We start from the raw sequence: 72,089 nt of genomic DNA, 5'->3' as shown, positions 1-72,089 counted from the left end.
TCAGACTATTTTCTTGCTGTAAACTTGTAAACCAAAACAGCAGTGTCATGAACTATCAGGCTCATCAAAACAAGATGCTATTTCTGAAGCTCAATAACAATTTGCATGTCAACACTTAATTATTTGATTACTGATCATTATCATAAACATTATCAGCTGCTGGGTTTAACCAATGCAGTTGGGAGGACAGACTACACAAATGAAAGAATACACTTCCAAAATTTAAAAGAGAAATCTCAATCAATGAATTCAGCGACACGCTGGTTCTTCAAAAGAAGTGCAAGTTCAATATTTCATAACAAAAAGCTCCTCAAGGTGAGTTAGTTGAACATCTGATCTTTGCAGAAACAGAGCTGCTGAAGTACAATTATGACTCAAAACTTCTCAGATTATCAGAAGCAAAGACCTACGCAGCTTCCAAAATGTCTTTCCGAAAGTAAAAGGCAGGAGCTTCTAGGACTGCAAACACCAAATAACTGACTTTACTATGTTAGCCAGCTGTGAAAAGTCCATACACATCTCTTTCTGCCTTTGCAAGCAAGACAGTCAAAACACATTGACATAAAGCCTTGCTGTTTTCCCCCAGTTCTGTTCACAGAATCATAGAATATCCTGAGTTGGAAGGGACCCACAAGGATCATCAAAGTCGAAGTCCTGGCCATGCACAGAACAACGCCAAGAATCACACCATGTGCCTGAAAGCGTTGTCCAAACACTTCTTGAACTCTGTCAGGCTTGGAGCCATGACCACTTCCCTGGGGAGCCTGTTACAGCGCCCAACCACTCTCCGAGTGAAAAACCTTTACTTAATATCCAGCCTCTCCTGACACAGTTTCAGGCCATTCCCTCAGGTCCTGTCACTGGTCACGAGACTGATGAGTTCCTGCCCCTCCTCTTCCTCTCAAGAGGAAGCTGTAACTGCAATGAGGTCTCCTCTCAGTCTCCTCCAAGTTGAACAGACCAAGTGACCTCAGCCGCTCCTCATACAGCTTCACCATCATTGTTGCCCTCCTTTGGACACTCTCTAAGAGATTAATATCTTTCTTATATTGTTCACCCAAAACTGCATACAGCAGAGTACTGACATGGCAACTATGACATCCTCATGTTTTCATGTTATAAAATGATAAATTGACTTTTCACAGAAATAACAGAGTAGCTACAGGAGAAGTCTTACAATGTTGTCCTTTTACATAGCTTAATATTAGGTTATTGGGTCCATAAATGGGAAGAGGAAACATGCAATAAGTTAAAAAAAAAAGGTTCATGCCTAAATTTCTCTGACAGTCAAATTAGTGATAAAGCAACCTCTACAGCCTCCTTTGTTCCACAAGGACTTGTATAGGACTTTTGCTAACACATTCTAAAACTCTGGTGCAGAAAAGGGGGTGGGGGGAAACTCCCAACCTTCAACATGTCCTCTCCTTACTACAAGTTTTAGTTCTTATTGCAAGGAAAAGAAACAGTTCAAGGGCATACATAAGATGATGAACACAGCAATTCCACAAGCAGCAGCAAAGAAAACCATTTGATCATTAATTTATGTTTCAGTGCTACCCAATGCACCCAGGAGAATCCCTGAAAATCAGAGAATCCGAATTAGCTTTAGGTTGCTTGGAAGTGAAAAGATAACACCATGGAAAAATAACACAGACTCCATAATGTACACTTCCAGTAGGAAGCTGAAAAGTCACATCACAGAAGTTTCTCAGTGGTCATAGAGGGACCAAGCATCTCTAATGGTTATATCCTGTAGAAAACAATGTCATTGTCTCTAGATCCCTTCCTACACTCCACAAAAAATGGACTTGAAGAACTATAGTGCCTAGTATTTCACAAATCATACTCCCTTCTGTTTCCCTGTATTAGACTTCTGAGAGCTCTGACATTCTCAGAACTGAGAATCTAAGCTAGTATCCCAACTTAAAAATGTCCAGCAATGCACACGGACACTGACAAGAGTGTAAAACAGGGTTAAGTCCAAGTGAGCCACCTCCAGAACATTCCTGTATCCTCCAGGAATTTGAGGCTCAGCAACTTTTCAATCAATAACTTTCAACATATAGTTTTGCTTTTAGGCTATTATCATCTGGATGGAAGTGGAGTGTCAGTATTTACAACATGCTATACAAGAGATCCTACAATTTCTCTGTGCATCATCTGAAAGTTCACTTTTGTCTGCTCTAAGACAACTACATGCAAATCCCTTAATACAACCCAGTTCTTGAGTCGAAAGAAACAGCAGATAGCAATTCTCCATTTCCTTCTCCATATCACCTAATGATTTTACTGAACTCTCTCAAATTAATTTTATTTTCAGCCTATTTTTCCTCATCTCAAAACCTTTAGTGTCCTTGAACAGCCTGTACCATGACCATCTCTGAATATTTCCTTCCCACCTTCTCCAAGGCTGTTCAGTTCTTCTTGAGATGCCACGCTCAAGATACCATGCTTTCTAGGAACAATTCAAAGTCTGCCAAAACCAACCTGTCCCCTTTTCCCCATACATCCTCAGCATGAAGAAGTGCTCTCACCCTCAGCATCAACCCTTCCTCTGTGAGAGCAATTTTGGCTCACTGCTGTAGTTTCTCTAGTAACCAAACCTCCCTCTTCAGCCTTCCTGCCTCCATGAATTGAGACTTACCTAAATATGACGAGAGGTTAAACACAAATTTATTGCCTTTTCCACAGCAGGTGGAATCCCTGTTGAGGAACGGATTCAGTGCAGGTAGCTCGGTGTAGCTGCAATGGAGGCCCCAGGTTGTGCCCTAGGTAGTGGGAAATGGTGAGAGCCCCAGGCAAGAGGCCATGAACTGGTGCCAACCCTTTGCACAGCAAAGGGCATGGGGCCCTTTGGGACCAGCCAGGAGAATAGACACTGAAAGACACAGCAGGAGCCCAGGACTCAGCAGGAATACCCCAGACTATAAGACTGCATAGACTTTAAGGGTATAAAAGCCCAGGAACTGTGTTGTTTGAAGCACCAGCTCAAGCTGGTTTTGTGTTTTGCACCATCATTAAATTGTCTTAAGGATCTAGACACCTGAGACTCTACTGTGGGAAACCTGGGGTTGAACTGGGAAGGAAACCAGGTCTGACTATGTGAGTGGGGTGTGTAGCGAGTCAAGTGGGGCACCCATCAGCTCACAAGAGCCAACCACTATGAAGGGGCTCCAGTTCCAGCAGGAAAAGTCTCAGGTGGTGGGAGTGTGGCTGCCAGAGTGGCTCCTGGGTGGTCAGAGAGGAAAGTTCCCTTAACCCTAGCACTGGAGTTTTTCAAGACATGACTCAACAGAGCACTAGATAATCTCATCTAGACTCCCTAATCCACAAGGGTTGGACCAAATGATCTTTCAAGATCTTTTCAGCCAATGCTGTTCTAGGATTCTAAGCAAATACAAGTGGCACCAATGGAGAAGAAAATGTAAAGGTAAAGCAGGATAACGGTGTCCTACATAAGTTTTGCTTCTTGTTAAGTGTATTTTCTGAACATCCAAGAGGTTGAACTGAGCAAAGGAGCATTCTTAAGCATATCATACAGCAGTTCAAATACAGCAAAAGACAACAATAACAAACTTTTGCAGGGGAGTATGGTTCACTGTTACTAAGTTAAAGGAATTTCCCTTCAACTGTTTGTCAAAAAGGGGGAAATCACTGAAGAGAACTTCTAGAAACAAGAAACAGTTCCACAACTGTACAAGGGAGACGCCTTTATGATGTATTACGTGAAGTCCTCTCTCTGCTTTGCCTTGAGAAAAGACATCACTGACATGTAAGCTTCAAGCTATTCAGGCCGTTTTCCCACTACTTTTTTTTGGTGAAAATATCTTTGCCCAGTAAGATTTGGTTGCTGCTTACTCTGGCCTTCCGTCAAAAGCCCATCCTCACAACCTCATACTTTTTCCATATCCTGTCTTCCTCATACTCTTTTCTTTCTATGTAGTTATCTACCCCTACTCCTCAAACTTCAAAATGAATCATGTCATCCAACTGATGTGCCGTTTACGACATCAACACTCATTCTGCCTACAAGTTAAAACAAGAATCAGCACAAGTGCCTAACATGGCCTATAAGCAGGTTTTGAACAGAATGGATCAGGATCAGCACAGGTCTCCAAGTCACAGCAACTATATCAAAGCACCTGTGAGTGGGAGCTTCCTAATTCTTGGCTCTCACTACAGCAACACAGAACCAAGCAAGTAACATCATGACTCCACAAAAATACTTCTTAGCGCACACACACATCACTTCACTTCAGTGACCAGAATGTTGTAATGGAGGGATACGGACTCTTTTGGAAATATAGGCCAGGAAGACAAGGAGGAGTTGCCTCTTATGTCTCATTTAAGGAAGGTCTGAGACCTGGGGCTGTTTAGTCTAGAGAAGAGAAGGCTGGGGAGCGGGGGTGGCGTCATCAATGTATACAAAAATCTGAAGAGAGGCTGTAAAGACGACCGGCCCTGGCTCTTTTCAAAGGTGTAAGCCCAGAAACACGTAGAAAGTGAAACACCACTCGGATCAATATCACAAGGGACAAAAAGCACGAACTCAGTTCCTGGCTGCGTCCTGCCGCTCCCAGTGCCGCATCCCGGCTCCCCTCGGCGCACAAGGGGCTCTCCCAGGGCGTTCCCCCCCAGGGCGGCCCGCGGGAGCGCACTGACCCCGCGCAGCACCCAGGGCCCAGCCTGGGGGACGGAAAGGACTGAGCAGCACCGGGGCAAGGCCGGGCCGGGCCGGGCCCCCCACCTGGGCCAGCAGCGCCTCCCGCTGTTCCTGCTCCCGCTGCTCCCGGCTCCGCTCCCTCTCCAGCTCGGACGCCATCGGCACGGCGCGCCGGAAACCGTGCGGCAGCCGTACGGCAGCACCGCCGCGACGCTGTCGTGAACGGCGTCTCGGGCAACGGCGGGCGGGGATAACGGGGACAGCGCCCGCCCTGGCCCGCCGGGGCCTGCCCGGGCCTGAGCTCTGGTGCCGCCGGGTCTCAGTCCCGCCGCGCTCGGCAGCCTCTGCCGTCAGGCGCTCACCTCATGACAGGGTTGGAAGGGACCCACAAGGATCATCAAGTCCAACTCCTAGCCCTCCACAGGACCATCCCCAGGAGTCACACCATGTGCCTGAGAGCACTGTCCAAACAGTTCTTGAACTCTGTCAGGCTTGGTGCTGTGACCACTTCCCTGGGGAGCCTGTTCCAGTGCCCAACCACCCTCTGGGTGAAGAACCTTTTTCTAATATCCAACCTATACCTCCCCTGACACAGCTTCAGGCCATTCCCTCGGGTCCTGTCACTGGTCACCACAGAGAAGAGATCAGTGCCTGCCCCCCCTCTTCCCCTCCTATGGAAGTTGTAGACTGCAATGAGGTCTCCTCTCGGTCTCCTCCAGGCTGAACAGACCAAGTGACCTCAGCTGCTCCTCATACGGCTTCCCCTCAAGGCCCTTCACCATCTTTGTTGCCCTCCTTTGGACATTCTCCACTAGCTTAATATCTTTCGTATATTGTGGTGCCCAAAAGTGCACACAATATCCAAAGTGAGGCTGCCCCAGCGCAGACCAGAGCGGGACAATCCCCTCCCTCGACCAGCTGGCAATGCTTTGCTTGATGCCCCCCAGGACATGGTTGGCCCTCCTGGCTGCCAGGGCACTGCTGACTCATATTCAACCTGCTGTCAACCAGGACCCCCAGGTCCCTTTTCACAGTATTGCTTTCCAGCATCTCACTCCCCAATCTGTGCGGACATCCAGGGTCACTCTGCCCCAAGTGCCCAGCTGGATTCCCCCCACTTCACTCTGAGCTCACCGAAGGCTTCCCACAGCCTCTCAGGCAAAGGTCTCAGAAAGCATTGTGTTGTGGCACAGCACCTTAGCAGAACCCTGTGCTGCTTGACCAACAGGACCACTCAGTCCTGGGATGGGTGTTAAGGAAACTTCCCTGCCTGGCCATTCAGGAGCCACTCCAGCAGGTTTCCCATAGCAGAACCGCAGACATCTCAATCCTTATAATAATTTAATCATGGTACAACAACAAAATAACAGCTCGAGCTGGTGCATGCAAGGAGGGACCCCAAAGAAAGGAGCTCCTGGGCTTTTACACCCTCACAGTCCAAGTGCAGTAAAGTCTGGAGTCCTTGGTTCCTGCCGTGTCCCTGAGTGTCCGGTCACATGGCCACTGCCACAGGTCCCAGTACCCTTTGACAGTCCACAGCATCTTGCTTTGGGCTCAGGCTCGTGCCCCCCCACGAGCTCAACCTGCAGCTCACACTGCAGCTGAATGCAAAAACCATCTGCACTGAATGTATTCCTCCACAATGGGGATACTGACCTCCAGGTTTATCCTTCCCACTGGGCCTAAATTGCCTTGTGCAGACCCCAGCCTGCTCACCTGGACCAGCATTAATGAGAGTGAACAAGGGAAACGTGGCCCAAGCGACGCTCAGCGCTCCAGCGCCACGCAGCACCCAGTGCTCCCCGTTGCCATGACCCACCTCCAGACCCACCTCCAGGTGACCTCTCAGCCCCTTTCTGCGCTGTTTGCTGCCAGTTCGGTGCATCCGTGCTGGGGTGTGGCCTCTGTAACGCCAGGGTGCTACTGCTTGGGATGTACCTGCGTGAGCGTAGGGAAATTTAAAAATAGACATGTTCAAGCGCTTACAAGTTGCATTTCATCAACAGTGTTCTACAGGGCTGCTATACCTCTGGTGAAGCAAATGTTTAACTGAGACATAATTTCTTTGGGATGAGATCAGAGCATTATTAATGTGTCTGACACTAAATGTGTTCACAGTTGCCAAGTAATAACATTATTTAGGCAAAGGTCTGAGCAAAGTGCTTGGGTAATTTGTTAGCTATTTGCATGGGACAGTATGTTTTCAAAGTGATAACGGTAATTTAATCATCATCTCCACAATGGTATTAAATGTGTAAATTGCATTTGCATATTTGTTCAATTTATGCTGACAGTTAACGACATCTCAAGAAAAACCTGTTGTAGATCACCACTAGGTATAGAATAATAACTGATAGAGTTTCATAGGCACCATTTGGAAAAACAGCATGTGAACCCCTTTGGGGAGCCATTTACAAAGCAAACAGATGGATACAGAACACGTTCCAGCGAGATTGACTGATGCTGCTCTCATTCTTCAGCTAGATGCAGCAAAGTACACTAGTTGAGAGAGGAGAAGCAAGAAAAGCACATGTTCAGCCCAGTAAGGAAAGCCTCTTCTTTGAGTGTGATGTGCTCTTCTCACCAACGAACTGATTTCTTTCCATTACCACTTGTTCCAGGCAGCCAGCAGAGTATCTCAAGTGGGTGCTCCCTAATTCACTCAGCACACAGCAGGCATATGGGCTTAATAGATTTATATTCCATCTAAACAGCAAATTGATAGTCCATGAGCTGAACTGACTACTTGTGACTAAATCAGTTTAGGAAGTATTTGGAAATAAGAACAGAAAGCCTGGAAACTGTGGCAAGACATGGGTGGTGACAGCTGTGGACAATTTTTTTCCTCCAATATGGGAGTGAGACAAGGGAATGTGTTTTCAACAGCAGAAAGTTACAGGCAAAGAAGAGAACACAAAGCATGGGGCGGGGTGAGCTCTTGCAGTATTTGGTGTTATTCTTTATGTCCATAACCTCACACATCATTAATAAGGTGGTACTGTAAATTTTAATTTAGAAACACTTTTCTAATATTCCTGTTTTTAGGAAAGAAACTATGATGCAAGTACACTCTAGAATCTCAAAAACTGAAGAACAATAAAACCTAGAAAGCTATTTTTGAGAGCTGCCTTTAATTTTGAAGTCAGGAGTTAGGGAAAGGATAGTATAATTTAATCTCATTTCCTCTCCTCATCCAAGAAAAGCATTATCTCAGAGGAAGCAGATAAAATGAAAATTTAGTCTTATTTCTTTAAAGATATTAGTATGTCTGAGACCTCCTTACATGCTTGGAAATCTCCAATGAGCCTAGGGAAGAAGTCCTTGGTATACCACTTTTAATGGTCATCTGGGCACCTCTGTTCAGTCTTCTCATTTTCAGGGCCAAAATTAAACACGCTAATAAAGTAATAATGCCTTGGAGATACTGATCTTTGCTGAACTCCTACAGGGAGGCACTGACCTTGCCAAGTGAATTATTATTTTCCATTTCATGGTACATTTTACACTTTCTCTGAAAGAAGTTGGTGACTCTCCAACTGACCTGTGTTGTAAACCTCCACGCTGCTAACCTTCACTGCTTGCCTTCAGCTCTCAGCTTAATGTTTTATTTTTATATGAAAAAGGTTAGGAAAAAATCTCTCTACTCAGTGTGATCCTGCACAGTTTTCTTTAAGCAAGACGCAATGTTTCACCAAGAAAAAGGGATTCTTTTACTTTGAGAATATGAAATGTTTTTCCACAGTGCTACTGGAGAGAGCTTCTTACCTCAGTTATAACAACACATTCTGAAATCTTCACACTAAGGAGAACACTATCCAGTAGGATGCTGGTAAGAGGATACCCCAGTCAAAATGTACTTAGTTTCAGTTTATCCTCATTCTGTCCATTTTTAAAACCACTTGGTTTTCAGTTGCCATTGGTACTGCTGAGCAGTCATTTACATTCAATTCCGAGGGATTACATAGACTGTGATGGGAATTTTCATTGTCTTGTCTAAGAAGTAAAATGTCAGTACTTGAAGAAATTGCAGGGGGAAAAAGAACAACAGAGAATGACGCAATTATGGGGAAAAGTGTATTTCTTTCATAGAAATTTCATTATATTTCCTTGGGAGAAAATTAAAGCAACTTTGTCTAAATTCAGTGCCATAAAATGATAGAACACCTTGCCCAAAAATCAATGCAGCAGCAGTGCCTGGGTTATTAGTTGCTCTTGCCTGAATTGTGCAGTGAGCACCTGAATTGAAAAACCAGACAATTTTCTACTGTCCATCAAAAGAAGTGCTCCTGGCAGAAACAAAAGAGCCCCGGTGACGTTGAGAATCCTGACAGCCTGCCTTGGAAAGAAGAGCTCAGCTTGCAATGAAAACAAATGAGGAGGCTGTGGTGGATCAAAGAATGATTCACCCATTGTTCCATATTCAATAGCAAATTGCATATTGTCTGCCCCTGAGCAATAGTTATTTTGCTAATTTCTTTGAAAACAGACGATAACTTCAGCTGTAGTTCAGCAGACCAGGAGAATGGGGTTTAGAAACATCCACTTACCCTCTCCCCACCCCAGTTTCATGACTGTAACAAAGTGAATCCTTCATCTGAGAAATTCTCTAGTGACAACTTGGCAGTTCTGGGTTAGTGGTCGGACTTGATGATTTTAGAGGTCTTTTCAAACCTAAATGTTTCCATTATTCTACTAACAAATGTTTTGTGAGGAAGCTATTGTACATGTGAAATGATAACTCGTTCAGTTAATTTCTTGTGGGGCTTTTATGTGTTCGGGGTTGGGGTTTTTTTCCTTCAAGAAATTGAAAATATTTTTCTCAGACAGGAAGCTCAAAGCAGAGATTTGCTGACTCTGGTAACACACCTTTAGAGAAAAATGGCTAAGTCTTTTTCCGGTGCCTGCTCATCTTGGAGATGTCCAGAGCTGCACATGTTAGGGAGTTTCAGATAGCTGCTTTGAAAAAGAGACATAAATACTGACTCAGATCACCCAGTTGGGGCAGGAATTAAAACCCTGGGGCTTTAGTTGATCAGTCTCTGTGCATCAGACCAGTGCAACAGTAACTAAAATATTCTTAGACAGAGTTTCAATGCAGTGCAAAGACATTGGGTTTGGGTTTAAGTGAGATTAAAGCATAATTTTGCCTTGGGGCTGTCTTTGCCCTTTTTCCCTGCAGTGCCATAGCTCAGTCCAATGCACACTCACAGGAGCAGCACCCAGCTAATTAAAGGGAGCTGCAGTAACACTCCCAGCTGGACACTACATGTCTCCACATGTATTGTAGGAGAGTCTCCTCCTTTCACTGCAATAGAGAATCAAACAAACAAACAAACAAAACAAACAAAAAACCACAACTGAGTGGGGCAATATGTCTTTCTCTGATGAAATGGTGAACACTCACAGAAAAAAATTGTTGAGACCAATGAGGTCTTGCTCTATGGCAAGGGCTCCAAGGCACAACAGTACTGTAACGATAACTGTACTGAGAATTTGACTGCCGTTGAGAGTGTCCATAATTGTCTCTTTTGGCAGCAACTTGAACAATTTACTCCTCTCCAGTTTTCACCCCACAATTCCTGAAATTGCTTTTAATTTTTCTTTATATTATACTGCTGTGTTAAGAGGGAAGGATAATTTCATATCCAATTCTTGTCTCAGCCCTTGACCCAGAAATAGCTGTAAATACTGAGTAATATGCCTGACATCCCAAGTCACCATCTTTGTCACTGTTCTTGACAGCAAACTCAGGAGTGTGGCACTACCAGCTTGTCTTGCTGCTCACCTCATTTTGAAGCATAAATGACCCTCCAAGCCCTTGTTGTTGCTAACACACAGGCAACACCAAGCAAGCTTATCTTCAAGCTTATGTCACCATGATAGATACCACCAAGTCAGAAAACAGACTATACAGTGGGAGGGCGTTGGATTTCTTTTAGTGTGTTCTTTGGGATCTTCTGTCTGAGTCATTTCAGAATGGGAGAGATCAAGCATAGTATATTTCTTAGTCAAGATCCACTTAGTATATGTGGTTTCGAGCCCTCACCTCGCCTGTCAGAAGCATCTTAGGGAGTTGCTGGCACAAGCAAGATATGCACACATCCTGCAGGGTGTCCTGCAAAGATGGTGGATTCAGAAAGCAATTGGTCACACAGGAATAATGTCTTATTATAAGGTCTTTACGCCTTATAAAGCCTAACACTTTTTAGATAGGGTAGATGTGTGACAAGTGATTTGTGACCGACCCTATATTTCCTCCTGTCTGTTCTCCCAGGAGATTACTTGGCATGTCAGCCTGAACAAGTGGATTGACTCAACTGAAAGGATTATTTGGGAAGAGCAAAGGTGAGGCAAGAGCTCTGGCCATCCTAACAAATCTCCTACTAGGGATCTTGGAGAGATAAATCTAACTGTGGCCTGCAAGCTGGCTCCATGTCTTTCAGGTTTTGTAACAGAAATTAGAAAGAACAGGAACACGGCCAAAGATTGCAGAATTATGTTTATTTAATCTGCACGATATCAACAAAAAGAGTCAGATCAATGTCAGTAATTCCTCTAACTCAAACCATACAGATAAGCTATTTCTGTAAGTAGCATTGCTTCATTAAAAGGAATTGATGCAAATGTTTTTGACTGCAGAATACCTTTTAATTTACATCCTTGCCACATACAGCCAGAGACCCAAGAAAAGTGCATGATAAATAAATGGGGGGGGGTGTAGTGTATTCTTAGTACCAATACCTTACAATGAGGGGTTAGAGGTAATTTGTGATAAAAAAACAATTTAAAAAACTCGAGCCCATGTTCAAAAATGTGCTTCTGATACACTGACCTAGAAACCATTCAGGTAAGGAAAGGTTCAGCTTTAACGAATGGCATGGTAAATCACTGCTTTCACTGAATATGTTGCAATATTGAATAAGGTGATCTCTTAGTAGGCATTTCAGTTTCTTTTCTTTTAAGGGAATACAGATAATGGGATACACTGAAACTGTTTCTTTGTCTGAGACTTAAGTTAATCTTGATAAGGAGACTATGTTACTTTGTGAGGAAGCAGGGGGGAAAGTACTGTACAGTGTACCTCTGGTTTGCACAACTGTGAAACCAAGCCAAGTCCAAAGGCAGTACTCCTGCATCCCTCCGTCATCTTAGGTACCATCGGAAGTGCTTGTTTAGACAGACAGAAACTTCGTAGGGTGACCAGCCTTCCTTTAGCCTCCACCATGGAGGCTTGCAATAGACACTTGTCTTTAGGGCCACACACAGTGTTACCAGCCACAAGTGATAGGCCTCTCTTGCTAGTGTCACAGAAGGGCTTAAACCAAACTACCTCCCAGAAACAGATGCCTCTATTAAAAGTTCTGTCTGAGGCCCCCTCTGCAAATCCCAGTTCACGAAGGCCAGAGTTGAGAGTGCTGATACTGGAAGAGAGCCCAATTTATTTCTCATTGATTAAAAAAGATACTGAACTATCTGGAGGACTTGAAATTATTTCTTATGCTCTAAATGTGGATGCTAGTTTCCAGTGTCTTTGCAGTAATTTAACTGCAAGACAGTTTGAGAGGAAGCAATCTGAAGGAAGATGGGGAACTCAACTGTTGGGCCAGATGAAATATATCCTCTCATTCTGGTAGCCTGGTGAGAGGCAATGATGAATTCTAAATAAAACATACTCTGAACCTTCCTCAGAATATGGGATGAAAAGCAAGGAAAGTGAGATGTGAAGTGAGAAATCAGATGCAGCAGAAATCATTACAGTGGCAATAAAAAAAAATAAAAAAAATAAGATAGGAAGCATTCCTCAAAGAAACTGTTCTGTCTTGAAGGGCATAACCCCTCAATAAAAGGGTCCTGCCAGAAACTACTAGAAACTGGTTCTTATGATAAATTAAAACCAGCATCAGTCTAGTTACCAGAAGGGCTGTTTATTAAAGAGCTTTATGTCAAAATTTCCCAGCTTGAGATGCCTCTAGAGGTCCAGAGGCAAATAATCTGAGGAAATTATTTGAATGGGAAGTATAAGGTGTTAGGATTTTCAAGGGACTCAAGCATGGACTTACTTGTGAGTCAAGGGATTCTTTCTGTATTGGTATATTAGGAAATCTGATATATTAGGTGAGAATTTAGAAGTCATGAGACCAGAGAGAGGGAGTATATATATAAATAAAGGTGAAAGGCTGGATGGTGCACAAAAACAAGTCCTCAGAAAGGGATGTTGTGCACAGAACATTGATTTGGTAAGGAAGAAGAAGGGCAAAAAACCAGCAGATTTGTGTTGCTAGATTTAAAGAACAGAAGAACGTATCAAGATTATACTGTGCAAATCACTTTTGGAAACTAAGCAAGAGGCAAGTGGAAAAAAAGAATGAAGAACTTCTCTGTTTCTTATCCTTGCCATCTTTAACTAGAAGAATAAGGCAGTGTGAAAGGCTAGGGAGCTTTGAAATTGGAACTGAAGGTGAGATTTGCTTTCCAATAGGAGTGCAGGATTCTCTGTCATCGTTCTAACAGAGCTTTAGATATTGCCAGATTGTAACTCAAATGATTGCCAAAGAGAGCTGCAGCATATTGTAAAGGACTCTGTCGAGGACCAAGAATCAGAATGGGAATGATTTCAGAAGTGGAAAAATATGTACAGTGATTGAAAGGACTTTATGATACAGACTTTACAGTTACTATGTATATACACGTTGTATGTTTCCCCAGAATTTGTATCTCCTGGGCATGTCCAGGCTTGTCCACTTCCGTGCTTCCCTGCTGATTGGCTGGAGAAGCTGCAGAGAGGAGACAGCCTCCATTCGCCCTTTCCTTCCCTGGTTCCTCCTACGCTCCTCCCCCTTCCCACGCGACGGTGGGGGGGAAGGGCGCTCGCGTGCGCACGGGGCCAAGGCACGCGGGGGACGAACGTGGGAGCGGATGCCGCATGGCAGAATGGTGTGCACACTTTTTGCGCGCGCTCCATCGGTCCCACCCCCTAGCCCACCCACACAGACTCCGTCGGCACCACCCCCCAGCCTGACTCCACGTCCACCCCCATATGCCCCCGGCATGCCCACGGACCCTCCCACCAGAACGCCCTCTCCCTCCAGCGCTGCCTCTGCCCCCACATCATCGCCCTCCTGGGGTAGACGGAAACTAAGGGGCAGGGCCAGGGCCTCTTCTGACAATAACATCTGGAAAGATGGTCACGCCCATGAAGCCTTTGTTACCGAGGCTCCCAACAGTTGCTGGACAGCAAATACCTCTCTTCCATGTAATAATATTTGGAAGGCTTTTCGGACAGAAGCCGCGCAGGCTAAGGACACCAAGTTTTTAAAAGCCTTTCCAATCTATCTAGAGGAGGGCCACGCTCCAGAATGGCGTGCGGTGTCATACCCTATGTTGAAAGACATCAAAAAAGCAATTGTGAAGTACAGTTTGGGTTCACCTTATACCGTTGGACTTTTTGAATCATTTTTCCTTGCCTGTCGTTTAATACTGTATGATATCAAAGCGGTAATTAATGGACTGTTATCGACTGTGCAAGTGTCCATTTTTGAAGTGGAATGGAAACAGCTTATAGTTAAATATGTTAATGAAAAGATGGAAAGGCGTGGTATTCCAATAAGCAATGCCATTGACATGTTGTAAGGAGAAGGCAACTATGCCAGCCGACAAGACCAGTCTCTTGTGGATTTAAAATATCTGGACATTACAAAAGAACTGGAAATGGAAGCCTTTAAAAAGGTTGCTGATGCATATGTCCAAACACCCCTCTTTAGTCAACCTGGTGTCCTGCAGCTCCCCGCGGGTCATCATATTGATGGCGGCCTTAGCTTGGACGCCCGCTTGGCACAGCGCCCTGCAGCCCGGAACTCCTGGGCTCAAGCGATCCGTTGGGCTCATGCTCCACCCCATGTTCTGGCCCTTTCCCCTTCTGAACTGATAAAAAATCCCGTGCACGCTTCAATAAAGCATTCCATCTGCACCTTTCCTGGTCTCCGAGCCCATCCGTGCTGTGTCACGGCCCCATCCCCCCCTCGGACTGTGGCAGGACTCAGCCTCCCTGAGACGGATGCTTTAGCAGTTCCTTGGTCACAAATTTATACTTTGAACTCATCCAAGTGTACGAGAAGCCTAACATTAGGGACTGATGAGTGTTTTAGCAGTCAAATATGATGAGAAATGTGTTGCTTCATCTTCTACTCTGCACAAAGCATCAAAGATGAACTATCTGAGGAGACAGGATGGCTCAGCAACAGACTATGAACTATTTTCATTGTAATAATTTCTAAATTCTCTCTAGGCCTTGGAATCACAGTTTCAGTTTTGCTCTAAAGTCTGAATAAGACATCACATGAAGAAGCACAAAATCATTTACAAAAATACATATTTCACATTAATTTATTCTACTTTGGTTCTATAATTTTCCTTTTAATTTAAATTTCAGTAGGAATATAAGACAAAGACATAGCTAAGAATAAGTACATCTATATAGTTGATTATTGTGATAGAAGATTGATTTTCTTTTTTAGATAAAGGGCATTAGTTTTGTAACAACAGTAAGTTTGTCATTGTGTTGAAGTGATAATACAGAGCATTTTTGAATTGAAAGGAGAAAATCAATTACTGATACTGCGATGACACATCTCTCCACCTTATTCGCTTGTGAATTGGATATTTCCTGCCTTTGCTTTCATAAAATCAAAGGAAAAAGTACTGCTCTCATTGGGGTTGCTGTTTTGTAATGGTAAAGCACAGGCAGAGCCTGCTTAAGGGGAGAAACAATTTTCACATCAGAGCATTTGCTCTGTGTCCCTGATCCAGTCAGTACCCAGATGTACCTCCATAAAGCTGCCTATATGGAGGGGCTGCCTATGGGGAGGTCCTCATGCTCGCAGACCTACAAGCACCTCCACTCCTCTCTCATGCTACATCAGGCCTGGTGTATCCAGCCTGCTGGCTAAGCCACCTACCTCAGAGCCTGATCCAGAGCTCACAGAAGGCAGAGGGGCTACTGTCCATCAGTTCCCAGGAGGCTTTAAGTAAAGTCCTAAAATAAAATGCTTAGATCACCTTATTTACCAGAAACGAAGGGAAAAAGAAACAGACAGGACAAGGAATCACACTCGATTGTCTCTGGCAATCCTCTTGTGTTATCCTTCAAATCCACAATATCATATATTTGATATTATGGCAAAGTCACAGGTCAGACTAATTTAAACAAGGCCACCTTTAAAATAGCTTAAAATCATTGCAAAGTTTCTAAGAATATTACAGTATTTGCATACCAGTGGTGGCTTGCTGCAAATGCAGAAGGGATACTATGCAAAATGAAGTCAGCTGGATAAAAACTATCTAGAGTTTTGCTGTTGACCTGAGATATAGGCATCAACATAGATATTTTTACAGTTAGGTGAGGTGGCTCAGCCTAGAAATTTGTATCTAGCTTGTGAACAAGAGCACCATCAACATTCTGCATTCAAAGCTGTCTGCATTCAAAAAGCATCTCTGTAGCAAATATCTGGTGAGGAGGCAGGCAAGAGAAGGAAAATTATTCATTTGTGGCCATTTGAGATGTCAAGTATGGCCTTTCAGAGAATTTGGACAAAGCAGTGCAATTCTGATTCTGCCTCAAGAGGACACATATTAGTTAAGGCAGAGCAAGTTATTTGCATAAGAAATAAGGGTCCAAATGCTGATGTTGGCAGTGTAATCACTTCATATAAAGTACATTAACACACATAAAAGAGATTTGCAATGATGAATGAAATGTCTTTACCTTTTTTCTTCCCAATAAATTATAGAAAACCATAGTGACACACAGAAAGTGATAATGACAAGAAATCCGTAATTGTAGCAGCGAGAAGAATACACAAAACCAAGCAAACTGGAGACAGTAGCTATTAATCTTCTTTAGTATTCCTAAACAAATCTTTATCATTTTCATTTTGCAAACAGAAACTGTTTCTGTCATATTTACAGGCATAACAGAACTGGAGTTCTGAAACTAAAATTTTTTATATTCTGGTAAACCTGAAGATTTTGTAATGTATGGAAAATGTTATCACTCTAAATCTCTCATAATCTAAGTGTTTGGGATGGCTCTCCATCCACCCAGTACTGTCAGGGGAATAGTTTGTAAAATTCAGAACATTTGCTGTATGCAATGACAGCTGTGTGACATTTATTCCTGGCACATGGTTCCCCAAACATGCTCATTGCCATTCGCTTTATATGGAGAATGTCTCAGCTCTGCTCAGGAGAGACTTACCTACACATGACTTGCCATGTAATTTTCAGAAGTTCTCTTTATCCTGTATGCACACCAGCAGCTCATTATCACTCACACTGATTGCTGTTTTTCTAGCCTGTATTTAATATCTGATAGTCATTTAATTATTCCAATAGGATCATAGCATTTAACTGATCACTATTAGTCTCCACTCTCTGCTGTCATGCTCTATTGATATTAAGCTGTAGTTTCTATTCACCATGTTCTTCCCTATAACCTCTTTTATAATCTCCCTGCTTTTCCATCTCTTAGTAAGTTAAAGCAACTTCCTGACTTCCTACACTGCCTTATAACTCTTAAGAGACTGAAATATGATTTAGTTACCTTATATCCAGTATCACCATGAGTGTGATGGAAATCAAATCTCTCAATCAAAAGCCAGTAGTATCAAGATGCACACTTTAATCTTACTAGTGCATATGAAGCACATCTGTATTTGTATTTATATGGACTAGAAGTTACAGCACATTGTTCTAAGTCTTCATCCTGCTTCAACATTTCCTACCATGCAATAGCTTTTCCAGAAGAAAGAAACTGGAATGCTGTTTGCTAGCACAGCAATGTGTGAATTCCTTGTCTTGATGGTTTATAATTCAGCTGTCGCTTCTTAAAAAAGATTAATATAAACATTTCAATATACTCAGCAAAAATTAGGAGAGACTAGGCAAAGCGAAAGCTTAGGAGGGGCTCAAATACCATCTCCTGCCACTTGGACCCTCAGTACATATCCCCATGTGTCCATGGAATAACCCTGAGCTGGGGAGATCTTACCTGTCTCAGGCCTCTTTACTCCTACAAATTGTGTCTAATGTAATTTTTTTCCTTGAAGCCATCTCAAACAGAATTTTCAGCATAACCAAGAGATGGGATCTGCAGTTTAAGACAAGTGTCAATCTGCCTTTGCTGCTGAGGAACAAGCCTATGGAACCAAACCCTACGTGAAATACAGCAGAAGAGGAGCAGCCAGCTGCACTCGCACTGGGCAAACAAAAACAGCACACACCTCAGAGAATGTACAAGATAAGGTAGAAAGAGATAAGGACACAGACAAGAGGAGCAAGGATCACACAGCTGTGGGACAGGCTATTAGTAGCACGCCGCTCCAGTATTTTCTAGGCACGACTGTGTAGGAAATAAATAGGATGGTTTTATTACAAGCAGGGGTTTCCATGGTTGCCTCGTGCTGGGGCACTTGGGAGCCTTTTTATTTAAAGGATTGGAGAACTAATTTGTGGTCAAGGACTAGTGGACTGCTTGTGGTTCTACTTGAAGTTGCTTATTGCTGCTGCCTACTTGCTGCTACACACAGTTCTGCTTGGGGTTGCCTATTGCTCTGCTTATAGTTCTGCCAGCTTACTGCTACTTCTTGTTACTTACTGTCTGTTTGCTTACTGTTACAGTGCCAAGGCGAGTGGGGAAGAACTTAAGGTGGTGAGACCAGCTTGGGCTCACTGCCAGGGAACCATGCGGCTGGGGGCAGGGAAACAACCTGATAGGTGGATGAGGACAACCAATGGACTGCACCAGAAAGCAAAGACTGCCTTTTAAGAAAGAAAAGAGCGAGGCCTGGCGTGGGAGGAGCGAGGGAGTGGTTATGCTAATCGAAGGGTCTTAAAAGGGCTCGTCCCTCCCATCCAGGGGTGATCTCGAACCAGGTCATGAGTTCGTGCACCCAGCCTGCTGTTAATAAAGTTCTTTGTTTCACTGTATTTGGCCATCTTTTAAATTTTAATTAGAGATATTTCTCAGAACTGCAAAGGAGAGACATAAGGGGCCAAGATAGTACACCCTATTAACCATACAGAAGGCAAGGCAGAAAAATTAACGTAATCCAAATTTTGAAATTTGCAGAAATATGGACCCAGTGATAAAAGAAATTTGTGGGCTGCACATTGAAGCCCCTTCCAGATTGACATAAAACAGGTAGAAACAGACTTAACCAGCCAGTCCAATGGCTGAAGCATGGCTTGCCATAGGGAAGAGTACTTAAAATTTTTCCATATTGGCTTTTTTTTATGTTTTACCTAAAGTATAAAGCTTTTTTGTATTGTTCTGTGCACATGAAAATGTCTTTTTTTCCACATACAGAACTTCACTACAGACATCCACAATTTCTTCACCACAGATTTCAATAAAACCATGCTGGAAATTGTTGGGCACAGAAAAATAAAGATCTTGACAAACTTCACTAAAAATAGAGAAACAGTTCTGGAATACTAACAAACACTAAACAGGAAAAAAAAAACAGCATACCACCAAAACAGGCAAATAGCAAACTTAAGACTTCTGTTGCTCAGAAAAGACCTAAATATTCTCTTAGAATGATCATTTGGAAGCTTCACCAGAAATAGGTTCTCAAGTAGATTTTGATGTTTTGATCAAAGACTGACTTATAAATCTATCAAGAATACTTCCATCCTATTAAAACTTTTTGAGAAGTTGAAAAACGGCAAATTGCCTTTACTACTGCATTCTCCTCTATGCTGCCTTCATACAGCCTTGGGGAGCAGTACAAAAGCTCATCTTCTGCTCACTGTGCCAAGGCCAGTCCTTCAAACTCTCTGAAGAGAAGCTGTGGTCCCTGTGCAGCTTTTTGTGGTTCTCAGTGAGCAAAGCAATGCAGTCAGTATGTTGTCCTGTGCCATCTGCTGCCCTAAACCTCTCCTTGCTAAGGTTAAGTTGAGCGCTTCAAGGGAAATCCAGCCTCTCTGAGGTCTGAAGGAGTTTTTGTGACTGGCATGGCTGCACCAGGACATCACTCTTGTAACTCTATGAAGTTAAAAGAAGTCCTCCATGCTTTGCAGGTTTCATTTTCTGTCTGCCCCTGGGACAACAAATCACGTCATTGTTTCTGTAGCTTTAAGCCCAGGGATGCTCTGAAGCACTTGCTTTGTCAGGACAGGACAGTGCAATATTTGGTTCAATGCAGGGTCAGGCCTGACCTGGGGTAGCCTTGGCGGTCTCTGGAACAGGAAGCTGGGAATAAAGGAGACAGGGAGCCCCAAAACAGCCACCTCTGGTCACACCAGACATTTGTCTGCATGTGCCCGGAGCCAAACCAAGGGTCATATTTGGGCCAGAGCAGAAACTCCCACCTCCCTACTTCTGGGTGGCTGAGGCACTTTTGAGGATGATTGGGACATCAGGGAGGACTGCCAAAGGAGGGCATTTGCATTCACAGCACAGGTCATACCCACATGGAGTTTTGCTCTCCTTTTATCTTCTAGACTGCAAATGAATAAGCATTTAAGTACACTTGTTATTTAAATAAGGCCAAAAAAGGAACATAAGTACTATGAAAACCACTGCACTGTGAAACCTTTAACATTTAAATCCAGCTGTTCACCTTAAAGAGTTTCATCTCATTACACTTCCAGGAGGTAAAAAGGGGCAAGTGAATACTGCAGAGGGCAGCTGCGGAGGCACGTAATTCTGTGTTGGAAGAACTCCTCAGTAAACCTCTGCAATACATTTTGTTAACATCAACGTGCCATCCTCCCTTGTCATTTTCTCCTTCACTACTTGATTTCTCTTTGACCATCTGAAGAGGCTGCCTGACTTTAATCAAAGAAATGTTTCATAACATTTCCAGAGGATGTTAGAGTACTTTTAACTCTTTTAGCGTCTTTCAAGAGCTGACATGCTGCTGTGACCATCCTCCAACTCACAGCCCACAGAAGAGCCAGGAAAACCCTCTTTGGTAAGGAGTTATGTATTGCATGTTCAACCCAGTGTGCCTGTTCAACCAGCATTGCCCAAGCTTGTGTTCTCCATGCCAGAACCTTGTTCCAGAACCAACATCTGCTGAGACCCATCACCATCGGGCTGCCTGGGACACGGAGAGTAACACTTTCTGCTCTGAGCTAGGGTGAAATGAATTGGAAATGCTGCTGTGACTTAGCATTCGACTGTTCAGGGTTTATGTCAACTTGATGCATTCAAGCCCCAGGTTAGAACACTGCTTAACCTTGTGCCCAACTCAGAGCCAGCAGTGAATTTGGAGGCAGCACCTCTGAGCTATCCCCAGGCAGAACAGGAGTACATGGAGGAATCGAGCACAGCTGCAGACTCGATTCCTAATTTGTCACACAAGGTCAAGATATGGCAATGCTTCAGACTGTTTCAAGCAATGCTTGTGTTTCTTGCCAGCACACTGTATATTCTTACAGAAAATGCACCTACAGGCAAATGTACAAACAGCAGCTGCCATGTGCTCAGCAAGAGTCCAGACACTAGCAAACACAGGGCCGTGCAGACACAGAGCTTGAGAGATGTAGTCTGTGGTCCTCCTACTTTATTCTACGTGAATGCAATTCACATAATCACAAATAACAGGCAGCTCAATTTAGTGAGTCAGTCACTGCACAGACACCTAGCAGAGGCTGTCCCTGCCCTCTCTCACCAGGGACACACTGACATTGTGTGGCACTGTGTCCTAGCTCTGCTCCCACAGTCCAGCTGGGAACTGGGTGCATTGCTGCACTCAGACACGGTGTCCCAGTACTGAAGCCAGCTCAGAGACCTTGATGCAAACCATGCTTCCACCTATGTGATATTCCTTGAATGCATGCAAATCAACTCCTGAACGTGCACAAGCAGGCTCACAGCCACAGATAAGCTTCCATGTAGCCCAAAGGAAAGAAATCAGTTAGGACAGGGCTACATGGACAACATGTGCAGCTCAGGAATGAGATCTTCCCCAAGGGCTCTTTGGAAGCAGATAGTGAGCAAGACATATGCCAGGTGAATTGTGGCAGCAGCAAACTCCTCTCTTACCACTGTCATTCCCATCAGGCTTTCTCCATTATAAGAGAGAAATGGTGACTGCGAGCAAACTGCCAGCACAGCAGCCTTTAAACTGTGAGGCAGGCAGGAGTAGGCCAAGGGCACGCGGCTGATCTCCAGGTTCTCACATGATTTAGGATGGGCACCTCGGTTTAGATGCCATCAGTTGCAGCAACATGATCTGCCTATACCATAGGTCTTGCTACAACTATAGGTAATAAAGCAATATAACAGGCAGCTTAGCAGCCCTGGTTTCCAGAGGCACCAATAGCCACTCACTCTGCAAAAGCCAGCACAGTATATTTTAATTCTAGAAATGCATTGCAGGTGGCACTCCCCTTGGATAGCACAAGAGTTGTGTTAAATAAATTGTGCTAGTCATTGCAGACCACAGCCAAAAGGGCTGCTGAGTCAGCCAGCCCAGCATCAGTTCCTCTCTACTCCAGTTCTTTGCTCTTCTGAAATGCAGTAAATAAAACTTGTTCCACTGCCAACTTTTAGAGGTTGAAACTACCCTGCAGAAAATCTGCACCAATATTGCTTTCACTTTAATATATTTCCTGGTTTTTTTGCCAGGGGGATCTAAGGGTCACCCCACAACACAAGTCCTGGTGCTACTGGCACAGAGACCTGTGCTCACAGGAACACAGGCATCTAGCAGCGTTGGCCAGGGTATTCCAGCTGGGCAACTCACACCTCAAAGGAGCTTTCAAACAACACTACAATGAAGAGTTACGGAAATCTGGGGAGTGACAGCATGAATTGTGGGTGTTTGAGAGTCAAGGAAGAGAAAAATGGTTGTGGTATCCCCACTGATTTTCCAGTTCCCTTTGAGGAAAGCATTATTACCACAACCAAGAGAGTAAATTCTAAACTGAAAGAGATCTATGACCCCTCATGGACACCAAAACAGGCAGGATCAAATTTGAGGCAATGTTTTGACTCTTCACCCAAACTACTTCACATGCCATTCATTCCCTCCTCCCTGGCCCACAGTTTTACACAGCAAACAGCTCTGTTTTTCCTGCCCAGAGCTCCATTCCAATTACCTGTGGGCTGCAGGGAGGCCACTATAGCTACACCACTATAAACTGGTGTAAGAGAAGGGAGAATCAGGCCCTTTGTCTTTAAAAGCTCAACACTGATTTGCATGGTCAGTATTTTCCCACTTAATCCTCTCCACTGTAATTCACAGCAGTAAACACTCTACAGATGTAGTATCTGAATTTGGCCATTATTTTGTTAAAATATACACACAGTGCTAGCCACCATTACTAATTCAAACACAGTCTTTATTCTGCTATTTTTAAAGAGGCAATAGCTGCAGCCTGCATTAAAAATACCTTTCACACTGCAAAAAACAAAGATAGTGAAGGAAACACCACAGGCTACAACTTTTCTAGAATCACACACCAGTTTCCCTGATCATAGTAACTCTTTTGAACCCTCACACAATCCAAGGATCTGCACACTGCTTCCAGTTCCCCTTCATAGAATACATGGTAATAGCGGTGGAAAACAGGGCTGACTTCTTGTGATTCCTTGGAGTCAGCTGGAACCAACACTGTATCAACACTTTCCTCTTTCTTTTTAGTACCACCTTTCAGGTGCCAGGGAACCAGCAAATCTTGAGACTGAAAGGAGGTTCGGTTAGTGTGAACAGGCAGTCTGGAGTCTGCTCCTACTGGCCTTGCATCACAGCCTTCGTCCTTCAAGTCATTAATGAGTTGGTCAGAACATGCTGAGTCTTGGCTGCTGCTTCCAGGCACTTGATCAGTAAGCAGTATCTGGGTTGTGCCAGTATTGATTTCCTTTTCTTTGCCTTTACTACCATTCTTTTCCTTAAGGTATTTAGACTTCTGGTTTTTGTATTCTTGTTCCATTGCCCAGACATAAATGAGTGCCATTCCACCAGGTCTTAGAAGCCGAGCTAGTTCACGGATAGTAGCCAATCTCCGCTCCTGGAAAGGAAAAGCAGAAACGTGAAGCTAGTACATAAACAAAAAGTAAGGAGAATAGCAACAACTCCTCCTTACTGTCCCCCCAAGATATAATAAAAATTAAAAGTAAGGGATTTTTTCACTACTCATTTTCATTCATAATACAGTCCATCACTATGCGCAAGCCAAGATGTTTTTCTAAACACACTTCTCACTGAAACACATCTTCACCACAAGGGTGGTCAAGCATTGGAACAGGGTGCCCGGGGTAGTGGTGAAGTCACCATCCCTGGAGGTATTTAAAAGACATGTAGATGTGGCACTTAGTGACACGGTCTAGTGCTGGACTTGGCAGTGCTGGGTTAACAGCTGGACTAGATAATCTAAAGGTCTTTTCCAACCTAAATGATTTTATTATTCTCTTTCCACTTGAAAATAGTCCTGTGCTGAGCCTCACAGTCCATCTGAAAATGACACACACCTCTTTAAGAAGGTTATTCATTATTTAAAATCCCAGATTCAAATCTACCAAACCTGATGATGCACACCCTAAGTTTGCAGTTGAAGGAGTCAGATTTACAGCTTAAACACAGGTCCTCTGACCACCCAAACAAACACATCAGCCTTCTCCAAAACAGACTTCTTTCTACTTTTTTATACTGGATTTGGAAACATTTGCTGCATTTCTGGTATTGAGAGATCCATGGGGCCCCAAGATGGCTTCATGGTCTAGAAGCTTGTTACCCTCACGCAGTTCCTGCCAGGAGAACTTTACACAGCCCAGAGATAAAGCAGACCAGTGAGCAGTGTCCCTTTCATTCAGTGATGGAAAATGAATGCACAGAGGGAAAAAACCCAAAACTACAAGATCTGCCCAAGAACCAAAGATCCGAGCCAGGAAGAAATATAGCTCCTGACTCCCAAAGCAGAGTCCCCTTCTCCTATGTCATTAATTGTAAGCAGACAAAAAGGAAACACAAACATTTAGACCAAAGCACCAGGAGGAGCAAAGGCATCTGACAAGGAGAGAGAGAACGTGAACAGAAAAGTCTAAGAAGAAGCAGTAGCTTAGCAGCTTAACTCTGCTCTGACAGCTGCTTACACTGAATGCAAACCTTCAACTTCTTCCCATTTTGGTCTTCCCTTATGCCTTCATTGTAGCATTAGCAATTCTGCACAGCGGTACAGCAGTACAGTGGAGCACAGGGAGGGGTGACTTACTGCTGTTGAGAAATGATGTATTACAGCAATAGAGATGCAGGCGTCACAGGAACCACTGCGTATTGCCACCGACAGGGCATCACAGACAAAAGCCTGGAAATGTTTTTCTCCACAAATATCCACCAGGTTTTTGCTGCGATCACAGCCAACCTAGAACAGAAAGTGTTTCATTAAGCTTTGCATAAGAGGATAATTACAAGACTGGAAAATGATTTTTACTTGATGCTTACAGTAATAGAGTCATCACAGTCTCCTACTGAGGGAACACATTTTAGTTTGAAATCAAAACAAGAGCGAGAGTGAGAAAATAGCCTTAAGAGGAATATATGGTTCCCAGGTATAGACAAGAAGAAAACAACCCTGATGCTAACTTAAAACAAAGCTGGAAGACTGGATAGTAGACAGCTCATTATACCCCCCTGATTTTGAACTAGCTTAAGATGGACCAGGTTTCAACCCAACTTTTCTTCAAAACTAATTCAAGGTATCTTGAAATCAGCAAAATGAGAGGTGACCTAACCTCAGTATTTTCTTTCCATTTCAACTGCCATTTGTTAACTTGACAACATTTGAAGCACCTAAGTACTGAACTAACAAAAGCTGATCTACTAGTGCAAATGACCATCTGGTGACTTCGGTAGCATCACTAAAGTATGTCATACAGCGTCACTGATCACAACCAGGTTTTCTCACTTTCTCACAACCAGCACTTCTCATAGTAAGGAAGTGCTCAGATACAGTCTTCTTACCCCTCAGTATCATGATCCACAAAAAATTTAAGCACAACATCATATTCCAAGGTTCTGTACAGTCCAGGTGAAATGACCCCTACAAACCATTTCAGAACACCTCATAAAACATCTGGGTTTTGCCCCTTTAAACTTTGCCCAGTGTCCATGTCAAAGACAGCAAGACTTACCATCTTCGAAAAATCAGCATCTAGAAGAAGCTTTTTTACATGCTTGCAAAAAAACAATAAATCCAAAATGATCAATACCCTTTCTAAAAGAAAGAAATAGAGTGAGGCATGCACCACCCTCATTTTCACATCTGCCATGCACACTGAATACTCTAACCAAAGCCCTGCTACTAGGTTGTATATCGAACTCTGCTTGTATAAGAATATTAAATTTATTTTTGTTTTCAATGACCAGCAACAAGTAGATAGCAGAGAACAGGTTCAAAATACTAAATAATTACTGCTGACAATGTTTATTGCATTCAATACTGAAAGAATACTAAACCATCTTTGACACAAGAAGAATAACAAACAACTTGCTCTGCTTAATCAACCCAGCAGAGACAACAGTACTGCTAAAATTAAAAATCTCTTTTGAAGTGATTAAAATATATTTATTTTCCATCATAATTTTTCATTTTATCAGTTCAAATCATTTTATCTTTTAGCCTACCATCACAGTTTTGAAGAAAACTAGAATTCTGTTCCACTCTTATATCCTGAAAGCTTCCAGATGAGCTGCTTTCTAGTCAGGTCCCTGACTTTTGATCCAACGTAAATGAAACAGTTGTGAAAATGCCAACCTGACAACACAAAATAATCCTCCACAAAAGTAGCACTATGAGTATGTACATATTGTCCTGCCAGTTAGCAATAAAAAGACCTGAAAAGATCAATCCTAGCATTGCTTTCTTCCCATGTATTTCTTCGCCTCTCACATTTACTGAAGCACTGAGTGAATTAGAGTTGTTCATGAATAAAAAAAAGAAATTCGTGTTTACTTGCAAGTAAACATAAATCCCCATCACTTCACACTGGAAGCCAACTGAAGTGTCTTTAAATTACTCTGGCAACCTGCATGTTGGCAATTGCACACCTCATTACTGGTGCCTTTAACTACTTCTGCAATTAAGACGTTAGCTTGCAGTACTTAATAATAAAACTCAAAGGACCGAATTCACTGTTGGCAGAAGGAGGGAGAATACTACTTGCAGCTTCCACTGACAGCAAGCTTTCCCAGAAAGAATTGCTTTGGCCCTCCGCATCTACAGAGAAAACAGGTTGGATAATGGAACGCAATCCCCTGTTCCCAAAATGACCTTGAAAAGGACTACAATGTATGTTGATGAAATCCAATGAACTGAGAATGAGAACAAAGGCATGACTGCCAGAATGCAAAGTCCTCATTTGCATCTAAATTATATCAAATATTATGAAGTCAGGCTTACTTGTATTGTCATACTTACTAAAGCCAATGTTCACCCACAGCAAAAAGATGCTGTTTTGCAATGAAAATGGAGACCTTGAAATAGATCACTTTGAATGCGCAGCTGCTCTAAAATAGGTATCTTAGCCTAAACTTTATGTGGTTTTAAATGTAAACATGCTAATAGGTGCTATGCATATATGCATAAATGGTGAACACAGGAAGTCACAACAGATGCCTGGTGCAGAAGCTAGGAAAATTTAGAATTCTTTTACTAGTATTATCTCTGTATAATATTTTAAAATAATTATAATCACACATTCCTGCATTTTCTGGCTTACAAGAGACATGCATTCAGTAAAAACCAAAATACATTGGTTTCAGTCACTTAGAAAACAATAAGCTATCAAAACCCAGATAACTTTCGTGGTGCAATGCCAGCTTACAGCTGGAAAACGAGCCTATCTGTGGTTTTTATGAGTACAGAAAACATTTATAGGAAGGGCCAGAGATCTCAAACTCAGCTTTTCCCAATTCCGTTACTAACTGATTTCTACATTCTAAAGCATGCAGAAGCTTTGATGTGATGAAGCTTCATTTACAGAAAAGAGTTCAAAAGACTGTTTTAATTAACAACAGGTTTACTTTTCTCTCTCTAATTAAATATGTATTCAAACATTTAAAAAAACCAACCTCAAAATATAACTGGAAAGCTTTAATTTTTGCCAGTTCATATCTCTAATTTTTATGCTCAGCACAGGATATTTATTGTCCTTGCTGACATCTTTTCCAGAAGAGTGGAGAAAGGTAGATGAATTACTATTAGTTCAGTGTCCAAACCCAACCAAATCTAGTAGATCTCTTGGAGAGACAAGCTGTATACATTTTAACAGTTCTTTATTTCTTATTATCTATGAGTCTTCTCAATCATGTCTTATACCTGTTTTCCCAGTTTTCCAAATCAAATTCCTTGCTCAGTCCCATCAATTTCTCATATATATCTCAAATAGCATGGTTGACTATTCAGCTGCATCTACTCTTAGTGAGTCGACCTCTCAGCAAGTTGCTCTACTCTTTTTAGTATTTCCCCAAAGGAGGCTGGCTTCTCAGGCTTCTTGGATTTTTCACCAGGCAACCATTCCCACAGTCCTGCTTTTTTGGGAAGTACCACCACCCTTGTCTTCACTGCTTTCTGTGATGTGGACAATAGCACACAGGAGCACCAGAATGGCCACAGAAACCTATGTACTGTGGCTGAAATCCACTTGGATTTCAGGCATTGATTTTCATTGTATCTGCATCCAACTCTTACATTAAGCCAGGAAATATTAGTATGGAGGCCTGTGACTCTGTATCTAGAAGCCCAGCAAACACAAAACCTAGGAAAGAGGCAACCGTGTGTTGTCATTCTGGCAAACCACACCCACTCTGGGCATGCTGGGTAACACAAACCTTGAGAAAATAAAAATAACAAAAAAAGACCAAGATAGAAGAAGGGAGGGAGAAACAAATATAACACCTGTGATTTGTTTGAGTTTGCAGCAGCCCTGTACTGACTTCCTGGGAACGGATAACACAGGTAGATATCCCATCCTGCTCTCTCATGTTTCTAGGCACCTTCATATCCACCGTTTCAGCCAGGGGTAGCTAAAGTAAATTTTATAAAATCTACTTAACACAATGGTTTTGAATAGATCATTAGGGGGAAAAACACCCTAAATAAATCGCTTGCTTTGTAATGGTGTTGCAAATCTGCAAAAGATAAATTCTCTTGGAAGCTTAAATATAGGTAAAGACAGGTCGAGGTTGCCGACCATCATATATTTTCTTTCTACATTATCTCATTATAACTAACCTAGTAGAATTAGTTCATTTAAGTATCTGGAAACCTAATTTATTGAGCACATTAGAAAGTGATGAAGAAAACAACATCTAATTCTGAAATCCAGCCACCAAATGGAATTATGTGGCTCCCCAGAGAAATACCTCAGCTATAACTAATAGCATGAGAACCTCAAGGAACAAAATTACATTCCAGCAAACACACACACACATAGAAAAAAGAGATGCCAGCACAACCACAGCAAGACAGACAAATCTCCTTGCTCCAGTTGGTCTGAGTCAGGCTTTTAGCATTCCTTTCACGTAGTGTTTTGGTTTTCCATTGCATATAGCCAGGGTGTCTCTGGAAACAAAGCACTACGTCTAAGACGCACAGTTCATTTCTCAATGACAAAGCAACAGAACCAAGCTGAGCAACTCAGCATTCATTTATGTTGCTGTTGCCCAGTTCCTTCTGAGCTCTCTTCCCAGATCTCTTATCAATTTAATGACTGCTATCCATTGAGAGAAAAGGGCAGGAAAGGTTCCTCCGTCTCAGTTGCTAAAATATGATGAACTTGCTCCAGGTATACCTTTACTAATTAGTTTTGTCCTTCCTGCTTTTACTTTCTACTAGTAAGTCCTTGGGAGAGAAATCTGTTCTTAATAAGTATTAACCCAGTGCAACTAAAACCCACCCAACATTATGCAACCATATCACAGCAAATATTAATCCTCTCTCTTCCCCACACCCTGGAAAAATCAAATTCTTATAAAGTTCCAGTGAATCCCAGTTTGGGACAATAATGCAGAAAACAGAGATGAACATCTCGCAGAAAAAGGGTGTCTTACAAGGTCTTGTGAAATATAAACTATATTACCAATTTCCTTTGAATGACACACACTGCAGAAATAGGAACGTCTGTATTAAAGCAAATAACTTTGGCTCCTGCATAGCCACAATTTTTTTCCTAGCATCACTGTTCTGTCAAGGAGAGTAATTTCTTTACATATAAAGAAAAAATATCTACCCAATAGCATTTTCAGTTGTTTGCAACTGGATTTCCCACCAGTTTATTACTTCAATTAAAAATGTAAACCACAAATTTGAAAGGTTTCAATGTCTTTCAGTCACACTCCAGCCCTGTGAGGATGCTGAACGTTCTTTCAGGGATTTACACATCACCACACCTACCCGAACACTGGAAACTAGGAGACAAAGCTAAAGCTCATAAAAATTGATGAGATCCTTATAATAATGTCAACTGGCTCTGGAATGAAACCCTTGTGGTAATGGGGGGAATGGCTAAGGCTGAGACACAGCATTCCATAAAAGCCCTGCTTACAAATATGAATATTAAGCTTGAAAGCACTTAAATAAAATCTGTTAAAATAATTCCCCCAAATGAGGTTGGGTGGGGAGAGAATTGTGGATAAACAACCCTAAAACCATGTCTCTCTTCAGCATTCATTCAAACAATAAAAAAGCTGGGCGAGACAGAAAAAAAAAAGTAATCTAAAACTCTATTAAATTCAACCTTTCTCCAGTTTTTGTCCTAGCTACATCAGACATGGATTCCATCTCTAACTCAAACATTCTTAATCTGAATTTATTTGTTATGAAATTGCTGCTCTTTATTGCTGTTTTCTCATTGTGCCAGAATCATGCAGCCATTACGGCACTGTCACTTTTGCTGAGCATAGAGGGACTCGTGCATTTCATTGCCACACAAGGATACTCAAGTGGATAAGGCTGTATGTAACCATCCAAAGAAACTGAAGCAAATACAATAGCATAGGCCAAAGCAGAGATATGTTCAGACAGTGCCTGATGCTTAAAACCACCAAGAGAGCTACCTTAGCTTTGATCTACCATTAGCACTGCTACTTAAAACATAAAAGCAAAAAGTATCCTTTACAGCACCTTGCTTGCTTTCAGGAAGCAGTTACATCCATCCTCCTGGGACTCTGTGCTGACTTGTAGATGAAATAAGCAAACGCAAAGTCTAAAGTCTGTCTCCACCAAGAACAACTACTTGTCACCAGGGGAAAATAAAATGTTGAGGGAGGCCAACTGAATGAAGCAATTCCCAGATTCTGTTTTTCAGCTGTTTTCTCCCTTTCACTGTTATTTTTCATGTTTTGTCTTTTTCCGGCAGACACATAAGGAATGAGGTAACTCCTAAAGTAATAGAGGAAAGGGGCTGGCTTTCCTTTGACTGACAGCTGATATGTGATCTTTCTTTCCCTTAGCCGGTTAACTGTGGGCTCCAGAAAACAGATTGGTGCTGCCAATTTTGAAATACAGCACCTTGCATTGATTTCACCTTAAAAGTCTACCACAAACCTCCACAAGTGCAATTTACCAAATTCATTCTAGGACCAGTTCATGGTACCCTGATAAAAGTTGCTCCTCTCTAGTTAGGTATGCTGACTTTTTTTTATAGCAGTCGGGAGTGAAAGACTGAAAGGTACTGAACGTTAATAATTATATGCAGGCTACAGCAGTCAGGCATAAACATACCTACTTATAAATTACTTGATGTTATTCCAGCCTATAAGAACAGTAAGGGAAATAAATCCATTACTAATACAGACAGGGTTGTAAATAACAACTTATGTTTTTAGCTGAATATAAACAGCAAGAGAGAAACTCCTGAAACAGACAAACAACTCCAACTTTTATTATCAATAATGAATGCTTTGCTCTACATAGAAGTTTTCAAGACTGATGGATTTCAAAGTGTTTCACAGTACAAGCATGTGAAAAAATCAGACAGATCTGGAACAGGGGAGAGCAGATACCATGATGCACACTCCTCTGAGATTTTTGGGGGGTTGAAACAACAGGAAGTTTGTCTTTTTTTATTCCAAAAAGTCTTTGAAATATTTGCAATAAAAACTATCTCTTGGTTTATATTTGTATGTGCTTCATCTCTCCCTGATAGGAAGAGGGAGAAGTAAAACTGGACTAAGTACAGACTGTGAGACAGGGAAAGAGAGAACATGAGCAAGAATTATGTCAGAACTGTCTAAAAGTGAAGAAAAGGGAGTGAGAGAAAGACCAGAACTCTGTACCAAAGTTGAGACTTCCCTGTGAATTTTTTGTTGGCATATTTACTGGGCCTATGCACAGAGCCAGAGGTGGGACAGCCAAACATGACATCATTCACAAATGAGACATGCCACCAGGCCAAAGGGAACTGAAGAGGATATGCGAAAAATAGTGTCGCCCATGGAGATTTCAGGGACATGTAGATTGCATTACCTGTGCACGAGCCAAGTGAAAAAGTTCTTGGAAGCATTCAAATTGCCCAACCATTTTCTCTTTTAACAAGTTTATTCAACAACAAAAGGCTAAACCATCCGTTACAATTTTTCAATCCATTGCATTCATTACTATTTTTTTATTAACATATTTTGAATTGCAAAGCAAAAGTGGCTTTGAAAAAAAGAAAAGGGTAATGCACATAATGAACGCATGTGGAAACCTAACACAATTGGCAATTGATCTTGGACCAGGAAACAGCTTTCTGTTCTTGGCATTCTTCCCACAACTGAACTTCCAACATGCTACAACTACCTGACAGAATAAACACTAGAACCAATGAAAGGAAATGACAGTAGCTACTACTTACCATGTACAAATCCTCACTGATGCCTAGATATTTCCCATTACCACAACCAATATCAGCCACTATTGATCCTGTTGGCAGGGACCTGAGAAACTCTACAATTCGGGGCCATGGGCTATGCCTGGTACTGCTGAAGTGTGTGGCAATCTCTTCATACACCTTGTGTACATATTCTTGCTCCAGCTTCGAGGCCTCCATCTCATTGTGGGGAAATGAAGGTTGTACCAGTCTTTGCTGTCCTTTCTGGCTGTCACAGACAGATGAGTAAACTAGATATAGCAACAGTTAAAGAACATTAATTTTTTTAAGTGATTCGTTATAGGTTAAGTGTATTTAGCAAAATAAAATTAAAAGCGAAATATTAAAATGCAAAAATGCTTCATTCCTCCTTTACCTTTTAAAAACTGAAATGCAGGTCAAACTGCAGAAGTGTTTGATGACCTGAAAACAAGCAACCTGCCCACATGTACCAGAGGCTGTCTGCAGTGATCATTAATCCTCCTATGTTAATGTTTTCAGAACTGAGATAGTGTCCCCAATGCCAAAGACCATGACATCATTGCAACTCAGCCTCTGAAATTCTGTTCTGAGGGCACAAATGGACTTCAGTTCTATGTAATCATTGAGCCACCTGTCTATTATTATCTGTACTGCCCTAAGGTACTTACATGGCTCTATCACTGCAGATGTCTGCTTCTCCTTCTCTAATGTACTTACTTTCACAAAATTACAGGCCCACTCAAAAAACAATCAAAACTGAGATATAGTAGTTACTTCTGAAGAATAGTAGTTACTTGTATTCTATTACATTATTTAAGCACTTGAAGTGTCAATGAAATGCAAGATTCCAGATCACCTGCCTGGCTCTGGAGCAAGCCAACTGACCCCTTGTATAGAGAAACTCCAGCATGCAACCAACTCAAGCCATATAGTATACTTAACCCTAAGCCATCCAGGAATGGCTACAAGGACTGCCAAAACTACCCAAAGGAATAAACTGATCTGCTCAAACCAGAAAAAGCTTATGTATTGGTGATAAATAACAATTTTGACTTGAAGACTGCCTCAAGACACTTACTGCAATTGCAAGGGCTTCTCCTCACTTTCCTGAATGTAAATGATGTCCTCGTTTCCCTTCGATTCAGTGTTATATCTCCAACATCAGCAGTGATTGTTCCAACTTTTTGCCCAAGCTCAGATGCTTGAATGATATCATATTTTCGGGGTGTGATCCTAAAATAAAGTAATACAAAATAAAGGAATAATTCAATTTGCATCAGAAAAAAACCCAATCCATCTTTGTAAGAAGGCAATTCTTACATACTAAGACAAATTTGATTACAACATGCTATTTAACATACTGCTGCTTCTCAGTTTTCTACTTATTCAATTTTAGAGACAAAAGAGCTGACACAAACTAATAACATTAATTAAAGTGTTGTTTAATTGTAAGTAATTACATTTCGCTTCCCTCCCTCCCTTTTCTTTCGTAAAGTTTGGTTGTTTATTTGTCTAGGTCTTAATTTTTTAAATATATTTATTTTTGTCCTGGTTTTGTCTGGGATAGAGCTAATTTTCTTCTTAGTATCTGTGCTAACAGCAACAGTGTTATCTTTTGGACTTAGTATGAGAATAATGTTGAAAAAACACTGATGGTGTAGCTATTTCTCAGTAGTTCTTACTCTAAGTGAGGACTTCTCCGTTTCCCGTGCTCAGCCAGAGAGCACGTGAACAAGAAGCTGGGAGGGAGCCTGGCCAGGACAGCTGACCCAAACTGGGGATATTCCATAACCAGAGAGTGTCCTGCTTAGTATACAAACTGGGGGGAGTTGGCCAGGAGGCACCCATTGCTGCTTGGGACAGGCTGGGCATCAGTCAGTGGGTGGTGAGCAACTGCACTGAGCATCACTTGTTTCACTTGGTTTTCATTCCTCTCTCTCTCCCTTTCACTACTATTGCTAGCATTGTTATTAGTATCACTGTGAGTGTCATTATTGTATTTTATTTTGTTTCAATTATTAAACTGTTCTTATCTCAACCCACAGAGTTTACTTTTTCCCTCCAATTCTCCCCAGCAGGGTGGGGGGAGTAAGCAAGCAACTGCGTTGTAATTAGTTGCCAGCTGAGGTTAAACCATGACAATGTGACATAAAAATATGTATGGTAAAGATAGAATATACTACTAAAAATGGTGGCTATGGTTATAAAAGCATAGAATTGGCTGAGGTCTACATTAGCAGATTGAAGTTTCCTGTTGCAAATGGGCCTCTCAAATGAATTCTGCTTTACAACAAAATTGCTTTTCCATTTATTGACAGCAGAAAATGCAAAGAATTAAGCTCTTGGGAGATCTATTAAACTGCTTAAAGGGAGAATTTCTATGGCATATCTTTCTTGAGCAAAATCTACCTAGCAAGCAAGCAAGCAAACTGGAAACAGAGCTTCTTAAGCTACTTCTGGGTTTGGCATGGGTCTTAGAGGAACACAAAAATATTTTTGCTTGTACAAAATTAATAAAATTAAAGTGATTTGGAACTCTCTAATTTTGTGAAGAGGTTTACATTATGAAAAAGTACCAAACCCAAGAATTTTTAATAGCTCTACAAATGGATCTCTCTCGAAGTTGAGAAGTGGAAAATGAGAAAGTAAAATGAGAAACACAACATGTGAGAAGAGAAACAGCTGCATCTACATGTAACTTCCCATCATTTGCAAATGGGAAAAAGTGGATATTCTTGGAACAAAATGGAAACTCTTCAGGGAAATAGCTCAGCACTTCAAAGCTGTTACTGTCACACTGAAACGCTTCCTGAACTTAGTCATCAAGGAGATTACTGCAGAAGTTTCTTGAAGAAAAAAACCCCAAACAAACAAATTATCTCTAAGGAATTGCCCTCTAAGTGAAGCCCCTTCAAAAATGCCAACTTCCAAGTAATTGACTCTTAGCAGGACAAATTCTCAGCATAAAACTGACTTCCATATTGGTTAGCTGAGTTAAACCCTCTGAGGTTGAACTAAAAGGGGGGGAAAAAAAGGTGTCTGACATTTTTATAAAGCTGGCCATTCAATCTCATCTCAAATTTCTACCAGATCTTTTTTGAAGGTCACATGAAACTGTCAACCAGTGCCTGTACTTAACCAAGAATGACCCAAATACCGAGAAGACAGCCTGCAGCCTGATAAGCATTCCTGTACTTTGCTCTATGCCAGCTTTCCTGCTGCAGGAAAGCTGATTTCTCATGCAGTATTCAGGGAAAAAGAGTGCAGGTCCTTTCTGTCTGAAAGTCAGGAAGCAGCATATTGATGCTCCATACAGATGTTGCAAAAAGGAGACATTGAACAGCCTGAAGAATGGAAATCTCCCAAGGTAGCTATGGAAAGGATGGGATCTAATAAGGAACTGCCTTGCTCACAGCAGATAATGGAGCTATGATGAATTAATCAGTTGAGGATGCCCAAGACTCCCTTGACAGCAGAATTTCAAATCCTGAGTGAGAAGATTTTTTATTTGATTTTCTTTTGTACCTGCATCAATAAGATAAGCATAATATTTACAGAAATTAAGTCTTCTTTTTCAAGGTTGTGGTTTCAACCTTAATAATTTCCTTTTACCTATATGACAAGCAAGAACTCTGGATAAAGGCTAGGCTAAAAACAGGATTCCCAATGTCAAAAATAAAATGCTTCACACCCTCTTGCTTGGCACAGAGTGGTTTTACTATTGCAGCATCAGGAATGGAGTTTTGCCAGGTTACCCAACCAAAAATGAAACTCATCGGAAAAAAACATCACAAATGAACCTCATCAGAATAGTCAGAATTTTACTTTCACCTATGAGACAAAAAACCCATATATCTTTTTTCCTCCTTGATGACACTGTATAGCTTATTTCTAAATCATATGTTTCTCTTTCAGAGAGAACTGAACAAAAATCCTTTTTTCGTGCACTTTGTTAGTGGGATCAAAACTAAGGCTCTAATTCCTTGGTATCCAAGTATACACATCAAAAACATTTCCAGAATAATTTCAAAACTGACTCTTTTGCTCTCTAATTTGACTTCTGTGGTATAGATAAAAGGCATCACAACTGACCTTAACCACCTTTTGACATTATGTGTGCAAGTGAAATAACTACACTTTCACGCTGGACGATTAATCTTGTTGATTGCGATACTACGTTCCACTAGCATGATGAAAAGGTTACTCCTGTTGAGTATCTTGACCCACTACCACTTTTAAAAATATACAGGAAAATTATTCTTAGGAAAGGTGGACAAGCACTGGGACAGGAATCACTTATATGTAAGTAGAAATATCTGGGATCTTCATTTCAAATGTAGTTCATCATTGGTTCTCAAAAGACAACCATCACTTGAAGGTACAAATGAGTTAAGTAATAATCTCATTTCAGTTCTTAATAGGCAGGTGCACTATCTCAACTTGAATGCCTGCTAACATGTACTGCAAGTGCTTGGCATGCATCCTTCTGCCTCCTGGGAGTGTGGCTGCCCAGGGCCAGCTTGGAAGGAGCACAGCTGGTAGCCTTGGAGAAAGTTGATGCCTCAGCAAGGGCAAGCCCTCCTTCCCCTGGGAGATGCTTTTAAAGGGAAGCTGCCCCACTGGGCCTTGCTCTAGTTACATCCCCAGATGCATTACCAGCTCTGCCTGTGCATGGCCACTGTCTTGACCCCCAGGCTAACATTCCAATCTGGCCTCACCCCAGCCCCATGGTGCTGCCTGATGCCTGGGGTTGGGGACTGCCCACTGGCTCCCCTGGTCAGCAGTGTCACTGACTGCACTATGTTCTCAGCGTCGTAGATAACCTTTCCAAAAGACGACTGACAGTACTTGACAGGACAGAATAAGAAGCTTATAACGCTGGTATCCATGTTCAGTCCTGTATGTCAAAAACCAAGGGACTTCACTGCCCTGGGCTTCTATAAAGTACCAAGTGCTTTCTACAACTATTTATTTCATGAGGGAATATACAGGTGGTATAAGAGCTCTATAAAAATGAACAATGTAAAGGTCATCAAGGAGTTCATATTCATCCTTCTTCTTAATACAAATTAACTAGTAAAATTAAAAGGCAGAAAATTTTCTGCCAATAAAAGGATTTGATGTTTAATTTACACAGAATGTAATTAGTGTCTCCAATATTGACTGCTGAACCAGTGACAGTTTGGGTTAAGCAAAGGAAGAAATGTTTACCATGGGCATTTCTGTCCGATATGAGGGTTTCCATATTCTCCTGAAGTGCATTACTGTCACTCTTACATCTCACCAAGGTTTCAGCCTTTTTGCCAATTTCAGTACTTCTATTATAAGTATCTCCCAGTGGGTCACAATTTAAAAAGTTTGTATTTAAATTCTATAATAGGCAAAACATCAAGACATATTTCAAGAGATCTCTTTCCAGGATCCCAAACCTGCTCAGTACAATGCAATCTTATCGGCAGCTAAAATGTCCCTAAAGCAGCTGGGAATAGCTCAGGAAGACTACCCTTTGTCACCCTGATGCCCTCTCCTAAACCAGCCCCTCTCTCAAGCCTTTGGCATATGTGATCGAATGGGAAAAGCTGTGAGCTGAAAAGAGAGAAAGGAAAAGATGAAGCTAATTGCACTAAAATCAATTCTTTGCCAGCTCAGAGTTATTAAGAACTTTGACACTGCCAATATAAGAGAGAGAGATTTCCCAGTGAAACTTCACTTGTGACAGCAGCAGTAAACTGCACCTCTGGGACTGGCAATCAGCTTCCTAAATCCTCAAGTTTTATAATTTACCCTGAGCAGCAACTGAGCAGAGGAGTGAATTTGTATATTAATTATAAAACTTGATTTCTTTCAGAGCAATTTTAAATACAGAATGTCATTAATAAAGCAAACAAACAACATTTATTGCAGGGACTTTTACCCATGTGTCCACAGGTATCTGGATTCTCCAGTCATCACCAATAAACTGCATCGGGGCAGCAAAATTGCCACGGTATGGCCATCAGGGTGTTTGAAATCCATCACAATCTAAAAAGAAACAAAACCAGTCACTGTGAATGAACGTGACTTACAGAGTTTCATATACATAGCAGGTATTCTCAAGTCCTAGCTTTGTTTGCCTCTCTAACGTGTTCAACCGAATATTGCTACGGAACAGCTACATATTTCCTAGGAATGCAAAAGTCTCCAGGTCTCCTGTCGTAAAGATCTCTCCCATTCAGCACTGTGTTCAAAAATCTCAGGCAGTCACAAATATATGCATATATAATTAAAATTTTATATATAAAAATGTATATAAAATTTTATTTTCACAGTAAAAACTTTCTTTGTAAGAACACAGTAGCATAGTTCAATCTCTACCTGTACCTGTGAGGGAGGAAAGGATTACTACCCGCAACTAAAGGCAACTGCATAACAGGAAGAGAGAGGGCTCATTTGCTGTATCTAAGATCATCAGCTACTATGTTTTTGTGATATCTATGTGGAGAGACAAGTTTCTCCACAGGGCTATTCATCCTAGTGTAAAATGTAGAGCTAAGTGATATGGAGTGACCCTATGCCCTCTGGAAATGCTTATCCATTCCCAGCAGACTAAGCTGAGACAATTAACTCTGTAGATACATAACATTTAGATAAGAAGTATTAGGTGAGTGAAATAATTTCCAACTTGCCCACATTCTTGGAGGTTTGCAGCACAACAAGCACATGCAGTCTCCAAAGATCCTGACTAACATGCCAACTACCAGACCATCCTTTTATTATTTGCCATCTGGCTTCTAGCCATGGCAATATATTGAGGTAATGCTTTCAGCTTTATTCCAATTTCACAGCCCAGATGGCAGTGGTACATTTTGCTTTTGCTTGGGCTAGGAATGTTATCCTTTTACATTTCCCAAATGAGAGAAACTCTTGCTGTGGAAAATAAGGAGCAGGTCATTTAAGCAAGCCAAACAAGTTACAGAAGACTTACTGAGAAAGAAAAGTGGTCAAAAACGATTCAAGTCAGCAGTTCCTGGTACACTGGAGAATTAGCACCATGAAACTGCTGCCACCTGATTTGTAACCTACTAAGTATGCAATTTAAAAGCAGACTTACTACAGTATGCCAGATTGAAACAAATTGAGCAGTTCTGCTTCTGCATACAGATGTGTTTAACAAAGAGAAAACAGTGGTGCAACGATCAGTCATTCAGCACAAAAACACAGCAAGACAGAGACTGAATAACCAAGACTTTTAAACACTACAAATTGCCACTTACAACAATTACTATTTAATGTTGTGCACACTGAAGCAAATGACAAGGGCATTTACATTTTTAGGAAAAAAATTATTTATGCTGTAGTACCACTCACATAGAGTGACACAGCTTCTCCTATTGGGCTATCTAAATTTAAGGCAAGAAGTGACAAGGATGACAAACAGTAGGGTTGAAAGGGGTGGAGAGATATGGGGGAAGAGGAATAAAGCACAACTATAAACTCTGATTGTGAAACACTTCAATAGCTACAAAATAGCTGAATGGTAGCCACTTGGTACTGTACTCCTTCCCTTGCACTTTGCAATTTCTAGGTAACGTCAAAGAAGCATGGAGTGAAAAAGGAGAAAACACAGTGGCTTTACAAATCTGATGAGGAGGCTGTTCCATAAAGCACAAGCAGCACCAACTTTCTGTAAAAAGATGTAGCTGTTTGGCAAGGCAAATAAACCAGAAGATAACTAATCAGGACCAACAGACAAGAAAAGGAAAAGCATGGAAAGAAAAGAAATGGGGAGTGAAGTGGTAGGATGAAATGGGTGAGATGATATCTCAGTTTGTCTTTTGCCTCTCTGGTTCACTGCTGCTGGGGACAGGTGTGAGGGGACAAGATAGTATGGCAAAATAAACTGAACACAAGCATGTCTGGATTCCTTCCGGGAGGCTCCGCTACCCCACTGTCCATCTTTCTGAGTCAGTAGTAGCTACAAAGCTCGGTTTTTGCAGATGATATTCAAGAACTGCATTTTACCCATGAGTCAATGAAGAGACCTCTACTGGGTCCCCTACACTTCCAGTTCCCATCTCCCTTCAGGGCCCAAAAGATGACCTTGTTCCCTTTCACTTCCACATGCCAGGCTCCATATGAAGTAGTGGAAAACAGTACCTCCAGCTCCCTGCTTCTGTGCTGCTTCACCTCATGCATCTCCAATTCCTTTCCCCCCATCAACTGCATGGCCCCAGAGTCTCTTCACAGAAGATGCTCCACAAACCCTGTCCTGTTAACAACTGTGCATCCAAACCAACAGAGATTCAGAGTGTTCTGTAATAGATGACACATTGGGAATGAGAGGCCACAAAACTATCCCTGGTAACTGGATTTTCAGGCAGCAGTGGCAGGAAAACAGAGAAGAGCATGTCCTCTTGGCTGAATTTCAGCTACTCTAAGCCAAAAAGAAATATGTGCAACAAAATTTATGATGCTGCAGAATTTGAGGCTGAAAACAGAAGATTATCTCTGTAACATCTGGCAAGTCTAATCCTCACTAGCACAGGATCCCAGCTCTGTTCCTGCTCCCTACTTTTCTGGGGAGGGAAAGCTTCTGTAGTAATCTCGCATTGTGTGGCTGCTCCCCATTTAAATGAATTTCATCCTTATGAAAAGCTGTGATGACATGGGAAGGAAAATATAAATAAAGGACTAATTTACTTGCAAATGGGCAACAACATTAAGTAATTAGCAGTAATTAGAAGAGCCAAAAATCCAAATCCAAAACTGACTTTTGCTTATGAAGCAGACTGAAGCCCTCAGCTAAAATATATTACAGTTTTGCACTTTTTCTATTAACAACAAATATGATATTGCAACTGAGACAGAGAATCAAATTTAAGGAACCTACTGTGAACCTCTGAAGAAAATCAGTGCAATTCCTATGCTTCACTCCTTTATTTAGACTAACTGTACCTGAATGCTTAAAAAAACCAAGCAAGGGTACTTCCTCTATCCTTTGTTTACAGCATAGGAAAGAACATTTCACCTAGAAGGGTTTTTGAAGAACTTTGTTCTTATCTCTGACAATTCTGTTACTGACTGAAGTAGATAACATTCCCACAGTCCTATATGTGTCTTTATTCTGGCAGAACATTCTGAATTGTCATGGTCAAACACACGTGCACATAGAAGATTAACGTATTTGGTCCTCTTCTTAATTTACTAAGGACGTACAATCAATAAAGCAACTCTGCCACTGCTGAATCAATCTGCTTCATGATAGCTTTCCTCCACAGGAGCTATTTCCAATTACTATTTTAGTTCTTACCTATTTTCTTTTTTCTTTTAGATAGCAGAGTCAATAAGGATCAAATTTCCAGCTAGCCCATGGTGCATCATCCAAGGATTACATTCAAAAAATATAAATAGTGGATCTATTTATAGATTTATAAGCTTTGATCTTATACAAGTTTTACCATTTTTCTTTGTGCTATCAAAAAAGTCTGCCTCTAAATATAGCAAAAAAACTTAAAAGAAAAAACCAGTTAATAATATCTACTTGTGGTTTTAAATAGCTTGTCACACTGTCAGGTTATTTAAGAGAGGGTGTATATAACAAGGAAGCACACAAAGCAGTAAACAGCCTTCAAGGATGGCTAAACATCAAAGTAAAGGGACATCCACATCACGAGCATTGTTCCTGTGCCATAAAATACTGCAAAATGCAAAAACCAGAAAATAATCCAGCATAAAAGAAAAAGGGAATAAAGGAACTTTTTCTTAACTCCTTAGGGAATAAAAAGTGTGCACCACTTTCAGTGCAGTGGTGCTGTACTTCATGAAAGAGCAGGAGGATGAAGGTGAATGACTGATCTATCAAATAAAGATTCAAAGGCAAACAGAAATAATGCAATAGGGCTATAAGGACAATGTTAATAAGGATTTCACTGCTACAGCGAGGAATGACAATTGTTTTTCTAAGCTTTGTCTCTGATGCAATTTGTATTTGATGTTAATAGACTACCTTAGACAAAACATACTCTAAAGCTAAAAAAGGTACAATGTGGAATGCTTGTCAAGTCTCTGACGTTATTTACTGAATTTTCAGAGAGCAAAGACAGATTATCAGCCTACATAACAGTTTCCTTCATGTAAAACAGATGAAAAAGAATGTCTACTTCAAAGACAGCTGAGAGGTTTAAAGCCCACATATGGAGCTTGAACAACACAATGGGGCTCTATGTAGAGACAAGAGCCTGCTGGCTTACACAGGACCGAGGCAATCAATTGGTAATACACAGCACCCATCACTGCAAAAACCATGCTAAATTCCAAAATCTGGAATTCAGAAAATGCTGCATTTTAAAAGCAAAGGATTATCTTTCCTGAATAATCTACATCACAGCAAATTTACCTTGCTCTGGGCATACTTTGGAAAAATCAGTGCAAAACTGACAATCATGACAATGAAATATTTCAGTAGTGCCTACCTCAAAAATCTCTCAACACATGTGCAGGCCTCCCCCATATCAGATTTATGCCAAAGCATACTATCTCTTCCTAAGCCTGCTTATCTTCTTAGGCACTATGGTGATGTTAGTCAGATGCTTAATATACTTACTCTAGGTTTTCTTTCTTCAAAAATTGTATTCAGTTTTCCATCTGTGCAATGCATTACTATCTTTCTGAATTTTTTGTGTCATTTTAAGTTATCTATGCATTTTTTTCTCTTAATTGAAGTCTAGCACATGAGAGTTTAAAAAATATTTCAATATATGGACAGTACTTCACTCTTTTATATCTGAGGTCTCACCTTGTTACGATTTTCTTGATAAGCCCAAGGAGTAGAGTGCATCCACTGAACAGTATGCCAGTATCTCTCCTAGCTATTATATATGCCATCAACTCCATGACACAAATTCCATTACCATCTGGCCTCTGTTTAACAAGATTCAGGTAATGCACAAGAAGAGAAAAACTATTGCAATTTTCAAGCTAAGCCCTGCTGGATGGAGGAGCTTACAATCCTCTGCAGGCCTTGTCACAGCTAGCTGGAATATACACCACTCCCCCTTTATACCCGGGGATTCATCTCTTGAGGTCCACCAACTCTAAGTGACCAGTCATGTCACTAGCTGAATGCCAGTTCCTTGCGGTGGAGCTCTGCCCAGCCTTGGCAGAGGCTGGGATGCTGGTGGTACTTCTGCCACTGTCACATCAACTTTTAATTGCTGCTGATCCCACTCCAAGATGTCTCACAGCTGCTACAAATTTTTATGCTTCATGCATATGTCTTCTCAAGCTGACTCCTTGTTTCAAAAGCCTCTACATAAGTCCAGGGTTACTATTTAGTCTTGATGATTGAATAGCCAGACTAAAAGAACACAACAAGCCTAATCCATTAAAGACAACCCATCAAATATGTCAGTTCCTACTACCTCTAAAAGTATCAAGTTTCTTTTGTATGCCAGGACATTATCTGTGGTCTTTGCATCTTCCCAGATCATTACTTGTGTTAAAACTCAAAGCTGAATATAAGACTTATACATAAAAGACTTTCAATCCCTACGCTAAAAGGCAATAGTTGCATTACCACTGCTTCCCTCTCTCTGCCACAAAAGTATAAATCTCTCCTTTCTGAACAATGCTATCCAACCCAAGCATAGGACCTTGATGTCCTTTTGTGAATCCAGAGACAAAGACCTAGTCAAGTTCTCAACAAGATCCAATTTATTCAATTTTGCTCATGTTTCATCTTCATCCTTTAATAAATTATCTCCCTAGCTCTTAGCTTAAACTCTTTTAGGACACAGAAAGCAAGAGGCTAACGCTGTTAGTCTTCATTTAATTTCCTTTCTTGAGTTAGCCTCCTCTGCAATATTTTCCATTCTTTCAGTCTTCTCTCACATCCATGGGAGCTACTACATACAGGGAATTGCATCCACCTATAACAGAATATGTCCCAAATACATCAAATCATTCATCTTTTTTTCCAAAGGAAAGAAAATTTCCAACGTTTTGTATCACTTGCTCTCTAATGGAGTACAGTTGAATGGAAGAGCACAAGAGGACTCTTACACATCCTGACTCTAGTGGCCTCCAGAGAACCCAATCTGTTCCAAGATGTAATGCCCGGTGACAAGAAAGCAGTTCTGTGTCCTCAAACACATCTCCTCAGACTTGCACTTATTGTATTATTCTATGTCCTGAAAGCAAATGATCCTTACTTACATGTTTAATGTTGTACCAAATGTCTACCAAGAAACTCCAGAAAAAGTCCTTACAACACAGACACAGCTGTTCTGTAATAAAAGCAACTTTATATGCAAATATTTAGAGGATTCTGGTATGCACATCTGTCTATGTGGTGCTGTGACATATCTGCAATTCTTTCACACATTAAAAACAAGTTCTCAAGATATTTTCTATCTAAGTAGAAAAGGAAACACTTCAGCATGCAAAAAGCGCATCTCACATTTTTAAACCATCGATTGTTTACAAAAATCTGTGGAAACACACACAATTTTCACATTACTGAAGTTGCAAATACATGTAAGCAGGACTCCCTTCAACCTTAATTTTAGTTCTATGCCACACTACCTGTACATTTATCATCCTGTCATCATCCATTATACCCTTTAATTGCAAGTTTTCTACAACAGCAGTGGTGTAAGGAACTATGAATAGAGCCTCCACATAACATAAACCAAAATTGATACAGCGTAAACCAGGCTGTGGCTGACTAATATTGCCAAACATGAATAAAACAGGAGAACAATCTACAGGAAAGAGGACCTGAAATATTTACATTCAGAGTGTAGACTCATACCACGTACTAGTGTGGCACAGTCACAGCAGCTGTTGAATAACGGCACAAGTCCTTGCAAGTTCAGGGTGTTCCAAGGCATGGGTAAAACATGCTGCATGTTCATCATCCTACACAGTGGAAAACCGTCTTCCCTCACTCTCTACAAATGCTGGGGTTGTTCCTTAAACCTTACTCTCCTTTGCAGGTCTCAGCTTTCTGCTTGCAATGCTGTAGTACAAGAATTCAAGCTAACTTTAAGTCATAGGGTGGGAATAGTCAAATCAGTTCAAGACTAAGATATCTACATTTGGACTTAGATTTTAAAACAACCCATTAGGGAAGTGCAATCTGTGAAACAAGACAATAGATGTGTAGTTCAGCATGAGCTGAATGACCCTGTAGGATGGATTGACTCAAACCCCATTGACTACAGAGGACCTCAGGCTTGCAGTGCACAGGTACACACTACTTGTAGACACTAAAATTTCAGTGTCTTAATCCTGGACTGAATACCATTGACAACAAGTTATTTAATAAGGCGCCCAAGTATGGATTCAGCATATGTCTCAACTCTGTTTAAAACAGTTCTGCCTTAATTAAAACCTCTTCCTGCCCTACTACCACTAAAATCTCGCCCCCTACATACTGAGAAAGCAGTATGGAAACAGCATGGTGCTCATTACCTGTAATTCAAAGGGATGAAATTATGATTTTAAGCACTCAGTCTGAGTTTTAAACAAAGGTCAACGAGCTCTTCTCATAACTGCACCTTATGGCTGTCCCAGAGATCAGTACAGTAAGAGAGAACTGCCAGGATATAAGACATGCAAACTGTGCCTTCCCAAAATAATTCTTGCATCATACCTCATAAGAGCTGACAAGACAAGGTTTTTAATCTATTGCTATAGAAACTACCATATGGCCTGTTTCTTAATCCTCTACATATTCACTGTAAAAGAGAAATCTACTGAGGAACAAAGATCTGGGCATGAATTTACAGAAATGGCTTAAATACATTAAGCAAACTCATTTTTAGCAGTCAAAAGCATATAACTACACCAAAACTAAAAAAAGCCCAAAGAATAAACAAAAGCCATCTTCTTAGTTAATGAAGGGTCATAAGATAATTCAAAACACTGCATGACACAAAAAGACTTTTTAAAAATCATTTGAAGAAAACAGTTTTACCAATTCACACAATTGCTATGCTTCACCCCAAAGAATTGCCACACATCTGACATATACATATTATTTTAAAGCATGGAAAACAATTATAAAGGAAAAACACATTCTGAAGTTTGGATAGGCAGTATTTCAATGCTGCTGATTTTCATCACAAGCTATCATTCTCTCTCCATCTGCTTCATTAGCGCAATGAGTGTCTTCACATAATGCAGCCTGAAGTTATACAAAAGGGCTTGAACAGGGCCTCAACATCTGGTCCTGAATTTACAAGGGATTGCAGGAACGTGCACTGCAGAGAGATGCAGGTGGTAACAAGAAGAGAAGGAGGAACAAGAGCACCTCACAAGGAGCTGTGAAGTGTCCAGCTTTCATTGCTTCCCACTGCACCATCAGCCTTGATTCCTTCCAACCATTCTTCTGCTGCCCCAGCAAGCAGACCAGAACTTCACCTGCATAGTCCCTGCCCTGCACCAAGAGGTTTCCTCCCAACTTGCTTCTCTGCTAAGAGCACAACTCTCCCACTGCCTGGAACCAGTCTCTTTCTGTCAAGTGTACCAGCATCACAGGTTTGACAGCTCTTTCACTGCACACTTTAACTGCTCAAAATTGCCAATGCCTCAGTGAAAATTTCCAGAGACAACTCCACTGAAACAAGAGCTCTGTGGAGAAACCCCTCACAAAACACAGCTAGTAAGAAAAACAGAAACAGAACATCACATTATGCAAAATACTCAGATTTGTAAAGATAGCATAAAGGCAGACAGACTTCAAACCTCATTTACTACACTTACTGGTATTATAAAGTCCAGTTCAAAGCCAAGTGAAACCACAGTAGGAGCTTCACAAGTTAAGCTTGTTTCTTTGCTTATAGGCTACTTATGATTATTATTATTGAGTGACTACTTGTCATTTACACATGAAATTTGCCACAGTCTTAAAATAGGGTTCCTATGACAGTAGAGATGACATCACTGGCTAATGAAATCAGATTTCTTTATTGAATTCCAGAACTGAAGTACAGCTGAAATGCAACAGCTAAACATAACTTTTTAATGCTCCACTTCAGCCTGTTTGCTGTTAATTTGTGGCAGACACCAGGATTCCATTCCGTGCAGCAAGTTAAAATAACATGGGAAACAGAAATAACTTCCACTGATAAACCTCTTGAAGAAATTAAAAATTCTTTTAAAAATTAAGAAATTAGTAACTACTCAAACAACACCACAAGGCTTTCTATAAAAAAACTGAACTGTATTTCAAGAATGACAATCCAAAACCTGACTCAAAAATCATTTCAGCTGTAAAAATACTAACTGAAATGTAAATTTAAATGCTCTGTTAGTTTTCGTAGAATAGCTTGGTTTGAAAGGCACCTTCAAGTGCATCTTGTTCTAATCCCCCTACCTTTCACTAGACCAGGTTGCTCAAAACCGCATCCAGACTGGCCTTGAACACTTCTAGGAATGGGGCATTCACAAATTCCAGTGTCTCACCAGTAAAGAAATTCTTCCCAATATCTAATCTAAATCTACCCTCTTTCAGTATCAAACCATTACCCCTAATCCTGTCACTACACTCCCCGATAAGGAGTCTCCCTCCAGCTTTCTTGTAGGCCCCCTTTTAGTACTGGAAAACTCCCCAGAGCACCCTCTTCTCTTCTTCTAGGCTGAACAATCCCAACTTTCTCAGCCTGTCTTCATAGCAGAGGTGCTCCAGCTCTCTGATCATTTTCATGACCCTCCTCTAGACTCAATCCAACAGATCCTTGTCCTGCTTATGCTGGCAGCCCCAGAGCTGGGTGCAGCACCCCAGGTAGTGTCCCATGAGAGCAGAGTAGAGGGGCAGAATCACCTCCCTAGGCCTGCTGCCCACACTGCTTTTGATGGTCTTTGATTCTTCTTTTCTCTTCTATTACAGTAACTGTATTTTTTTCACAGAAATAAATAGAAACTTCATATTTAAACAGTTATTCATCTCATCACCACAGAAAAATAGTTCATGTATCGTAGTGAAGGGTACATGGGAGGAATGAAGCAGAAAGGAAAAAAGAAAAGGTTTTAGTTTAAAACAAGCAGTATTGTATACCATAATATAATGTTTTTCCAAGATTTTTATCTATCTTTTTCTTACTACATGAAAACCAATTAGAAATATGTAGCAATAGTTATGTAATAGGAAGACACTTTTTAGAGAGCATATTTGTCTCCACTTGAAAAATTGAAAAATTCAATATCTGTATTAGTGTGTCACAGTAAAGCCTTAACAGTGAGACATCTGAGAACTGGAAATGAAATGATGCTGCCTCAGCATACAAAATAAGCACACTACAGAAACAGCAAATAGCCTGGAGACAACAGGTTCCATTAAAACCAAACCAACTTGGCAAAGGAATTATGCAGGAGTTTTCCTTCATTATTTAGCAGTTGTGACCTCAGTCAGAAAATCATAAGCCCTACTGCAGACTTCAAACATTTTTGAAAGTATTTCATTCACAGTAGGATTTTTGTGTGATTGTGAGAAAACTAACTGGAACTATATAACATTTTTCCTAGCCTGTCCATGTATTTTTCCATGTGATATTGACTGGATTTAATCTCCAAATTCCTCCTAAATGCAGGGTTTTTTATCTCTGTTTCCGCATTCATTTTGGATGCGCTGCCCAGAGGAGTTCAGGAGATGAAGAAAACAATCTTCTCACAATGTTTTCCCAATACTAACGAGTCAAACAAAACACAGGATGCTAAAGAGAGCAACCAACTGACTGGGAAGAAAGCAAAGTGGTATGAACCAGGAGGAGCTGCAGCTCTGCCTTCCCTCTCAGTAGCCAAAATAATGAACCACGTGCAGGAAACAAAACCACTACAGAGAATGGAGTAAGGCAACTTCCCACTCTAGCAAACCCAAGAGAAATACCTCAGCAAGTCACAGCATATTCTGCAGATCAGACATCCCACAGCAATCAAACTACAGGGCACCTTCCTTCCTCAGCACTGAACTAGGACTCTAGTCAATCTAGGACTTACTAGGCTTTGCATAGTGGGAAACAGCTTTAATGGAAAGGCACAGGAGATGATAACTTTCTTCTGTGGAGAAGAAGGAAGGCTGGTATAAATCCAGCGAAAGTGAGACAGGAGACAAATCTCTGCAGAGCTACTTGCCCAGTATCAGTCTGGTAGTAAATTCCCAAACTCAGAGAAAGAGACACCTGGAACCTATAGTGTCTCACCAATATGAAAGGGGAGAAAATAAAGCCTATTTTTACATACAAAACTTTGAAATACAGGCCCTTTCATAGGTTAGCTTTGATTTTGTTCTTCCCAAGTAGCTGAGGAGGTAGTGGAGAAAGGAAAACCTCCATGTGCCGTCTTGTTTATTAAGAAATTACTGCCACACAGCTTCTAGAGAAATAATGCTACTATCATTGTTCTGGGGGCAATTCTGACCAAATGCTCTTCTTGTAGCATCTCAATGCAAATCAAGATTGGTTAGCAGATTCCTACAGCACTTGAGAAACAAATGCTTATCGGCATTACTTGCACACAATGGTGTGCACACAATTACTTGCACACAATGGGTGCCTTGCTCTTGTTACCTTTGGCTAAAACGACCTATAAACAACTAAGGAGGCAATATTTTATTGCAGGACAGATTCCCTCTGAATAGCATACAGGAAAGCTGGGCTTTCAGGATCCTTCCAAAGGTTAAAATAACTCATCAGGTGGAAATATCAGCAGGATGTGTTGATATCTGCAAACAGAATACTGTAGGCAAATGGGAAAGAGATACCCAGCACAGAAATAAAAACTCAGAACAGTATGTTTGCTGAATATTCACCTTTCCCAAAAGGGGCAGTAAGACTGTTATAAATATTCCCATGAAGGGCTGCAGGCTTTGTTGCTCATCTCATAGGGCATAATTCAACATTCAGTTACATCAACAGAAAGTTCTCCCTTGATTTCGGTGGGTCTTGTATCTCATCCAAGCTCAGGGACAGTACATCATGGTATGACATGGACAGAAACAACACGCAGAATACACATATCTATACAGAACAAATGCAAACAGGAGAAACAGATTTATGAAGCCTGATGCGTTTAACTTGTGGTGGTCAAGCTATCTTTCACATGGAGAAGCTCTTCAGTAGTTTTCAAAAATGAAATACCACTTGAAATGTAACAAATCAACTAAAATTGGTATACAATTATAAATATAGTCCCTTTTGGATTTTGAGCTAAATGATACAGAAACCACTACAAGTCACTATTCTTCAAGAACTGATGAAATTCATGACTGTAAGAAGGGTACAGCTCAAGAAACATGTCTTACAGATCTGAAAAGCACACTATTGAGCTTTAGGAATCTTGCCAGACTCACCTGAACAAACTTTTAAACTCAGCCTTGGGTTGCAGTGATTAAAATTAGCGTCTTCCATTTGGGTTAGGAGACATTTTGCTTCTGCCAATATAATCTCTTTTTAAATATCCATCAATTTCACCTACCACAATCATCCTGCTAGCATAGACAGAGAAAAAACTTTGGTATTGCCACTACCAGAGTAATTCCTTAAATAGGCAGGATGCTTTCTGCCTTCCCTTAAAAGAAAAATAAAGCGATATATACCTAAACCGCAAATTAAACTGAATCAGCAACTAATCAAGATAAGCAAAATATGAGCTGGACCGCAAAATTAGCACAGCAATATCCACTGTCTGCCTACCTTGTTAAAGCTCATACAAGACACAAAACAAGTGCTAACTGTCAAAGGCTGGGTACGGTCTAGACTTTCTAAAGGTTTCTCATAAAATCTCTCGAGCAGTTATTACAGACACAGCTGCTGCTATGCTAGCTCCAGGTTTCTGTTTGTTAACCAAGACAGACCGGAAATAGATCAACCGATAAGAAGCGAAAGTGCCAGAAAAAGGGTCAATTATCAGAATGAGAGATGAGTACAGCAGCACACCTCATTCTCTCAGTTCTAGAACTGTATTCAAAGGTTGCTTAAAAAGTCTCATGGGGTTTTTCTTTGTAGCATTGCTCTGCTTTCAAGGTTTAAGAGAGCTACAGCTTTCCTTTATAGATCAAGGTACATGAGATATTCAGGCTAAGATATGATAAATGTGCTCAGATGAACAGAAGTTAGGTAGAGGTCAAGGATGATCCAGTGTTTAACACTGAGCCACAAATCTGGCTCAAAACCCTAAAGCTTTCCCTTTGCAGACATTAGGTCAAGGCCTAGTCAGAGCATCACAGCAATTCTCAGTATTTACACCAGCCTTCTCACAGCCCAAGGCTCAGGGATACAAAGAAGAGCAAGGCACTCAAGGAAAAGCAGAAACTAAGGAGCCCTGGGGTTTCCACATCAGGGCTGGATCTAAGGAAAATGGCACAGAACAATATAGATCATAGTGTCATGCCCTTCTAGAAAACTATGACAATGCTTTGCTCTCTGCCATGCTGCAGTGGGTGTCCCATGGCAGTCTTGGACAGAACAAGCAGAACTGATGAGGGATTGCAGGTAGCTGTCGGTTGGGGTTGAGACCTGCAGCAAGGAAGGGAAAATTCTTTCACGGGTTGGATATGTTCATAGCACTACTTAGCTCATTATAGAAATACTGCCTCTGTATTTCTAAAATTTTAATGTATCAAGGCTTACATGACAGCATGTAATATGGCAAATTAGGAAAAGTGGAAAACCAGAAATCTCAACATTGATCAAGCTCCTGCTGTAAACCTGCAAAAGATAATTTGCCACTGGTTTTAAAACTAGGATTTGTTTCAGACAGCTACAAATTTGGCCAGGCTTCCAAGACAAAACACTGTACAATTACATATCTTTAGAGACACCAAATGGAGGCACTGAAAATAACACCTAACTGAAATTAAAAATTCTCAACAGAAAGGACTGATCCCTGTTTTGCAGTACTTTGTTCAAATTCACAGACACAGGATGTGGTTTGCCATTAAGCTTAATAAAAGATTGCTCAACTAAATTTACACCTCTGCCTTTACTTTTCTGCTATGACAATTTTTGAATAAAAGAAAGTTGCATTCAATGACACAGCACTGAAATTGATATTCATTAATATTTTCAGTGTATTGGCTCCTATAAAGGAAGGATGAATGTGGTGATTTATAAAATGTCATTACAATCCTGCAGCACATTCTGTAAGTCTCACTTTATTCTGCAGTTTCCTAGGAGATACCAAAGAAATGGGTCACAAACAGAAGTGATTAGAGTGAGATCCCCCACTTTTCCTAAAGTATTATGGGACAAGACAAATCACATCTCTCTGCTTTGCCCTCAAACTATTTAGTAGTTTTTATAAGCTAGGCAGAAGTACGAAGTAATAATGAGATTTTTCTCCTTGAATCAAGTTTAATCTGTCTTGTAAACTACTCAAAACACAATGTATTGCACCAACCAGGACAAAATTGAGCCTCTTGACAAAGCTGTTTCAGGTGACTGAGACAGGAAAGAGAATCTCACACCTATGCTTCTGCCTTATTTCATACACACGTAAGAACTTGGATTGCTATAGGTTATCTGATGCAAGACAAATACAGTGTTGTGAAGAATCATGCCCTTATTTTCTTCTCAAGACTTTTTGTTCATATTTAAAATGAACATACATGTCAATAACTATTCCTCTTTCAACATAAATCAGGTTTGCAGAAACAAATCAAACTTACAATAATTCCTCTAGCAAAATAGCACACAGTGCTTTGTTACAGGATAAACTCATTCACCACTGAGGAAAAGACTGAGTCTCAATAATGTGAGTTAGGTTGCAAGGTATCACCGAAGATGGCAGTGGCACAAAGTGCAGTTGAAGACATGTCACTGGCGGAGTGCCCTTGGGACTGATGCTGGGACTAACACTGTTTAACATCTTCATTAATGACCTGGATGATGGGGCATTTTTATTATAGTTACTAATTACCACAATCTGCCTAACTCAGATCCTGGAGTGACAAGCATACCAGCAATTGAAAGAAATGCTTTTTCCATGACTTAGTATAGTGAGGCATTCTGCTTCATTTCTTTTCCTCTGAAGTATCTGGTTAGCCTACTTCCAAAATAGAATGCAGAATCAGTTGGGTTGCAAGGTTATTTCTTTATGGCACTTTTTATTTAAACATGTGCATTTACTGTTGAGAATAACAAAGAAGGAAAAAGACATATGACTTTATGTATATTTTCCACTAAAATGTAGCCTAGTTTATTCAGGTAGAAAAGAAACCAGTCATCCTACAGAGAGAAGAATAAAGAGAAGAGAAAGATACCAAAGGTTGATGCTGTACATGCAGCTCCAATTATTTATTAACAAGAGTGTGTAAATTTTGTACATGGTAAGCTTTAGTAGGAATAGAGAAGGGAGCTTTACTCCTAAAATAGCTAACTCACATATTACTGCAACTGATATTTCCATTTTAAAAGCAGATGAAGAGCGAAGTGCAGAAAAACACATAAAGAAATCATAGAGTTGTAAAAGTACTAGAAAGGAAAGCCATTAAATTATGCAGCATTTCATGGGCCACTAGCTTGTTTTACTACATCTGTGTTTTGATTACCTGCACCTGAAAAGTGCATTTATGGCTATGGCCTATTAGGAAAAGGCACTGAATCTTGGGAGATACCTAACAGACTGTAATCCAATGCCTGTGCCAGAAATATGCAGAAATGGCCCAAGTTTGGCTGTCTCAGTGGTTGAAATGTACACACTCCAACTTTTTACAGCATCATAATGCTCCAGGCAGTCCACTTCCCGGAAAGGTTTCTGTTTTTCACATTATTAAAATCACTCTGCTTTTGGCCATCTCTGAGAGCATCACAAAGGTATGCTGTAATGCAATAATCTAGAAATGCACTGCTTATGGTGTTACATCAATGCAGAAACAGAGTATCTGTGCCAGCCTCAGCCTTCCAAGTGAAACAGAAAGGATTAGAAAGCCTGAGGCTCTGGACTGAGGCAGAATACCAATATAGCTTCTATAAAGTAAACTAAAGTAACTTTTTTTTTTATTTACAAGTTCAACATAGGAACAGCTGTAAACTGGGGTCATCTACTGTTGCTGTGCTGCTCTGGATGCTCAGCATGCATTAGAAAAATTAAACTTAGGATGGATAAACTGCACAGAAGATTAATTACAACCCTTCTCCTAGAGAAACTCCATGAAAGAAATGGATGTTCCCATGTGCCACCTAGCACAGAGGTGTTGGCACTGTTAAAGACAATATGGCTGTTGAACTGAGGAGAATGTACTACCTCTGAGACGAGGTTAGGTGCCAAAGCCACATGAGGAAGTTCCCCCAGACTGGGAGATTCCAAAACAAAAGCAGTAAGAACTCTACTGCCACTGGGCAGCTACCACCCTCGCAACTAATCCATGATGTTCCTACTCTAGAGTGGATGCTTTTGTGAATGGTGGATAAATACACCCACAGCCAAACTGAGAGAACTGGCAACATTGACACCCCATTTTCAAGTGACAAACAACACAGATGTGCCACTGCCACACATGATACTGAAAAAACTATCCTTCATTAGACTCACCCCTAGTCCCAGGAGCTCCACAACCACTACGCAACTTGCAAGAAACTAATAAGTCGATGCCAAAGACAAGACTAAAGATTCAAAAAGTATCAGAGCTCAGAATATCCATTCATGTTTCTCTCTCTGCCTAAAGAGTAAGATAGAGCAAAGTTGTTGTTTTGTAACAGGAGAATACTACCTGTAAGACAAATACAGGTGCTAGTTCAGTGTTCTTCCATTTCCCTTTCCACACTTCGTCTACATCATCTGCCAACATTGGGGATTCATGGAATTAGAGCCTACCTCTGCCCTCACCACGACTAGCTCAGTAGGGCTCGGACTTTGACTGGATCTTCTACAGGTCAAACATCTACATTAACCTACTGTAAATGTACTGAATACAATAATAATGGGAGGCTTATGAAGACCAGAGGGAACAGGGGATCTCACGGGGAAAATGGAAGTAGAACATAAATAGGAGTGATACGTTTTCTAAGATGAAAACAAAATGAAGGAAGGTCAATGGAGAAATGAATGCTAAGATTTAAAAACAGTGATTTAAAAATCACTGATATCACTGGCAAATCTTCCACTGACAACACTGAATTGCAGTTACTTATTTAACTAGCATATCACATTACCTTACAAACTTGATATTAAACTTGGGTGAATGTGAACAGACACTATGGAAAATCAAATTAACTAGTATTAAACAATATAAAAATTAAACTTCTCAGTAAAGCATCAAACCACATGCAAACATTAAGTTTACCTCAGCTCCTAAACTGAGAGAGATTATTTCATCCTCAAAAGCAGAATGTGTATCAATATGAGGAGGAATTCCTGTACAAGAAAAAAACAAAAATATCAGTATAATAATAATAACAACAACAACAACAACAGTAATAGAGTGCTATTTCTGCTAGTAAGCTCTATTTCCATAGAGGTCCATATGGAAAACTGGGATGTACGGTTGAACAAACAAAAGTTATCATAAAACAACAGAGTTGCCTTCCAAAAGAATTGAGAGCAATTGTCTGATTTACATGCCCGGATTAGATTGACACAGTTAACCTAAATGTCCTGTATAATCAGTGGAAATATCTAGAAGACAGTGCAGGGCACTCAAAGGCCCCACTCACCTCCTGATGACTCCAAATACTTTCCCGGCTGCAGGGAGCAGCTAAATGATTTTGCTCTCCTTGTAGGCAGTTTAGCCCTTAGCAGTAGCAGTTATGGGACATTTGACAACTGTGGGCTTTAGTTCATCCACAACCATGTATTTCTCCCCCACTCTCTTCACAGAGGAGTAATCCCAAATCCCTCTATTTGCTAAGCAAATGGCTGCGTTAAGGGTCTCGGCTTCGGAATTAGGATCTACTACCACAAAGGCAAGCGCTGTCAGGGTCAAGCCCTGCCTCTGCTTTGCAGTTCCTGGCAGAGCACACGTCACTGCTAGGCTAACCCCTGGGTAGTACATCTATTGATATGTGTCTCAGTAAACACACACTTTTGAGAACTGCCAAAAGGACAGTAATTTTTTGAGTTGTTTGGTTTTTTTCGTTTCAGATCTTCTAACTGGAAAGAAACTGCCAATTCCTGCAGCTTGTGCTACATATTTTAACATCAAGTATTGAAACAGCAATGTGTGTGCCACAGCAAAAGCTAACCACATGGTGGAGAACGGCAGTCAGCAGTGGCGTAAGGCCAGCAGACAGCTTGGGAGAACTGCAACTACACCTTCCTCTGACTCCATAGCAGGCCCAGACAGATAGAGTGATTTCCTATTTGATCCAAACCAAAACAGTTTTATTTGTTTTTTAAAAACTCTTACCAGTGTCCTTTTTGGACACTAAAGAATTCCTGAGTTGAAAACAGTTTTTTCTAACAGTGTTGGTCAGCTCTATAAAGCATCCTTATTACACGCCAGATTTTACTTCCAGATGTAAATATTCTGAATTCCATTAGTTTCACTGAAAGCCATACAAGTGTTTTATGAGGTCAGCATTTAATCTCATAGAAAATCAGTGGGACTTGAAAACCAAGGACAGATACCTGTTTTTTAGGCTCATAACTTTGCCTCTATAAAGCACTGAGGCTTTGCCTTCAGATGCACACTGCAGTCTGTGTACCTTACTGTGCAGCAGAACATCAACAGCTCTCTGCATCGTCACTCACACAACTCAACTAAGAACACACTGACCTACCTGCCTGCTGTTTATACTCCATATATCCAGCACATAGAAGGAGAGTCACCTAAGCCAGCAGTGTGCCCTTGCGGCCAGGAGGGCCAATAGTATCCTGGGGTGCATCAGGAAGAGCGTGGCCAGCAGGCTGAGGGAGGTGGTCCTGCCCCTCTGCTTGGCCCTAGTGAGGCCACATCTGGAGTACTGCATCCAGTTCTGGGCTCCTCAGTACAAGAAAGACAAGGAGCTACTGGAGAGGGTCCAGTGGAGGACCACAAGGATGATTATGGGACTGGAGCATCTGTCTTATGAGGAGAGACTGCAGGAGCTGGGCCTGGTCAGTCCAGAGAAGAGAGGACTGAAAGGGGGTCTCATCAATGCATATAAATATCTCAAAGGCAGTGTCCAAGAGGATGGTGCCTGACTCTTCTTGGTGGTGCCAGTGACAGGATGAGGAGCAATGGCCATAAACTAAAACACAAGGAGTTTCACTTCAACATGTGGAAGAACTTCTTTACACTGAGGGTGGCAGAGCATTGGTACAGGCTGCTCAGGAACGTTGTGGAATCTCCCTCTCTGGAGATGTTCAAAACCCACCCCGACACATTCCTGTGTCACCTGTTCTAGGTCACCCTGCCTTCGCTGGGGGGTTGGACTGGATGACTTCTACACTAATAATTCTGTAAGCACTCAAAAGTATATGGTAACATCCAAGTATAAATCTAACACTTCAAATGTTATTAGGATCCTGAATGGAAAAAGTGTCCTTAAAAAGGAATTCATTTAATGTGTCTTATGTGTGGCCCCTACAGCTTAAATACCCAAAGCCATGAGTCGCTTTCTAAAGTTTCAAGTCTAATTTCCAGTGAAAATATGGCTCGGAACAAAAATACTGAAAGTATTAATCTGACTGCACTTGTACTCATTCATATCCTAACAATTTGCACTTAAGAAAGGGTATTTTGCTTTGGGCTGGGTTTTCTGTTTGTTTGTTTTTTAAAAAAAACTGCTTCTATCCCTGATAGAAATCTACAATTCTAAAGAATCTCCTTTGATGTCCCAGGCAGAAGTACGACTGTATCAATTTAACAGATCGTCAGATACACAAACAAATAGGATCAGCTTTTCAGACCCCTGTTGGGCAGACACTGTAAAGCCGTTGTCCTTTCTTCCTAAGGACAAATGAGATATTCAATCTAGAAAGCACGCCAGATACTTCGCCTTGATGACTGAGTTTAGCAAAAAGCACAGCATGTGATTTATTCCCTAGAGGTGAGATTAGAAGCATATTTCTCTTCAGATGTCTCCAGTTTGGGAAACATTACAGAAATACAGTAATTCCTTATTTCTAAGGTAAGAGAACACTGCTTGCATCATACTTAAGAGTCCATATATCACATATACTCACATTATATCACACTTAATAACAGCAAGAGCCATTTCCTGGAGACTGTATACACATTACAGGGAGAAAGATAAGTTTGGAGTGAAAAAATGCACTTGACTAAACAAAATATGGCTATTCCCGTAACTTTTTATTTTCATGTCATGGGCCTGGACCCTGAAACACCATTGTTTTCTCTACCAGTGATATCAAAAACTTCACTTCTAAAAACAAGCTTCCAGGTTCAGAAACCAGTATCAAGACTTTAGTTTTGATTCAAAGCATCTCTGGTCACAGAGGAAACACACTAAGCAGGCGCTTAAATCCTGTCCCAACATCATGTCACATTTAGATGCTATACTCCTTCTGATTTTCAGTGAAATTGTACCAGTTTGGCTGGGATGGAGTTCATTTGCTCCACAGCTGCCCATATGGAGCTATGTTTTGGATTTGTGATGAAAATAGTGTAGATAACACATGGATGTTCTAGCTAGTTCTGAGGAGTGCTTACACAGCATCAAGGTCCTTTATGGTTCTTATGCTTTGCTGCCAGCAAATCGGCTCGGGGGGCCACATGAAGCTGGGAGAGGGCACAGCTGGGACAACTGACCCAAACTAAACAAAGGAATATTCCATATGACCATATGACACGGTGATCAACAATAAAACTACGGGTGAAGTTTACCAGGGATGTCACTACGCAGGGACTGGCTGGGCATTGATTGGCTGGTAGTGAGTAACTGTTTGGGCTTTTTTTGCATCAATTGTTTTTTTTTGTTTTATTTCCTTTTTTTTAACTTACTAAACTGTCTTGCTCTCAACCCATGAGTATTCACTCTTTTATCTTTCCAATTTTCTCCTCTATCTCAGTGAGGGGGAGTTAGCAAGTGGCTATGTGGTGCTTAGTCACCTACCTTACATTGTGGTTTAAACATGGTAAAGAACTCAAAATTTTTGAAAGACAAATAAACTTACCTTGTCCAGGTTCATATTGATTTACGGTCAGTTGATCGGGTTTATGTTTGATATATCCCTGCTTTAAGCACTTTTCCAAGAGTAGGTTGCAAATTTCAGGAAGACCTGGTTATAGAAACAGAACTGTAAGCAAAACAGGATAGCTTTTACACTTTTATCCTTTCTTTTTACAATAAATATAACTGTAAAAGTACACAGAAACAGTTTTATATACATGCAAGTCCATCCCGACTAATGATTACTAACATACATGTCAGAATTGGGGGCCTAATGTCCAAGTCCAATGTATTTATAAGATCTCAAAGTTAGAAAGGCCACTTCTCCAAGGCTCCTTACAATCGCAAATTGCAGTATCTCTACACATAAATAAAAGCACATCAAATCAGGGGTAAAGTTTGCACCAACTACAGTAAAAAATTTTCAGTCAAGAAGCAAAATTATTATGCAGAGACTCAGAAGTTGTGCAGAGAGCTCTAAAAAAATTACTTCCTGAAAATTTGTTACTGAATTAGATTAAATATGACCAAAAAACTCTGCTCAAGATAAGCTGGTCTTGAAACAGGAAGGAAAGTTATAGTCCTTCAGTGAAGCTTTGGTTTCCTATTTTACCCAAGGACTTAATTGAAAAAGTCTGTTGCAGGTAACACCCACAAATGTTACTAATAGTCCTTCCATGAATCTATTGATTTTTATTTTTAGTTGTTTTCATGCAAGAAGTGTGTATGCTTTTCTCACACGTAAAATAGTCCAGCTGCGAGACTAGAAAACAATTCAAATATCAATGCTTTTATGATGGTACAGCTTCACTATTAAAACCTTAATATAATCAGAATCCTTCAGCTGGATGCTAGATCCATCCCAGTACACATGCATCACCTTAAACACCTTCAAGTTTTACAGGAATTTAACTCCCCTATTTTACTATTTTTAAATCTAAGACTATAAGATGATCCACTTGCTTTGCTCTGACTCACAGCTTTCAACTCCAAACAAGAGTTATTAAAACCTTTTCAAAATTCCTTTCAGTCCAAAGGAATTTTTATTTTGGTATGCATCCAGCAAGCTTCAAGCTAATTGAGATAAATATATACAGCAATATATGTCACATCCCCAAACAAATTAATATGCAATTTGTAACACATAATTTTTTTATGAAACAAAAAGCTAAAAAAGAATGACAATTACACTCCTAAAAGCCTTACTTGACTGGACCTCAACACAGGGCAGCAACCTCTGGCTCCAAGTGATTAGAAAACAAACTTAAAGCACTCACAATAATTTGGAATGGATCTCATTCAAAAGCACTGTTTGATGAGTATTTAAAATACAGTGAAGGCTCTCCAACTAGAATTTCACATCCATATCTCAGTGAGGCTTAAAGGCTTCACATAATGGTTCAAACATCGGTGCAAAATAAGTATGATTTAATAGGGGAGTTCTCACCTCCAGGTAAAGGTTTGTCTTTATCAACATTGTTGCTATCATAGCGAAACTCATATCCAAAATGTTTTACTCTTCTATGCTTTAAATTCTTCTGGGCTGTAAAAACACACAAGCTGAAAGTAAGATTAGACTACACAAAACAGTACAGGCAATTTGCTATGCTTCCCTATTCCTGTTAAGCCTAAACATTCTTCAATTAGCAGTCAAAACAATATATGTCACCCTTGTCCTTCATGGCACACACTTCTGCCCTATTATCTCTTCTATTTCATCAAGCATCACATTCACTGCTGTTTCGAGCCAAATGGATGGTGGTTTTGTATCTGCAAGAAGTAGGGAGTACCAATTTTCTCGAGCCATGCTTAATGCATCTTTTTTCTTGTCCTGATCTCTGAACTCACTTACTTGATGAATATCCGACAGATATTCATACAAGATCAAGATCCTTCATATTCATCAATCACCACTTTACATGTTAGCTAAGGTCAACATAACCCCTTACATTGCTCCAAGGAACAAAATTTGCCCAGAAACGTTGAAGCAAATGCCAAGAATTCATTTATTAAGGGATTCAACTCCACAGAACTCAAGTGAAAGCAAAAAAAGCATCCAGAATATGTGTCTCACTTAATTATTTGTTATTTAAAAGAACACACGGCTCCTCGGTTGGCCATCAAACTACAAGGGGAACCTCCACAGAACTGTCTTACGCTTGGCACAACACATAAAAAAGACTTTAGTTAGTTTTGGATGCAGGTATGTTAATCAAGTAAATCCACTCTATAACATCAATTCAGACCACTTGCCCCAAGGAGTCTATCACTTGCAGTATAAGACCCAATTTCTAAAACACTAAGAACAAATACACAATCATTTCAGACAACACATTTACCAAGACGCAGACTTCTTGTAAACTGAAACTGCAGGAAAAAACAGCATAAAAGTATAAAAGACCTGGATTCCTATAGTTGTACCCACCACTTTGAGTATCTTCATCTCCTATCCACTCAATATTTTCCAACATTCTCCTTTCCTCCTCTGGAGAAATAATCTTTTCAATTACCATTAAGCCTGGAGGTAAGCTTGTAGGAACAGCATTTTGTGAGGAAACTAGGGTGTATGAAAAAAAGGAGAATACTGTCACTGTTTAGAGAAAATAAAACCATGTGTTCCCTATAGGGATATTTATTTTGTATGAGAATATAGTACAGCTGTAGAAATATTTACTTTAATGATACAATAGACCTCATTGTGGTCTTATTTGGAGAACGAATGATCCCTTTTTGTCATGATAAAACAGGGTAAGGCTCAAGTTTTGCATCATGCAAAGCACTTCCTAAAAATTTTACTGCATAAGACCAACAAGACTCCATACTACCCAAACACAAAACCACTTGTGATTTTCCTGTCAAAATAATGGTAAGCAGAATTTCCCAGTCACTTCAAGGTTCAACCTGAATTTCATTTTAATTTTGTAGAACTTTGGTGATGTACCATATCAGCAGATTGCTTCTCTAGACAAAGAATACTCTGTAATCAAATATGCACAAATATGGAGTAGCACAATGCAATCCCTAGGTGAACACAAGCATTGATGATGTAGGGACATTCAGTTTGCTATCCTAATAGCTAAAAAAGCTATTCATTGTCAGAATGTACAGACCAACACCAGGAACCCTTTTCCCTAGACATTATAAAAGCTCATAGAAAGAGCAACAGTTCTTACAGTAAATAGCTTATGATCAGCCAAAAAAACCCCACAACTTGGGGGAAAGGGGAAAAAAGTCATAAAATTTATTGTGTATATTTTTCTTCTTGAAGTTGAGATAGAAATTGCAAGACTAAGGTCACGCAAGAAATCCAGTGGACTGTCCAGAGATCTCCGCAAAACATTCATGTGCAGTACTGAATGGTCAGAAAATTACTTAAATCTTTTTTTTTTTTTTGCCTCCAAGTAAAAGAGTTCAAATTATAGTATCCTATCACGAAATACAAGGAGCAAAGATTATTTTATGTCCTGAATCTTAGATTCTAGCTTTCATTCTCTGTGTCTACTTACAAAAACTAGTGAGCTTTTAGCTATATTTACAACCCAGGAAGTAAATGCAAAGGAAAGCAATATGCAGGAAGCTGGATATACAGGAAAGCAGAAAAAACTATACCTTTTTCCACAAAATTAATATATAGAACAATGTTTTGGCCACAGTCTTCCAATGTTACTTCTTTTCCATTAAGGGCATCAAAGGCTTTCTTGGCTTCTTCTGTTGTCTCATATTTCACAAATGAATATGGTTTATTCGGTGGCATTAAGAGTGTTTCCACCTCTCCATATTCTTCTATTATCCTGAGCAGTTGGTTTCTACTCATCCCATTACCAAGACCAGCATTGGCAATAACCAGGCTCTAATTGAAAAGGAATTTTTAAAAAATTAAGAATTAGTGATTACTCTCGGTTCCTTTAAAACTAACACTCTACCAAGAGAGCAGCACTATAAAGAAAAATAAGGCCCATGAGCACTCTTCTTTGTAGTCCACATGGGATATTTACATTTCCATGAGCTTGGTATGTGGCTTAGGCAACCTTTGCTCGCCTAGCACACATTCTGGCAGAAAGGCTTGCAAGTTCTATCAGAAATACCTCCTCAGTTAATACACGCTTTGAATCAGCACATGTGCGTCAAGTGTACCGCAGGCAAACGGTGACACTGGCACACGTCACTTGGGAGGTTTCTAAAACACAGGTTTTCCAGAGACCTGTTAGCACTGAAAAAAACAAACAGAAAACCCTTTAAAGACTGATTCCTTTTTTAAGACAGGTTTTCTCATCTTTGCCAAGAAGTCTCTCCAAGCATAGAGATTGATATTCCCAGTCCCACTGTAAGTCCTCCATACATCAGGTTCACCAAAAATAAGCAGGAACCTCTAGAAACATAGCATCTAGTTCTGTTCCAGCACTTTTATCTGAAAATTCTCTCTCTTGTTTTATAAACAAAAGGGATTTATGTCCTATCCTTAGTTAACACAGGCTACTTAATGCATAATGCCTAATTGCTTAATTCTATGCTTTCACAGTGATTTATGTCCAAAACTACCAAGGAGTATGCAGTTTGTGAGGACTGTTGCTGGCTTGCCAAATATTAGAAGAAACAACAAAACAGCACTATTATTCAAGAAATATCTTTTGAAAATACATAGGTCTTTTCAAAATAAATTAACAAGTTCTTTTGACATCTGTATATCTATATGCCATAACTGGATGCTCAATCTAATCATAGTGGATGAAAGAAGTTTAAGACCCTTTTCAAGGGTAAATGTGACTCCAAACTGCCAGCAACAATTTGCTCAGATTAACTCCATGTAATACCTTTCCAGAAAGATTTCAGACAATCTTTTCCTTAAAAGTCTACAAATCTTCTATGACCTTTTCTGAAGGCAGCTGGGAAAGTGTTCAACTGTTTTAAATGACAGCATTTCACTTCTCTAAAAAACCATAAAATGAGGTTTAGCACTGAATAGAAGGATTATTCAAAAAAAAAAGTTATACAGTGAGTGCTGCTGTATTGCCTGTTGCAATGGCTCTGTTAACATCTGTTCCAAGCACTGCATCAGGTTGTCCATTACTGATCACCTTTTTCAAAGTTTACCTCATTATTAATTATTGTTGTTTTCTAGAATGTTATTAATGGAGAGGCCTATGTATGTGAAGGACATGCAGAGGCTCAAACCAGTGCTTTCACTTCATGTACACAGACCTACACTACGCAACAGCTGCAGCACATGCAGCAACTGATCATGTTCTTCTGACTGAGCAATTTGGAGATAATCAGAATTTTGCACAAAGCCTGAAAGCATTTTCTGTATTCTTGACACAAATTTATCACTAGCACTATGATTTTTTTCATATATCACTTATTCAAATGTTCTGCCACCAATAAGGATCTTCCTGGACCGCAAAACTTCTCTTTGGATAGATTAGATGGATAATTTGGTACCTTGGACAGTTTGAAGGTGAACAAGTCCCAAATTACAGACCCATTTCCAAGCAACACTAGAAAAACATAGTCTTTCTTCCAAAAAGTTTACAATATGTACAAGATTCCTGAGTCATTTTAACATCTGTCCATGTAGTGTGAAATCTGAGTAAAGACTAAATCAAACTTTGTTACAAAAATGTATAAAAATCTAACTGATGTTTCCATATATGAATGGGAAGAATTTGTAGGATCAGGATGAACAAGGACAGAGTAAATGATACTGCTCTACAGTGTTTCAAGCCATTAGTATCCCTCCACAAATAACAGAGGGAAATTAGAAACTCTCTAACTTCTTCACTCTCTCTCTGCAAGTTTCTGTCATCTTTTGCTACACCAGTATCTGTGAGGTCACCTTCTGATCTGCTATAACTCTATTGTGGCAGAAAACTACAAATCAAAAAGCTGAGTAGTTTTCTGTTAGGTTAGGGAATAAAGTGGCTTATGATAAAGTTCATTAAACATCACAAGAAAGCAGAATTCCCTCCTATCTTGTTCCCTTTTGTGCAAGGAAAGAGAAAGCTGTCCCCATTTCAACAGCAGTAAATCAGTCAACCAGTTCAAATCCCACGGAACCACAGCCTTAATTTATGTAGGTGAAGAAAATAAAGTGGAAAAGATTTCTAAAATAGACATATTTTTAATGGGGAGTTTAGCTGAGACAAATTACACTTGATAAAAAAAAGTACAGAGGCAAGAAAGATACACAAGTTAAAAGCCTGAGGAAAAAAGAAATCACAGAGAAAGAGAAGAAAAGTTTATCTACTTCAATAACATTTCCCATGCTTCTTCCTTCTCCTCAATCCAAAGAACTACTGTTTCAAGTTAAAAAAACCCTTATCCAAAGCCCATCAAAGTCTCTCCACAGACACTGAACTGCTGAAGTACAGTTCTGCTTTGAAATCAAAGACGCACAGAAAACCCTCAGTCTCAGGAAGTGCATTTGCAGAACGGCATTTTAAACAAGGCATACATGAGAACAGAACACAGATAAGCAGCATTTTTACATTACCATCAAAATCACAACTACCAGTCACCTGTGTGGCATGGGAGATGCACTCAATGCCTTCATGTCTCATCAATGTATGCTGAGCTCTGACCTGCTTCCTCAATACCTTCTTCTTCATTTTATGGACTTTCAAATGATCTCTGCTGGCTTTAGCTTCCATGCTGGTGATCTGAAAAGCAGAAGTAACAAGACATAGTAAGTGTCCTGCCTGAAAAATTAAGTACTTCAGTGTGCTCTAGAGTCTCCTATGTCATCTCTAGGACAGTAATAGGAGTTTATATCATTCCAGATTTTATGAATAATTTGGGGCTGACAAAACCAAGCCTGCAAAGCATGTTCTTCCTTAGTCAATTGAAGAGTTTTCCCCATCTCTGAAGTTCTGCTATTAAACTCTGTTTTATTAAGAGGATCTCTCCTAAAAATAAAGCTTTAAAAAGATTGTCATGATGTTTCATTTTATTTTCCAATTTTTCTCTTCCTCCTCACTCCTTTATTCACAGTATCACTACACCCTTTTGTGGGGTTTAACCTGTCTGCCTCTCCTGTTTTCACACAGTGGTTTCAGCTTATTTCCTTCTCTCTACAGTCTCTCCAGAGCACAACATGAGAAAAAAGATATGTGTGAAACTGCCATGAGATTTGTATCATCACAGCTTCTAAGTTATTCTCATGCCTCACCAAATGCTTGAGTTGAACTGTTCATTTGGCTCCTATTTCCTAATTGTAACCAAGTATGACATTTGGCCAAACTTGCTTTTTTGAGAGTAGAAAAATGTGTTCAATACTTATATGTCCAAGAACAAGCAACCAGGATGCTCCACATCATTTAGTACATCTCCCAAGACCAAACTTAATGCAAATCACATTCCTGTCATGAGAAGGAACAGAAAACTGTGTACATATATATGTTAGCTATTGAATTTCAGGGCAACACAATATTTACCAAGCAGTGAGTTACTTAAGGGTCATTGGCCTTCTCCAGATTTTATTGCATCTTTTGCCACTTTTGGTCTACTGCTATATTGAGATCATACAGTACCTTCCAACATCTCTCTGAGCCTACCTTCTTTCCCTTTCTCCCTTCCCACTGAGCCTACATTCTTTCCCTTTCTCCTTTCCCACTTCTTTCAAAGCCAAGGGAAGAGTCCAGACCTCATGTAAGATTATAACAAAGCTCCCAAACATTGATGTAGCTTGACTTTGCCTCTATCTCTCCCTATAGCATAATCCCTTACCCATATTTTAGCCGTTTTTTCTCTCCTTTCCCAAAAATCCTCCGAACAGTACAGCTGGACAAGACAACTGCAGTTGTCTGTCCTTTTTCCTTTTTTCATTATCATTGATCTTGCAACAATCCTTTCACCTCATTTCCTCTTCATCTCAAAAAACATTTCTGTTACAGTATTTTAAAGAAAAAAAACAAAACTAGGTCAATCACTTCTATATGTACTTATTTAACTGTGTCAACTGCTCCAGCAGTCTGTCATCCACTTCCATGCCTTCTAGCTTTCAAGACTGAAGAGCTGCTTCCCAATACCTAAACTGCAGACACAATCATAATAATATGATGATGTACCAAAAAATGGTAAAGGTAAAAAAAAAAAGTCATATTAGTATTTGCTGCAACTTTGCATTGAATGAATCAGCAAAATTTTTCTTTTAAACAAACACCAATATGCTAGTAAAATTGTTATAAAACATTAAAGTATTGCATAGGAGCTGTGACTATGTATTCCCTGTGATTGCTGTAGCATTACCATCATCAACCTGCACAACTATTAACTGCACTGAAAGAGAAAAATCTTTAAGGGAATCAGAATGACAAAAGCACTCTGTGGAAATAACAGATTCTAATTCTCCAAACAGGAGCAGAATAAATGCTGCCAAAGAAGACTCAGTCTTTTGCCACTCCTTTCCATTTGTTGGTTCCTCCTTCTACTCTTCTTCTTCCACTCCCAAACGCAATTTTACAGTGGTCTCAAATGAATTAAAACACTGTCAAGTCACTGGCATGGTAGGCTGCAACAATTCTATCCTGATATGGTTTCAGAGGCCTGTTGTCAAGTTTGAGACAGCACATGCATGGCCATAACAGGTTTGAACCCTGACCTCCTGGCATTGTTAAAGTTTTTACACATATTTGACCACATAAAGATCACATTTATCTCTGAGTCTGACAAAAATAAACTAATAAATTACTCAGCACCAAGATCCATCCTACCACCATTAGACACTTGACAGTTACTAGGCTCTCTTACTCAGAGTGAATTCAAGTACAGCCATGCTAACATACAATGGAGGCAAAATGTATGAGAAGAAAATCTCACAAGTGACAAAACTCGCAGAGGGCAGAGTTTCAGAAAAAGGAGGAGACTACTGAAATCATTATTTCATGTGACTTCAGAAATATGAAGTGTAGAGGCTGAAAAGATCAATGGGTTATAGAATCAATCTTCATTTCTGTAAAATTATTTTTATTACAGATTTGATAGCAAATGTCTCCCATTTCCCTTCAAAGCAACAATGCTCACTAAGGGCTTTTTGCTGATTTTATACTCTGATTTTTTTCCCCTTCCTTTCCCCTCCCTTCCCTTCCCAAATATCTCAGTATTTTCTTAAACAATTATTTTCCCATCTTGATGGCAGACCTGCACATAGGCCACACCTCATTTTTTGAAAAACACATGCTTGCTTCTAAAGACAAGTAACTCAAAATAGTTCTCTGAGGATTCTTCACTTAATCAACAAATAGGGTTAAACACAGAGAGAGCAACGGTCCTCTTAACCTTCATTAGTTAAATAACGATTAAGAAATCTCAAACTTGCTCACACCAAAAAAGGCAGAGTGAGACACACACATAAAACCAAAATCCAAAAACAAAAAATCCAAACCAAACAAACAAAAAACCCCAAACCAAACAAAAAAAAACCAAAACCCCATTAACATACATAGAAGCCAAGGTACCTGAGAGGGGAAAAATAAAAGTCTCGTGAAAAGAAGCCCAAAAAGTTTACATCAAGTTCATTCCTCTAAGTCCATCTAATGAGTTACCCTTACCAGGATTTATCTGATTTGCAAGGTCGTTCAGCAAGCCTACCAAGCTGTCCAATTATGAGATTTCATAGAACCATTTAGGTTGGAAAAGACCTGTAAGATGGAGTCCAACCATTAACCTAGGACTGCCAAGTCCACCACTAAACCACATCCGTAAGCACCACCATCTACACAATTTGGTCCAAAAGGCTTGGCATGCCCAACTTTTCTTGCCATACACAGGTGCACAGAGGCAAACAGCTTTATAGATTGCCCATGTGCAGGGTTTTCTAGGGAGGGGGTCAGGCAGTCTCAAACTACTTCACAGAAAAGCATAGGAGAGACACATCTTTGACTTGGTGAGGAGGGCTTACAGAAAGAACATAGAAATACAGTACAGGTTAATGCTTCGGAACCAGGCAAATCTGGTTCAGATGGAAAAGCATGGAGGAGACATCAACCATACCAGTCAGACCACTGTCATGCAGCTCCTGCAGAACAGACTCAGCCAGAACAAAGGGATTTCAAACTAAAAGGCTCAGGTCTTTCTCATAACATCTACTGGAAAACTTCATCTGATCTCTGGGGGAAGCAGTTCTGAAGTTTAGTCAGGCCTTTAGTCAGGTCCTCAAACTCCCACATTCTCCAGGCAAAAGGAGAGAAGTCATTGCCACAATATTTAACAAACTGGCACAAAAACTGAAGCTGAAAGACTACTTCCTGTCCTCTCATAACCTCTGAACTAAACAACGGAACAAGGGACAGATGAGATGTGATTCAGCTGCCTAAACAGCACATAAAACTGGCAGAGATGCCCTGCTGCACAATGCCCATCCTTTCAGCTGCTGCTCAAGAAGCCAAAGACCTTCTTGACGTGCTGTGTCACGCTTGCCAGTATTGCCTCCAGCCCCTGAAGGCATCTCAAACAGTACTACCTGCATGGCTGAGACAGCAGAAGCTTCTCAGACAGCTTCAGCTTGGTCTCTGAACTGGGTCTAAATTCTCTGCCTTGTCTGTTGCATCATTACCCGAGGCTCAATTCTGCAGGTACAGAAACCAACAGTCTGCCTTGATTTCCGAGTAAAGGAATCACACTCAACTGCATGGAAGTGAGAAACTCATTTGGTAGGATCTCATACCCGTTTTACAAAGGCCAACATAACTACAGAAGAAAAAGGGATAATCCACTGCTGCATGTATTACTCTTATCACCTCCTTTTACAAGTATTTTTAAAAAGTAGCTCCTGAAAATACACTGAAAGAGTTTGCCCTTGGAATGCGAGCTCAGGTTACAGCAGGTCACACAAATGGCCTGAAACTACTACAAAGGTTAACGTAAAGCTTTATGCAGTGCGTGAATCTTATCTGCTGTAGAAGCCGCTTCTGAAAAGGAAAATGCTGGTGTCTGGGCGGAGCTGAGCAGCGGCCGTCGGCAGAGGGAGCGCCACGATCAGGGATAAGTTTGGCTCTGTTACTCAGTTTTGGCTTGTTTTCGTGCCGTGGACACATCAACATAAACGTATACGGATGCTGTATACACACAGACATCAAAATTCGCTGGGGAAAAAAAAAAAAAAACAAAACCGAAATTCGGCAGCCCCGATGGGGAGATTTAAGAGCTCCAGCATTGGCCAAATGCACCTGAAGGCGCCAGCACATCCCCGCGGCTTATCCCACCCCACCTGTGCCACGGAGAGCCGGCACACAAACCTCCCACCGACAGCCTACAAACCCGAGGGCCCTGGGCACTCGTACAAACAACAACGATAACCGAATAACTACAGGAACGTGTCACAGAATCACAAAATGTTAAGAGCTCGGAAGGGGCCTTAAAGATCATCTAGTCCCAACACTCCCTTGTCATGGGCAGAGGCACCTCCCACTAGGCCAGGTTGTTCAAGGCCTTATCCAACCCGGCTTTGAACACTTCCAGGGACGGGGCATCCACAACTTCTCTGGGCAATCTGTTCCAGTGCCTCAGCACCCACACAGCAGCGGCCGTGCTGCTCTGCCCTGAGTAAACACGGGGTAGGGCTGTAAAAGCTGTAAGGCAGGCGCGGGGGCTGACTTGGCCTTATCCCCTTTACACCACCTCGTCCACACGGGGCCAGAGAGAGAGAGCCGGGGCCGGGCCGCCGCGGGCTCGGCTCCCTGCACAGGGCGGCACGGTGGGGAGGGGAGCCCGCGGCAGAAACCGCCCCCGCAGTGCCCCGCTGCTCGCCGTCCCCAGCCGGAGCCGGGCGCGGCGGCCCCGACCTCGCGGTCGCGTTACCTGGCTGGAGGCAGCCATGTCGGGGCGGGCAGCCCGGCTAGCACCGCCCCCCCAATGCCGTCATGGCGCCGCCCCGCCCCCGGCGGGCGGGTCCGCACCGACGGTGAGGCGGCGGGGCCGATGAGTGCAAACGTCTGTCCCTTTACTATAGGTCAAGGAAGCCGAACTTTGAGGTTTGACAAGACGAAGTGTGGAGTCCTGCACTTGGGTCGCACCAACCCTACGCAGCTCTACAGAGTATATGGAAAGCTGCCCGCAGTAAAACAATTTGGGGGGTGCTAGTCGACGGAGGCTGAACACGAGCCAGCAGTGTTCCCAGGTGGCCAAGAAGGCCAGTGGCATAGTGGCTTGTATCAGCAATAGTGTGGCCAACAGGAATAGGGAAGTCATTGTTCCCCTGTAGTCGGCACTGGTGAGGCCACACCTCGAGTACTGTGTCCAGTTTTGGGCCCCTCAGTGCAAGAAAGACATTGAGGTGCTCAAGTGTGACCAGAGAAGGGCAGCAGAGCTGGTGAAGGGTCTGGAGCACAAGTCTTATGAGGAGTGTCTCAGGGAGCTGGGGTTGTTTAGCCTGTAGAAAAGGAGGCTCAGGGAGGATTTTGCCACTGTCTGCAACTGCCTGAAAGGAGGTTGTAGCCAGGTGGGGTTTGGTATCTTCTCCCAGGTAACAAGTGATAGGACAAGAGGACACAGTCTTAAGCTGTACCAGGGTTGGGCATTAGGAAGAATTTCTTCACACAAGGGGTGATTAGACACTGGAATG

At 41.0% G+C, this 72,089-nt stretch overlaps 2 protein-coding genes across 6 annotated transcripts in view; both read right to left on the bottom strand.

The window, feature by feature from the left end:
• CWF19L2 (CWF19 like cell cycle control factor 2) overlaps positions 1–4,848 on the bottom strand; it is a 73,861-nt gene extending 69,013 nt beyond the window's left edge. Inside the window, exon 1 of the mRNA XM_027677298.1 lies at positions 4,748–4,848. Within this exon, the coding sequence (XP_027533099.1) occupies positions 4,748–4,822 (75 nt within the window). The 5' untranslated portion in view covers positions 4,823–4,848. The remainder of the gene's footprint in view (positions 1–4,747) is intronic.
• An 18,143-nt stretch (positions 4,849–22,991) lies between these two features.
• ALKBH8 (alkB homolog 8, tRNA methyltransferase) lies at positions 22,992–71,406 on the bottom strand. Of its 5 annotated transcripts, none has more exons than XM_027677294.1 (13): positions 71,327–71,395; positions 69,073–69,168; positions 66,049–66,189; positions 63,143–63,383; positions 61,959–62,090; positions 60,981–61,076; positions 59,538–59,642; positions 55,765–55,835; positions 38,419–38,525; positions 33,583–33,737; positions 32,508–32,773; positions 24,884–25,033; positions 22,992–23,683 (listed from the first exon to the last, which is right to left on the bottom strand). In XM_027677294.1, exons 3-13 carry the CDS (start codon positions 66,178–66,180, stop codon positions 23,111–23,113), a joined length of 2,028 nt encoding a protein of 675 aa, XP_027533095.1. In that variant the 5' UTR covers positions 66,181–66,189; positions 69,073–69,168; positions 71,327–71,395; the 3' UTR covers positions 22,992–23,110. The 5 variants fall into 5 exon arrangements, with proteins under 5 accessions (XP_027533095.1, XP_027533097.1, XP_027533098.1 ...); XM_027677296.1 differs by having other exon boundaries at positions 69,079–69,168; XM_027677297.1 differs by lacking the exon at positions 69,073–69,168 and adding an exon at positions 70,415–70,584 and having other exon boundaries at positions 71,327–71,341.
• Between the last annotated feature and the right edge of the window lie 683 nt (positions 71,407–72,089).

Source organism: Neopelma chrysocephalum, unplaced genomic scaffold (assembly GCF_003984885.1).
Source record: "Neopelma chrysocephalum unplaced genomic scaffold, ASM398488v2 Primary Assembly neopelma1_43, whole genome shotgun sequence".
In the NCBI taxonomy this organism is placed as follows: domain Eukaryota; kingdom Metazoa; phylum Chordata; class Aves; order Passeriformes; family Pipridae; genus Neopelma; species Neopelma chrysocephalum.
This window is presented reverse-complemented; position numbering and strand designations above follow the sequence as displayed.

Bases quoted from the DNA above. Each gene is read 5' to 3' on its own strand.
- ALKBH8 (XM_027677293.1), bottom strand. The intron at 33,738-38,418 runs GTAAAAGTCCCT...ACTTTATTTTAG, and splicing joins AGATACCTGTGGACACATGG to GATCACACCCCGAAAATATG. The intron at 23,684-24,883 runs GTAAGTCACCCC...TTTCCTTTCCAG, and splicing joins TACATCATTTCTCAACAGCA to GAGCGGAGATTGGCTACTAT.